This window comes from Nematostella vectensis, chromosome 3 (assembly GCF_932526225.1).
Source record: "Nematostella vectensis chromosome 3, jaNemVect1.1, whole genome shotgun sequence".
Classification (NCBI taxonomy): domain Eukaryota; kingdom Metazoa; phylum Cnidaria; class Anthozoa; order Actiniaria; family Edwardsiidae; genus Nematostella; species Nematostella vectensis.
The window spans coordinates 14254139-14320629 of NC_064036.1; the positions used below are offsets into that span (position 1 = coordinate 14254139).

Here is a 66491-nt window from a genome sequence, read left to right on the forward strand (position 1 = left end):
CATAACTTGCCATTGACAACCATGACTACCATGGACTGTCATGACTTGTCATTGACTATCCATGTATGCTTGGTGTAGCAATCGCCCTTTACTTTGGACCATATACAGTATCATCATGGTGCTACAACTTACATTAGTAATACGGAACCACTTATGTGACGGTAATCATGAAGTCATAACCCTAAGTTTGTCAATCTAGTTGGTGAATTCTAAAAAAAAAAATTAGGCCTCAAAGCTGATGAAAGTATCATTTATGCCTCAAAAAGTCATGAGAGTTTTGGCCAATGTTTCATTGGATGAATCACCACTTCTGCTTTTATGTTCAATTTATCATGGAGGCTAATTATTTTCTCATGATAGATGGTGAATGAGTGAATAAAACTTATAATTATGTGTAGTACCCAAAAGATGAACAGATTCAGCTTATTACCAAGGTGCTAAGTTGGCGAATTCAAATCAAAGAAAGTTTAAAAAAAAAGATTGTCTTGGTAAATAAAGATTATAAACAGAACTCAAATTGCTACTTATCTCTTGATGTGATATCATTCTGACTTCAAGTCATGACAGTCAATGGTAGTGGACTTCCATGACCTGCCATTGAGTAATATGGCAGTCCATGGTAGTCAATGGCAAGTCATGGTAGTGTATGGCAGTTGTGGCAGTCCAGAACAGTCTTAGTGCCATAGGCTGCCATGACTTACCATTGGCTACCATGGATTGCCATGATTACCATGGACTCTAATAACTTGCCACTAACTATGATAACTTGCCATTGACAACCTATGACTACCATGGACTGTCATGATTTGTCATTTACTATCCATGCATGCTTGGTGTAGCAATCGCCCTTTTCTTTGTGACTATATATCATGGTGCTACAACTTACGTTAGTGATAAAGATCGGCTATATGTGATGGTAATCATCAAGTCATAACCCTAAGTTTGTCCATCTTGTTGGTGAATTCTAAAAAAATTAGGCCTCAAGACTTCGAAAGTGTATAGTTTATACATTCAAAATTCATGAGAGTTTTGGTCAATGTTTTATTGGATGAATCACCACTTCTGCTTTTATCTTCAATTCATCATGGAGGCTAATTATTTTCTCATGACAGATGGTAAATGAGTAGGGAAAACTTATAATTATGTGTAGTACCCAAGAAATGAACAGAATCAGCTTATTACCAATGTGCTAAGTTGGCGAATTCAAATCAAAGAAAGTTTAAAAAGAAAACAAAAGATCGTCTTGGTAAATACTAAAAGATTATAAACAAAACTCAAATTGCTACTTATCTCTGGATGTGAAATCATTCTTTAAGTCATGACAGTCCCTGGTAGTGGACAGCCATGACCTGCCATTGAGTAATATGGCAGTCCATAATGGCAAGTCATGGTAGTGTATGGCAAGTTGTTGCAATCCGGAACAGTCTAAGTGCCATGGGCTGCCATGACTTACCATGCTACCATGGATTGCCATGATTACCATGGACTCTAATAACTTGCAACTAACTACCAAAACTTGCCATTGACAACCATGAACTTTCATGACTTGTCATTGACTATCCATGATGCATGCTTGGTGTAGCAATTGCCCTTTACTTTGGACCATATACAGTATCATGGTGCTACAACTTACATTAGTAATACGGAACCGCTTATGTGAAGGTAATCATGAAGTCATAACCCTAAGTTTGTCAATCTAGTTGGTGAATTCTAAAAAAAATTAGGCCTCAAAGCCGATGAAAGTATCATTTATTCCTCAAAAAGTCATGAGAGTTTTGGTCAATGTTTCATTGGATGAATCACCACTTCTGCTTTTATGTTCAATTTATCATGGAAGCTAATTATTTTCTCATGATAGATGGTGAATGAGTAAATAAAACTTATAATTATGTGTAGTACCCGAAAAATGAACAGATTCAGCTTATTACCAAGGTGCTAAGTTGGCAAATTCAAATCAAATAAAGTTTAAAAAGAAAAAAAATATTGTCTCTGCAAATACTAAAAGATTATAAACAGAACTCAAATTGCTAATTATCTCCAGATGTGAAATTGTTATTTAAATCATGACAGTCCATGGTAGTTAATGGCAAGTTATGAATACTATGACAGCTCATGGCAGACAATGGCAAATCATGTTAGTCATCAATGGAAAGTCATGGTAGTGGACTACCATGACTTGCCATTGAGTACTATGGCAGTCCATGGTAGACAATGGCAAGTCATGGTAGTGTATGGCAAGTTGTGGCAGTCCAGAACAGTCTTAGTGCCATGGGCTGCCATGACTTACCATTGGCTACCATGGATTGCCATGATTAAAACTACCATAACTTGCCATTGACAACCATGACTACCATGGACTGGCATGACTTGTCATTGACTATCCATGCATGCTTGGTGTAGCAACTGCACTTTACTTTGTAACTATATATCATGGTGCTACAACTTACATTAGTGATACGGAACTGCTATATGTGACAGTAATCATGAAGTCATAACCCTAAGTTTGTCCATCTAGTTGGTGAATTTAAAAAAAAATTACTAAAAGATTATGAACAGAACTCAAATTGCTATTTATTTCCGGATGTCCATTGTATGCAATGGAAAGTAAGGCAGTCCATGGTAGTGGACTACCCTGACTTGCCATTGAGAACTATGGTAGTCCATGGTAGACAAATGGCAAGTCATGGTAGTCAATGGCAAGTCATGGTAGTCATGCAATGAAAAGTCATGGCAGTCCATAATAGTGTGGCTTAATTTATTATAACAAGAGAGACATTGGTTTGCGGACAAATACCCCAGAAATTTCCTATCCTTTTTATAGTTGAATTAGTGGGAAGGTATCCTTTATCAGTTGTTAATATTTAAGAAAGCTTACTTCTAATTATAAGTACAGTCAAAGCTCTCCGAGCGACCGCTCTCGTAAGCGACCAGCTCCGATAACGACCATGATCACAAATCACCGATTGAATTGTCACAAAAACTCTGTAATTCTTAGCTCTCGTAAGCGACCAAATTATTGGTGGGACCAGTTAACGACCAAAATTTCAAACCACCAACTGAGATTTTCTTTTATTTTTAAGCTCTCGTAAGCGACCACAATGATTTTTTGCTTTACAACATCAGTCAACACCTGATAAACATCATATCAAATGCATGCTGAAATCACATATAAAGCGGAAATGTTGTGATGTTTCACAAAAGCTGCCTTTCCAGTAGGCAACCATTGAAGAGTTTCATAATTACAATTTTCTAACTTTGATTTTAACCATGGGATTGACATTTCTTTGTCTCCAGAATATGTATAAATGCAAGGAAAATCAAGCAATAAACCAAAATATTACAGCGCTGTTATTATCTCTTCAATTTTTAGATTCCATTTTAATTAAGCTCTCGTAAGCGACCAACACCTGTTGTTCAAGCTCTCGTAAAAGACCAGCTCCGTTAACGACCACAATTCTCAGTTCCCAAGGTGGTCGCTTACGAGAACTTCAACTGTACTTTGCTGTATACTTCTGTGCTGGAAAAATGTCAACACAAGGAATTTTCATTGCTCCGACGAAAACCTAATATCAAAGGCGAACCAGAATAACAATCAGTCCCTCGTGATACTTCGGGAAAATAATAATTTGAAGTTGTGTCTTGACTGTTTCGTCAATAAAGCTTATAATAAGTGAAGTCTTACGAGTCTTACTTTACTTACCTTCTTTCAAATTCCATTGTTTATCCTTCTATCCATCGTTTGTACATCTTTATATTATAGTGTGTCGATCTTTCTTGGTTTTCACGACGAAAAAAAAGGCAAAACATTTGCCAAACCACCGTGTTGGCTGATGGCCGCGAGTTGCAAGAGCAAAACGCGCGAAAAATAGACGCAGGGTTCCCGTGAGTGAAAACACAAAAATAAAAAAAGTCAAATCATTGTAGGTTTTTACTGTAGCTGTCAGGGTTTTATTAAAAAAAAAAAAAATAGCAATCCCGCATAGCGCAAAAGTGTATTCATTTTTAATTATTTTACTGAAGAGACGTATTGCTAAATTAACCCAAATGATGTGCTGACAGGCAACCACGGTCAGAAATCATAGAACTCTCGACCTCAACATGGTGATCTCTCTAACGCTAATTAAATATATCACATATGACATATCTTAAATGATATGCGCTAGCTCAACGTGGACCATGTAAACCATGTGTGCTTAGTTTTACCCGGTCCTCGTAAACCACGTAAGGCTTGTTTTTACCCGGTCCTCGTAAACCACGTACGGTTTGTTCTATCCGGTCCTCGTAAACCGAAGTGTGTATCATCACTGAAATTAAAACGCCTTTAAACACCATAAATCAGTCTATTTATATACTTTCACTATATATAGTTTTGAATTACGTGGTAATAACCTATTTTACGTACATTTCTGACCGGTCCTCCTAAGTCGGTCTCAGGTCATGGTCCTCGTAAACCACCATCGGTGCGTATGTGTGCACACGCATAAATTAAAGGGGAGGGAGATTTAAGTGCCCATTTAGGGTTAAACCCTGGGTTAAACCATTTTCAGAAACCTTCACAAGGTGAGGTTTTCTTTTAGTTTTCCCTTTGCTTTTGGATTGTGTTTGTTCGTGCCCCCCCCCCCCCCCCCCTTATCCCCATTATATTGCGTCAAAGCAGTACTTGCTGTACAACTTTAGCTGCCACTATGCTGGTAATTTACCTGTGAAATTGTCGTAGAAAGTACAATAAATATGAGTGTATTTAACTATGAGAATAATTAAAAATAATTTGTTCATGGATAAACTGTTTTGTTGAGTTCAGAGCAGTTTTTTGTCCGCGCACTCGTTCTTAGTTTGTTTTGCTAGTTTTTTTTTTAAAGCCGCGCTAGAGAGCTGGGCAAGTGTAAGCAAATTTCAAAAGGGAGTATTTGAATCAATTATTTAGGCAAACTTTGACATAATAGACTCGATAATGTCGTAGAACACGTTTCAAGGTTACTACAAATTTCTTCGTTATTCTCGTTTTTCTCGCATTTTCTCATCAGTTTCAAGCTAAAAAAAGTCACGCGCGCGTAAATTGTTTCCCACCAATTGATTTTCCCGCCTAAAGTGTGAAGTTCCCGGGTGACCGTGCGCGCGCCTTACAACCGAATCGCTGAGCTGAGTAACAGGTTATGTCCTAACACCCTACACTGGCAACGTCTATTTATAGATTGCTTCATTATTACACTTACTTGATGCTGCCAAAATCCCCTTTCATTTAATTATGAAAGGGGTGTAAGGGGGGAGGGGCGAAAACCGCACAGAAAAACGCTAAAAAACGCCAATAACCGTAAACCGCGTAGTCTAGAGAAACCGCAATACCGCGTGCTGAATGGTATAGGTTCATGCAAACCTATCTACTTTGCTGCCTTAACGACAAAATGGTCGAAGGGTATTTCTTTTACTACTGCTAGTATCGTTCTTTTCATCATCATTTTTTTTGCATTTATCTTTGCTTGACCAGTTGACGTGGCGTTATTTGTTTGAGCATGCGTACTGAGTTCTTAGGCGAAAAAGCAGTTTGACTAGTTTATGAATGAGTTAGTTTATTAAATGAGTTAGTTTAAGTTGAGTTACACGTCAGCTAGTGGGAGGGATTTTTAGTGTCTGTACACTGTAAACGAGAACACTTCACGGCAATGCTCTGGCTGGTTGGTAAGGACTTCTCCTTCTGGCCATGTAGAAGCTATCGGAAGATGTCACCATATTTGATTGGGTTGTATTGATGCACACAGACGAAGAACGGGAATACAATAGAACAATGAGGGTAATCTAGCCAATCCTGTTAGGCCTTACGAGCGGACTTCTACACTTTTTTCCTTCGGTTGGCGTTCCCGATAGGAGATTTTCCTTCACTATCTTCCAAAGTGCTCGAAGTCAATCATACAGCAGACCCCCCGCTAGCCAAGCGATAGCTCTACCAACATTGGGACCATTGGTACTAGCGGTACAATAAAGAAGACGGTCAACCCTTGCCCAGTGTTTACGATCCCGGAGCGGCCTCCCCTTCCATCGAAACACCCCTTGTAACAGTGATATATGGCATTTGCGATGTCCCTCCCTACGCCGATGAAAGTTTAAGAATATCCGTGAATTGCCGTGAAGTGTTCTCGTTTAAGGGAGTGTGTGTCAGCTAAGGAGAAGTTTTATAAGAACAAGGTTGTAGCATTAAAGGACTCAAACGTATCTAAATGGTGGGGAAGTGTCAAAAGTCTGGGAGGGCTCACTGACACGTATGAGTGGTGGCATCAGTTAATTGATAGTGACACTCCTACCCTTGAGGCCCTTTGTGGGAAGTTCAATGAGTTTCTCTACTCATTGACTGCTAACTTTGCACCACTAGAGGTACCTGTGGAACCAATACCATTCCCTGTGCCTGAGGACCTTCTCATAACTCCTAGACTTGTTTATCAAGCTTTGAATAACATCCAAATCAAGAAATCCCCTGGTCCAGATCCTGTGCCAAATAGAATATGGAAGGAATTTGCGTTTGAACTGTCACCGGTTGTCTGCGACCTGTATAACTCTTCGCTGAGAGAGGGATGCGTACCAGATCAGCTGAAGGAATCAATCATCCGCCCTATCCCTAAGTGTTCTCCACCCAAGAAACCACAGGATGACTTAAGGCCCATAACGTTAACATCTCAGCTCGCCAAGGTCCTTGAAGGATTCACCCTACAGTCTCTATTTAAGCAAGTAATTGATAAGTTGGACTCTAGGCAGTTTTCTTTGAAAGGAAAATCCACCACTCAAGCATTAATTTATTGTCTGCATACAATACTTGAGTCTTTAGACAGAGGCGAGAATTATATTCGTATATTTTTTGCCGATTTTTCGAAAGGTTATGACTTAGTAGACCACAATGTATTGGTGCAAGAGCTTGACCTTCTGGCCGTAGATGCCCATCTTAAGCAATGGGTGAGTGCATTTCTTACTGCTAGACCTCAAAGAGTCATGATCAATGGGGTTTTGTCTGAGTATGTACGTCCCCATGGGGGTATCCCTCAGGGCACTAAAATCGCGCCTCTCTTATTTGCCGTCTTAGTAAACAGATTAGTAGATAACTGGCCGTATAGGGTAAAATATGTTGATGATACCACTATTTATGAGGCTGTACCAAGATGCTCGCCTAGTTACCTTCCTTTTATCGCAAATGAAATCTGTGGGTTTGCAACACAACGCGGCATGCGATTAAATCCTAGCAAGTGTAGGGAGCTAGTAATTAATTTCCTAAAATATCAACCATCTCCCACATGTGCACTCAATTTAATGGGCTCAACTATCAAAAGGGTTACCTGCTACAAGTTTCTTGGAGTTTTCATTAGTCATGACCTGTCTTGGAATAATCATGTAGAACACGTGTTCAGTAAGGCAAATAAGCGCCTGTACGCGTTAAGACTTCTCAAAAAGGCTGGCTTATCAGTACATGATTTGTGTACTATTTATTGCGCGCTCATAAGGTCTGTACTCGAGTATGCGTCGCCGGTGTGGGCTGCTCTACCGGAATACCTATCTGAGCACCTGGAGTCTATACAGAAAAGAGCTTTAAAAATCATTCTAAGGCACGAATATACGAGCTATAGTAGTGCCCTTGCCTCAACGTCTCTCCAATTGTTGTCTGAGAGAAGGGATGAAGCATGTCGGAAATTTATGGCAAGAGCTAAAACTGTTGAACCCTTAAAATCTGTGGTTAATAACATGACAACTGTCCAACATGGATATAATTTAAGATCAGGAAATGAGAAAATAATAGGACCGCAAGCTAAAACTGGTAGGTTTAGAGATTTTGTGACTGTACGCTATTGTTAGTTTCTGTGTGACGACCTCTCACTTGTAATTCAGCCATGATAGCTGCAATGGTGTAGAAATAAGCATATATTATTATTATTATTATTATCAACTTCTTAATATTATTTTTTTTCTCTAAAATAAACACATGAACTATTTTTAGATCGCGCACATTTCAACTTAGTTCAGTTGACTTTTCTTTTCTCTAAGCGCGAAAGTGTGCTTTATTAAGCAAACGAGAACAAAAACAACCTAAAAGCGGCGATACGTACGAAAGATTTTAATATGCACGTGCGCGAGTGAGCAAATGAGAACAAAAGGTAGCCTGCGTAGCAAGCGCAAAGGGCTGGGGAAGATGTAGTGCACACCTGGGACTCTGTTTGCGCTCGACATGATAGTTGAGCTGTGAATTGACGTTTATTAATAGAAAAGTTCATCATAAGTGTTCATCCCTAGTCCTTTCGTTTACGATGTATTACGATGACGTAATACACGTGAATATAGCGTTGCCCCCTAGACAACTTGACCAAGTTTGATAGTCTGAGCCTTGGCATGTTCTTAGCATGTTCTTAAAATTTGGTGAAATCTCAGGCTGGACGTTCTTATAAAAAAGTTTCTTATAAAAAAAGGGTGTAGCCTGAAATTCCCTTCTTGAGATATTAATTTTTCTAGTTTTGTTGATGTCATCAATTACGTCATATCACCAGACTTTAGTGTTGCACCCCAAACGATAACAAGTCCAAATCACTTGGATCTCGTGAATTAAATATATATATATATATATATATATATATATATATATATATATATATATATATATATATATATATATATATATATATATATATATATATATATATATATATATATATATATATATATATATATATATATATATATATAGTGTTGGTTTGAGAAAAATACAAACTACAGAAACGAAACAGACCTGTAGGGAAACCTATGTAGTTTGTATTTTTCTCAAACCAACACTATACACCGCTCTACTTTCGAGTATTGAGCACTTTCTATGAAAGCCTTCAACCATCATTTTATATATATATATATATATATATATATATATATATATATATATATATATATATATATATATATATATATATATATATATATATATATATATATTTTGGTGGACTCGTGGATGACTTGTGACTGGCTAGTGATTCGCGGTGGCTCGCGGCTCTTGGATTCACGATATTTTTTAAAATAAGATTTGCAACAATTTCTGTAAAGACACCGCTGCAGAATGTAGTGCGCACGCCGCAGCCTCTAATTTCCGGCGGGAAATTGCCGGGCGCCCGCCCCTATTAAATTGTTTAGCAAACCAGTTTCCGGCCGCGAAATTTAAAAAAAATAAGAAGTACACAAAAAAATAAGCCTGAAAAGTATACAACACCAAGATATTGAAATTTTCTATCTCTGAAATTTTGCACCACCTTCTTTACGGCCTGCACCAAAATCGAAAATAATGGATAAGCATCGAATGTCGTATCGGCAGACCTTCGTGGTCGCCATGATAGTTGTTTTGGTTGTAGCCTCGCTGGGTTTCGTTCATGCAAACGACGATGCACAACACTGTATGATGAGTTGCAAAACTAGAAACGGGAAAGGATGCATTGGTCGACTTTACCAGCTTTCCGAGGAGTTTAGTCGTGTCTCTAAGTTGCCGGTAGGTTCGCATGTTTGCCGGCGACATTGGGATATGTTACGAAAAAGCAACTTGCGCTGCTCATGTCCCATGCACGATAAACAACAGCCCTCGAACAAGCAACCTATTCCAAGTCGTTTTTATCCGGTATTTGACGAGATTGGGCTAACAGTGGCAGGATACCAGCCTGGTACTCGGTGGTGTTACCGGTGCAAGTTGCTCGCCTATAAGAAATTTGAAAGCCGTCCTCAAACAAGTAGAAAACCAGTCGAGGTAAGTGTATATTTTTATTCGGGAAAACAACCACTCCTCTGCAGTGCCTCTTCGCTGTAAATTGCTATGTATTTCTTCCTGTATTTTCAATCTGTTTAACAAAATATAAAAACGAGTACATAGAAAAGGCTTGAACATTCTTTTGTTCTTTTTATTATGAAAAAGCAAATAGTAGTACATCCACCATCAGCAAAGAACAACAACTACAAAAGGTTTGTTTATTTGTACATTCTGAAGAAACACAAATTATCTATAAAATTCAGTTCGCCTTTCTTTTTGTTTTTGTGGATAAAAATACTTTATCAATTATTGAGTAGTAGTGCAAACAATATTATTGCATTTGTTAAAAAAGAAATATTTTTTTTTACAATTTGTAAAAATTCTGACAATTAAGCTTTTTGACAAGTTTTTTCCCACCAAGCCAATTCATATAAAATTATTAATTTTCTATGAGAGAATGAAAGGAATTCCTTAATTTAGAATATGTGGAATAGAATAAGACAAGAAACATTTTGTTATTGAGGAGCTAGGGTGGGCTGGGATATTTAAGGCAAATTTTCAGAACTATCTTTGGACCCTCCCCTAATATCTAATAGAAAACCTTTGACTCCCCCTTAACAATAATTTAGAAAACAGGTATGACCCCTCCCCATTTGACCCACCCACAACAGAAAACCTGCACCCCAAAAGATGATACATTTTGCAAATTATTGTACTTTATTTTAGATAGTTTGTTTATTTTGTTTTCCATTTTGACTGTTTTGTAAATTTCAGATATTTCAGTTTACGGGATCCCCTATTCTACACCTCCACGAAAGTATGCAAGATATATCTATGTCAGCACCTACCATATCCCAACTGGATCAAACAAAGCAACAATTTGGAAGGCTGTTTTCAAGACTTGAAGCTCTAGCAGACATATGTGACATTCATCTCCTGGAAACATGGAAAGAGCTGCAAACTCCCCTAGGTACCATCAAAATTGCCCCAAATGGCAGCGTGTTAATGGATAGTCAAGTATGGGACCAAATAAAGACAACAATCAAAGAACTTGATGAATTGGATGAAGGTACAGCTGTATGATAAAATATATCTGCATGCTCTAATATTTATAATAGCTTTATCGATCAGCACCGATGTGGCTGATCAGTGTTCAACCCCAGTGATGGATCAAGCCCAACTAAAACTGCAAATAATTTATTCAATAATTTATTGTCATTGCTATCAACAGGTAATTCACTGGGCCAACAAGTGCAACAATTTCAGATGGCTCTATACCATCATGCCCTCAGTAGTGAAGCCCCATTATATGAGCCAGCAGCAATGAAAGCGTTCACACAAAAACACTCTCCAGGTCTGATTGAAATGCTTTTAAGTTCAATAACAAGGGAGGACTCCAGACTCTCAGATGAACATCAAGCTGTACAGGAGCAAAGAACTGTTGTTCTCCTTCACACACTGGCATATTTCAGGTACCTTAAATGCTCCATTAAGACCCACCTCCCTAACCTCCAATTTCTTTTCCTTTCTAAAAACCCTCTAGAGGCTAAATTTTGTAATAAGCTCCCCCTTTCTATCTGCTCCAATTTCATAATTGGGCCTAGGTATGTTCAATAGCATGCTTTATACTATAATTCAATGTATACAAGCTGCACACTACCAGCACACTAGTGTTTTGTTCTTTTTTAAATGACACAAATTTATTTTACCAGGTCTCAGAAAGCTTCCACCCTACAAAAGGATGAAGGGCTATTCCTACAACATCATGGTGCCTCTAGGACAGCAATCAATTCAGGAAGGATACTTGGTTTCAGTACAAGTCCTAGAAATATTGATTCTCACAAGAAAGCACTAATAACAAAATATCCAGACATACTGATGAGAAAGGTTATCCTGGCAACAGAGGTGAGATTAGTGTGGTACAAATTTTTATTTTAGTAAATAGTGAATAAGAGAATAATAAGAACAATACTTGAGAATAAGCAAGAACCATTTCAATTTAAACAAGCCAGTGGGATAACTGATGCTTAAATTTCTTTAAAATTTTCAGAAAGGATTCCTAATTTTACAACTGTTGGATGACTTCCATAATATTTTGACTGTTAGACTACCAACAAATCTGAAGCTATCATTAGCTACGCACATGGCTAGTGGCCTACTGGACATCCATCCTTCAATTCCTGCTGTTCCTATTCCTACAAGACACATACAAAACACAGCCAAGTGATTGTGAAGATAGGGAATAAAAAAAAAATATGCAGAGGAGGAATTGTTCTAGACTACATAAAAGAGTTGTTTCAAAGACCAGTGTTATCAAGAATGTACTTGGAAACAAATCACCAATGCATTTCACCAAAATACATCCAACAACAACTAAAGGAATTGAGGTATTCTATGGATTTTAATGTAGTTATTTACAGGTCAGCAATCCATACAAGAAAAATACTGTTTTCTCTTCTTAAAAAATGTTTTAATATTGACACTTCCTAAATATTTTTCCAGGCACAATACTTTATTCCCCTATATGGACCTCCCACCCAACAAATATATACCTCTTACATTAGTTTGTGAAAGCCATATACATAATGATTAATATCAATTTTACTTTTGTTTAGTGACTGCTATTACAAAAAAAGGAGTAGAGTAAAATATAAAAAAAAAACAAATATGGAACATTAAATTTGCCAAATTATCATTTTTTTCTTTTTTTTGTAGGGTCTATTCTGGGTTGTCGCACGATGAGCTCTGTACCCTTGAGTCTACTAATTTAATAGATGAGTTCGAGCAATCTTTGAAAAGAATGGAGGACTATAAATCAGCCATTGATCACATATTCCTGTGCTGTCCACAACTGGAACATTACTTGAAAAAATTTGTAGTACCAGCACCCGGGGACTGGCCAACTTGGTTTTATCAAAAGAAACTCATTGCTCAAGAAGTCAATGCAGATGCCAGTTTCCTATCAGTCATCCCAGAGCAGGGCCCATTTCATGTTTTCCTGAATCTACAAGAAGATGTTGTAACAATTTATGACTTCTTATTTAAAAAAGTGTACAAAGAGACATTTGGATCTGACTTACCCAACAAGCCAAAGCCTTTTCGCGTCAGCCTGGTAATAACTGCTGTTTTTCTGGCGTGGGGCAAATTACGTAATAAAGTTCTTCTAAAATTCAAGCTCTGCAAGGACATAGAGTATGCTTCCATTCTGTTTCTTTTAGATGAGGTGGTTCCCATATCATTCTTCCACTATCCTGTTACATTCAGGTCTGGAGACATGGAATCATATATAACAATGATGTTAAAGTTATCTCTACTGTTTATAATCTGGAAAAGGCATCATTATGACAGATCAACACTATCGATGCTTAGTGACTTTTCTTTTCACAAACAACATTTTTCCCAGTACCATGAACTTAAAAAGAAATGGATAGCTCTAATAACAGAAAAAAAAGTTGAAATCTGGCATAGTGTGCTACGCAGCTTCATTTCAAGTTATGACAGTGCTAGTCAAATAGGGACAAAGCCCTGTCATTTGCTGCATAAAAGACAGAACAGCTCTTTCATAACTATTTAACAACACCATACAGTAGAGGTTATTCTGAAAAAGACCTAAGTTTGGTGACTGGTACAGCTGCTGATGCATTACTGAAAATCATCAAGCAAGTTGGTCAAAATCTGGGAAAAGCAAAGCAGGTATAGTAGACATCCATCCATCCATGAGTAATTTTTTATTACCTTGGTCAGTGCAGTGCCTGAACAATGTTTTTTTTTATGCAGGAAAGTAATAATAATGATTAGTCGAGCACTTGATCATAGCCTCAACTTATTTTCTTTTTCATGACTAACAATTGTGTCTATTTTTTACATTTAAGGTTCCACAAGAAACAAATGCAAGAGGGCAGCCTAAAGGAGACATGACATTTTTTCTTCCTACCTTTGACACCAACATTACTTCAAAAGCAATGCCCCTTGGCTACTTATTTGTAAAAGAAGACCCTTCCACAATACCTGATCCTAAATTAATCTGTGACTACAAAAACTGCACGCAATTATCAACAACCAATGTCAATTGCCTTAACTGTTTTCACACATTTCACAATTTTTGTTTAGAAGAAGCTGGAGACCAGTGTCAACTCTGTTCCCCACACCTTGCTGAAAAGTTCCCAATCACCAGGCTGCACCTTTACAGGCAATTGACATCCAAGTTACCACTCATCCAGTTGGTTCATCTACATTTTGGTTCTTTCCTCCTTACATATCTCAGTCAACTCTACTTGGAAGAAATGGATCTAATGCATGTGCTTTTATCTCACTAATTCTGCAAACCAAACCAGTATACAGCTCAGCCGTGGTCCTCCCATAAACCCTCATTGGCTTTCAATGATGTTATCTGCAATTGTTCGTGGCAACAGCATATATGACACTGTGACAAATGGTTACGGGTCTCCATTCTTTAGTGTTGTTGAGGCAAAACCACATCTAGATTCAGTCATTGGGACTGTTTCTCTTGAAGACGCCCTCGATCTGTCAATTACCTCAGCTAATCCACAGGTTCCTCAAAGTTCACTTGCATTTTATCTGCAAAGGCTTGATCGCGAACAGAACTTAGCAGCAATAGTCATAGCTAATGGAATGACAATATCTCTCGTCGGACACGATTCAAAGATCTGTTCTAGATAGCCATCTACACTATGCACACGGCCATAACATTGGAGCGATGATCGGAATGAGTCCCAAGGCTGACTTGGAAGAATTCCTCAGGAATATAAAGAAACTAATCTCGCCCACATTTGATGTTTGCTCCCTGACATTTGTCTCGTTTTCAGGGCAGCAGTCGAACTTTCGAGTTTCGCGTGCCAGCAAATCCCACAAACGCCGTCAAACTTGAGGATTTTACCCTCGATCCAGCAAAAAATCTTCCTGGAACCTTAACACGAGTACATTTTCTTGGTGTATGTGTAATTTTTTGCTCCCGTTAAGTCCATTTTGAGCCAAACGTTTGTGTTTATTTTAAAAGTTTTCGGAAACTCGTGTTTCGGCCGCCATTTTGAATGACTCTTGTCTCGCGCATGCGCAGTCGTTCTGCCGCGGTCTGTGTAAAAGACCTTCTACACTCGCCGTGAGCCTGGGCTACCTGTGGTATTACCAGCTTCCTGTGGCGTAAATTCTTAGAATCAATCGATCCATTGTTCTGTTTGCCGTAAATGTTGAAACGCATCGAATAATATGGTAAGTATGGCTATGTAATCTTTCCGTACTTATATTTAAGTATCAGTACATGATTTTCAAGTCAAACCTTTTCAATACGAAAGGAAACATGTCTGATTCAATGTCTAGTAGATTCAATCATTCAATGAAATGCAAAGCCTTTGCAAAGTCAAAGTGAAGTCGTGCATACTATGGATCGAATTTTCAACCAGCCCATACTAAAGCTCTTGCATTTTATTGTTTCGGTAAAATGATCAACTAAAGACTACAGTGATATTATGGATTTCATTTTTTATTTCTAAAGATTATAGTGATTTTCATTAAAAGCGATAATTAGTTTTCGCGTGCTGGGGTCAAATTTTGTCTACGATGCCCATATATAGGCATCACTCGACTATGTTACGTGGCATTTTAGACAACAACACATTAACCCCATTCTTCCTTGGGACCATAAGGTTGGGGTGGTTTCAAATGACTAGTGCATTACACTAGTAAAAGTGAAATATATACCGAATACAAATCCCCTACCTTTTAGTCACCAGAGTGAAGTTAGTTCCTTATTCGCAGTTCCTTTTTCGTCTGTTTCCTTATTCGCTCAGTTCCTTATTCAAATCCGGGGGGGGGGGGGGTACATACATGATACCTTTTAATTCGAGTTGAAACAGTATTTAGGCATAACAGTTTATTCAGAACAAGTCCAACAGCATTTTCGTCGGGTAAATTTGGATGCTTTAACATGCTCGCTGCTAAGCAGAGCTGTGAACATGAGACTCTATCTGCTACAAAAGGTCAAATTACGCTATGCGTGCAATCGCTTTCACAAATGAATCTAGCAAAAGAGAGGAAATTTACCTCTCATCTAATAAATGTATTTATATCTTGGGCTTTCTTTCCAAACGCATTAATATATTTTATATTTTATTTTATTTATTTATATTTAATATATTTATCACCACTCTCTTCTAAATGCTGTCTTTTACTTAAACGAAATTAATTCCAAAATTGTCTACTTTACTATTCTGGGTTTGTTTGACTTTTGGGGTGAAAAGGCTTATAAATTAAAAATCTTGAATTATTCAACTTTGTGATAGCAACAAATAATAGCCCTCACAAAAGCACTTGCACTTCGATTTTGGTGAAATGTACAACAAAAATTAAGTCTGTTTTATTTCTCCTCATAAAATCCTTAGAAAAACATACATCACAAGCTTATTATTGCTTAAAAACACACAAATGATGTTTGGCTTCAGCTCTACAATGACAAAAGAGAAAAAAATCCAAATCACCAAAAACTCCCTTTTACATTTGACTAGTACCTGGTCTAACCCTCTTATGAGAAACTTTAATTGTTGTTATTCTACGCCATTAAGCAGTTTACCTAACTGACTCCCCCCCTTCTTTTTCTCTACCCAACCCGGGTGCCATGGTACAAATACCCGCTTCTAACCAACAGCAACCACCTTTTCCCTACTAGGCATCTCCATCTTTCTGCTCCCCTTGGCTCCTAGTTTTATTTCTCCCCTTTGCATTTGACTAGTACCTGGTCTCACCTCCAGATGATAAGCCCTGTACTAGAACATATGTAAGGCTTTACATTTCAAAGAGCTCTATGAAATATCCCATACCTCTTTTATTTTTCTTAAATGCTTGTCATTCTACACCATTATGAATAGTTTACCTTACTAACTCCTCACCACTTCTTTACACCTTCCCACTACCAACCCTCCCACTTTTTTCTCTACCCAACCCAGCTGCCATGTTACAAATACCGGCTTCTAACCAACAGCTTCTCCTTAAGCTCCTTCAATAATTCACCCATTGCTGTGCAGTTGTTAACCTCACCTGCCACACTCTCACCAGTAATATTACTCTCCCATGGTTTTAAATTTGCCGCCACGCCCAACCTCACCCCCTGTACTACGATCCTTGATGCATTCACAGTTCCACACATCGCATGTCTCTCCGGTACCATTTCCTCAACCAACCCCGCACACGCCGCCACCCTTTCAACCCTCCCGCCTCCCCAGCTCCTGGCAACGCCTAAAACCTCCCAACCACACCCTTCCCCTTTTCACCTCTACTGTCACACACCAACTCACCAATCCACCCCCAAGCCAAACATGCTCCAACCTCACCACACCAGCTCTTAATCAGCTCACGAAACTCATTAATATATAGATTTAGGCACTGCCTAAACGCGGAGCCAGCTTTATTACCATACTTTCATATGAAAGAATCCTTTGGCAGTTTAAGTAGATGACCCCCCCCCCTGAAATTCTTTTGATAATTAAAAAGAGATCCATAATAACAACATTCACCTTTATATGCTGTAGAAAGACTCAAGTGTTGTATATTGCATACCCCCCCCTGAAATGCATGGTCCAAGCTTTATTGATCTTAGCTATTTCTCTACCTTAATGAAATGCTGGACCCATTTCCAATTTCCAATTTTACGATAAGAGATAGAAATGTAGGTTCTGAATACACTTGAACATATATATTTTAGAAAAATCTTAAATGCACAAAGGATGTTTAATAGTGAATCAGCTTATTTCCCCCCATAATTAGCTTGAGACCTAAAAAATAAAAAAGAGCACAGCACTTTGGCCAATCTTTTCCCCCTTCCCTCTTAAAAAGGAAAAAGAAATCACAGTTTTAGTTATTATAATTGTTAATTCTGAGTTTTAGGACAATAACAACCAAACAGGAAAATATATCTACCTAGGGGAAGAATGCAGATTGACTGCAAAGGATAATCATATTCAAAAGGGAAGAAAATGAAAACGAAATATCTTGCTAAATACTGTATGCTGTTCATCACCCATGCCTTCATTCCGTCTCACATCATGACTTTTGGGTAAACTAATAGTTCAACTGAATAAGAGAAAAAATAATCACTAGTCATTTGAAAGCAATGCCATACCTTTTCTTATTTTCTCAACACATGAAAAGATACATAGAGGAAAACAAAGATGGTTAGATTCTAGTATCCTTAGCAAAAGAAAACACAAATCAATATTGACTTGTATATAAGAAAGAAAGAGAGTCATTCTGACGTTTTTTTTATCTTGAAATAGAATTTAGGATAATAAAATAACAAAGACAGGTGAGAGGAAAAGACTTTGCAACTGCAAGGATGAGTTTATGTCTTTCCTTGCACATTTGTCAGCAAATAACAAAAAAAATTCAATTGAAAAGGCTAAATGATACATAGTTTAACTAACACAACTGTGTATAAACGAGTGGTCAAGGTCGTTCTTACCTTAGCTAGATAAGCATTGATTTGTAGATGTATTTTTTATTTGAGGAAAAAATTATTTACTATATAACTGGGAAGCTATTATATGAGCGCCTAAATAGCATCCAATCAGAATTCATGAATTTGACAGTGGAAGATGATTGAATGCAATGCAGCAAAAATTAGAGCAGAAGTTGTAAAGGGACGAAAATTGTTTTGTTTGAGGGTTATTTTCAGAAATATTTGCAAACAGAAAGCATTACATAAAAAAGAAAAAAGGACGGAAATTAAGTTTTGATGTATATTCTATTCACACTATTTTGTATTGAAATTTTCGTCCGAACTCACCTTACTGTCCCGTTGTTGGCTTGGTTTATGTTCGCTTGTTGTTTTGGCGATCAATTCCGTATTTTAGCTATCATAAATAAAGCTTTTCTTCTTTGATTTTACTCCGTAACATCTTAACGGGAATAGTAGTGCAGAGGCTCGACAATTCCTCGATAAATGCTGCCGGTATTTTAGCCTTTTCCTTGATCTAATATCAACCACCGCACAAGGTGAAAACGGTTTTTTCGAACACTTGAGCCGATATTCCAAGCTTGTAAGTACAAAGCAATTTCTTAGACAGATATATCCTTCAAATTCTCTTTTTCAAACGGCCATTTGACTGGCTAACCAGTTGCATTTTCTCTATGAAACACTTTTCTTGTCAATTCTTCAAAAACTTGTTGATCGTTTTGTGTCAAAAGTCAAAATAGGCCCCCGGTTCTTGTTGGAACAAGTCTGTCATTGGTTTAGAGCGATCAATTAACTAGCGGGCCTGGTCGCATGTGCTGGTCACGTTAGTAGTGACATGACGTCATGACCATAAAAACTGAGTCGCTTAGTTTTACCAATTTCTATACCTGCAGCGGCGCTGGCTCCGCTATCAAAACTGTTGACAAAGGTGGTGCTGTAGTGCCCTGGGATCCTAATGACTATATAAAGAAACGACACCGGCAACTCTCTGACAAATGCTACTAAACTACTGCAGACCCTATACTGACTATCATAAAGACTATAGCTGACTATCTCTCCCAACTACTTGAAGACAACATTATTGAACAAGACACATACGAATTCCACCTCCCCGCAAGCACTCCCTTCTTCTTTATGCTACCCAAAATCCACACATCCCACATCCCTGGTAAACCCATTGAATCTGGCCGACAATCTCCCACTGAGCAATTATCCATCTTTGTAGACCAATACTTACAACCCTTCGTCCCACAATCTCCTCTTATGTTTCTTAAGACCATCATGCCTCTATCCACTCACCTACCCCACCGCTGTTTCCTTGTCACGATAGATGTTACTTCCATTTATACCAACATCCCCACGATGAAGGTATCCAGTCAGCCCTCTCTACCATATCCCGTTACTCCTTCCTTGTCACGATAGATGTTACTTCCATTTATACCAACATCCCCCACGATGAAGGTATCCAGTCAGCCCTCTCTACCATATCCCGTTACTCCTTCCTTGTCACGATAGATGTTACTTCCATTTATACCAACATCCCCCACGATGAAGGTATCCAGTCAGCCCTCTCTACCATATCCCGTTACTCCTTCCTTGTCACGATAGATGTTACTTCCATTTATACCAACATCCCCACGATGAAGGTATCCAGGCAGCCCTCTCTACCATATCCCGTTACTCCTTCCTTGTCACGATAGATGTTACTTCCATTTATACCAACATCCCCCCACGACGAAGGTATCCAGGCAGCCCTCTCTTGTCACGATAGATGTTACTTCCATTTATACCAACATCCCCACGATGAAGGTATCCAGTCAGCCCTCTCTACCATATCCCGTTACTCCTTCCTTGTCACGATAGATGTTACTTCCATTTATACCAACATCCCCCCACGATGAAGGTATCCAGTCAGCCCTCTCTACCATATCCCATTACTCCTTCCTTGTCACGATAGATGTTACTTCCATTTATACCAACATCCCCCCACGACGAAGGTATCCAGGCAGCCCTCTCTACCATATCCCATTACTCCTTCCTTGTCACGATAGATGTTACTTCCATTTATACCAACATCCTCCCACGATGAAGGTATCCAGTCAGCCCTCTCTACCATATCCCATTACTCCTTCCTTGTCACGATAGATGTTACTTCCATTTATACCAACATCCCCCCACGATGAAGGTATCCAGTCAGCCCTCTCTACCATATCCCATTACTCCTTCCTTGTCACGATAGATGTTACTTCCATTTATACCAACATCCCCCCACGATGAAGGTATCCAGTCAGCCCTCTCTTGTCACGATAGATGTTACTTCCATTTATACCAACATCCCCACGACGAAGGTATCCAGTCAGCCCTCTCTCACCTCTGTAACATATCCCGTTACCCCACTAATCGATTTATGTTCGATTTTCGATTTTAGCTTTTTGGGGAAGATAAAATGTTTCGCCAGGCGTCATAGGATAGTTTCTTGGGAGAAAAGAATAGGAGCAGCGGTAGACCGTTTACTAGTAGGTATATGTTTTCACTCTTATGTTAGCTTATATTTTCACAGATGGACCCATCAGAAGAGCGTGAACTAAACAAGCAGTTGCTAAGATACCTGAATGACAAGGTTGCTGTAAGTGCAAGTGAACGATCTGAAACCAGACGCATCTTGAATAAATACATCACAAATGGCCATGTCTGGAGGTTTATTGTGGAAAACTGCAAAATTCCTCTTCGTGGAGATCTTTTGTACACGGGAAGTATGTACGATGGACTGAAAACCCAGGCCGCAGATGAAGTTGATGTCATGATTCCTTTAAAAATACGAGGAGGGGTTGAGGTGGAGGAAAGGGCCCAGAATCGTCAAATCCCACATGGCTTTGCACGCTTGAAGTTGCTCAGACCTGGGGAGTATGGCTATGACAGGTTTCTTGATTATGACGACTACCTTAAAGTGGACAAAGTATATCAACATCTGGAGTCCCTCGTCGACAGAGCAATCAATCAGTTCGAGATCAATGAGGGAATATCACTGCGGTCAGTGAAACACGGACCAGCTGTGCAGCTTGATGTCTACAGATATGACAAGAAGCTGATGTCCATTGACTTGGTCATGGCGTTTGAGGTGTCTGGAGAATTCTATGTGACCAAGAAGTACAGTGAAACAGCTCACTCCTGTGATCGATATTTCGATATTTCCACCCTCTTTCGGCAGTCTTTTTCTTTGAAAGAGAAAGAGATATTCAATCGCCTAGATGGTCAAGGGAATGGCTGTAAAAAAGAGGTGCTAAAGATCATGAAGACAATTGTTTCTACAGACAACTCACAGCTGAGAGGAAACCTGACCAGCTATCATCTCAAGAACGCCTTTCTGAGGTACAGTATACTGATTAACACAATGGCTGTTTCTTTATGCATAGAGTAATACTATTAAAGCCTTTTAAAGACATTATAGGATTTTCATAATCAAAAGAAAGAAAAAAAAAATGAAAATACAGGAAATGCATTTTTTGTATGCATGGCTGTCAATAGATTCGCCTAAACTACATTACTATCTGCACTTCCTCGCAAATCCTTACGATCACTCTAGTGACCAGCTCTTTGCAGTTGCAGTTTGGGAATTATACACAAACGCTGTAATGTAGTTAAAAGCTCTCGGCGACTGCTTTAGGTGACCGCACCTTTCGATGTTATGCTCCAATTATGACCAATTCCTATGGCAGGCGTATGCACAGGGGTGAACAGGGTATGTGCCTCCTTTTTGTAATTAAAATATCATCAAATAATATCCTTTTTCCACATGATACCTAACAGTCTACGCACCCCACCCCCCTCAACTTCTCTTGGGATCAGACCTGCAAGGTGATCTCTCGTGGTGTTCAGCGTCTTATATAGGTCCACAAGTTAAACTTTATACTAGAATGATGTCTCATTGAAAATACCCATTTTAATTCTAGACATCTTGATGGATCTAGACATCTTTTTGTGGATTGGAGTAATATCATGATTAGTCAACGATTTCTTGGCTTCTTGACGTTTCTAGTGGTCGAGCTCGACAGAAACTTTCCAAGCTTCTTTATACCAGAGATGACATTGCTAGATGTAATGGAAACTACAAAATTGGAAATGAAGTACAGGTAAAAACAGCATGAAAAAGGACAATGTGAAATACCCCATTATTATGGACATACAAAATAATTCAAATTCTGGTTGTTTACATGCTTGTTTAAATAGGCACCCATATATTTTAGGAAAAAGGAGTGTTTCTTATATTAGCGGAGCCAGCGCGGCCGCGCGCGGACCTCCATAGGTATAGAAATATGGTAATCTATGCGACTTTTGTGGTCATCGCGCGGTTACCCTGTTGTGTCACAAATCATCCAGCCAGTAATCCAGCCGCGCAGTTCTCAGGCCCCTCTCGGTCTTATGCTTTTATGTGTTTTTAGTTCAAAGTTCGTATGTTCACGGGAAAAAAGGCAGCTTGAAAATAGTATTTAATGAGAAAATATGCGGGTTCAAATGGGCTTTGAAAAACCGGGTTCAAATGGACTTTAAAGAACCGTTTTGTCTGAAGTACGAGCCGATAGTAAAATCTACCCGAGTGTTCATGAATCCCGCCCGTGGCAGCAGCTAAAAAGAGGACTAAGAGAGACTCTACACTACCATTCTATATTCATTCACGTCTATATCTATGTAAGGAGTCCTGAGAAGAAAGGGCCTTTGAATTGATGTCTGTTTTCGGCTATAAAAATCATTCACTGTCGACGAGTTCCTTGCTAGCAGAAAGTCGACAACTTCACAGTTAACAACAAAAGCGAACACAACCACAGTAGACAAACAGAAAGCGACAAGAAAAAAAAAACATTGCCAAGGTGAGTTTTAGACGACGATTTGTATTGAGAATATGAAAGTTATTTTTCTTTTATTGTTGTGCTTTTATAATGCTCGTTTGTTGGTGTTTTTTTTTCCAAAACCAATCGCTCAAACTAAAACACCGTACCAGCTTTAGTTTGACGTCAAAATGCCAAACCAAGTCCTTGTTTTGATTGGCTAAAATACCATCTACTTGAATTCCGATTGGATTATAATTTTAACTTGCACTTGAATGGTTTTTATTCCACTGAAAATCGCCATGAAAATGTTAAATACGTAAATACGTTAGTGAAGTTCTATAAATTCAGGCGTATATTCCTCACGATAAGTAAGAATTAAACGACAGAAATACGTAGTAGTCTAAAAGTTACTGTATCAATGTCACTTAGCTTGTAGGATTTGCTTTGAGAATTTCGTGGGCTTTTCAAACAATTTGAGCATAACACATCCTTTGATATTCTTCGTTCTCTCTATACTTTATTGACTGCGTTGAGATATTTAATAAAGGCTGACAAATATCATCCTGTTATATATTGCTAAAGAACACCTTTCTTGTCTTTATATTCTGTGTATTTAGTCTTTTCGAAGATACAGCAACTTTTTCAACATTATAATAACTACATTAACTTACAGTTATCAGAGAGTTTTCTCACCGAAAATAAAAACATAAACAAAATGCAACCCATATTGCCTATATTTTTTTGCTTTTATATTGTCTGCATCTTGCATACTTTCTAATGTGTTTTTTATTTTTATTCAAATAGTTGTGGAAAATTAGTAAAGGTTATCAATGGCATGATGAAAATATTGTTTGGAAAAAAAAAACTTAATTGTTTTCACTTTTATTTAGGTAAAATCAACCAAGGACTACCTGAGGGCCATGATTGATTCTAAACACTGGAAGGCATGAGAATAGGCAAATGTCTTAAGGATAATATAGTAGGGGATTTCTTACTTTTATACAACTGTATAAGTGTAATATGTTTTTAGAGCAAGATACTTGCTCTCAATGATAAATCTGTAAAGAAAACTTTTTCTATCGACCGAAAGATAAAGAGGAAAAGGGAAAATGTTAGGAGAGTGTTGTTGCATTACTGTTAATTTTTTCATCATAGATATAGTCCCATTTCTTCCTTTTTTTCTCTCTGTTGACTATTTTTGTACGCAATTGATAATATTTGCTGTTTCCCCTCTGCACCCTAAATAAATTAAAATAGGTTATGTTTGAAACTAGATATTTTTTTTTAGAATTTGCTTCCCAACTCAATTTGTTCTTCTCCATTGCATTTTATATTAGCATGTGTGGATCCAGAGTCGATTTCCAGTTTTTGGTGTATTGTATTCATTGTTCTGGTACGAGATCGTGACAGTTTGGGCTTTTTGATTTCATTCTATCTTTGGAATGCTGTTTCATACATTATTTTTTTCTTTGCAAGGGCAAAGCTAGTCAGATTGTAGCTTTGAAAGATAACGACAAACTTGTGCTTTTTCAAAAAGTAATTTTTTAAACAAAACAGTTTTATATCAAACCTAAAGGTAATAGGGAAAGGGAAAAATACTAGGAAAGTGCTCAGTCAAGTTATATTTTTTTAGAATAGAGTCGCATGTTTTTCAAATAGAGTCACATTTCTCCCTTTTTCCGCTCCCCTTTGACTTTTTGTTTATTTGTATATTTATTCCTCTCTACCCCCAACATAGGTCAATGAACATGGTTTGGTTTGAAATTAGAAATTGGAATAAAGCACTTTCAGTTATTGAGGAATTGCCTCCATTGCATTCATTTTTGAGTAGCCTGTATGGGTGGATCCAGGATTTCTAAAAAAAAAAAAGGGGCCAAAGGGTGGGTGCACTAATATGTAATGCATGTCAGGAGGTATATTTCTGGAGTTTAATTTCAACACATTCTTCTGAATAATCAGTTGCAGTACATGAAAACTACAGTATGTAATCTAAATCTTTGGAATGCTGTTACATCCTTGATATATTCTTCACAAGCTCAAAGCTTGTTAGAATGCTGTTTTGATAAAAAAAAAAAAATAGATAGTGGAGCTTCTATGAAGGGAAATAAGAATTGACCATTAGACTCTTGAAAAACATTCTCGTCAACTAAAACACCTGAACTTTCACAGCCTTTTTCACACCAAGGTTTAGTATTTGTTTTACTTTCATACTGCATATTTAATATTATTAAATGAGTGCTTGCTTGATCCATTTGGAGGGGCCAATACAATTCATAATTACATGGCAGTTAAAAAAATGACATATTTAAAAAAAATTAAAAAACATTCTAAAGACATCTAGATCCCCCTAAAACTACCCCTTTCCGTCAACACAAACAGTTATTAAATGCTGACTCCGCCTTTGGGCAGTGCCTAGATCTATATATTAAGTTTCTCATCTCTTTATGGTAAAAAACTATAGTGCAAAACACTCTGATTATATTCATTGTATTTGGCAGGTTGCAGAGGATAATCAACAGTTCTCAGCTGAGGCGTGATATATTGAAATCAGAACCGATGCAAGAGGTTAACCCAGAGGAGCCGGATCACACCCATGATTCCCAGGGACTGTTGACTCCAGGTGAAATAATTGGAGGTGCCGTGATTGCTGCTGTTGCTGGTACTGCTTTTGTAGCAAATAGATATTTGAGAGAACAAGACGAGAAAACAAGCTCAAAAGCAACGACTACGTCCCCGTCGTCTTCACAACAACAAACGCAGCCGAAGGATGAATGCGTGGTGATGTAACACTGCACCTTACTGTTGACTCAACGGTAGCCGTAATATCTGCCTTCACTTGATATTCATTTTTTTAGAGGAATCCTATCTATATCCCAAATATTGTTTTCTCTTTGTCGATCCTCTCACAAACACACACACACACGCTGAATCCGACTGATCCACTTATTGTGGATCCTCAATATTGTGTCCAACATACCTATGAGGGGAATTATAAATTATAGGGAAGGGAGATTTAAGTGCCCATTAAGGGTTAAACCCTGGGTTAAACCATTTTCAGAAACCTTCACAAGGTGAGGTTTTCTCTTAGTTTTCCCTTTGCTTTTGGATTGTGTTTGTTCGTGGCCCCCCCCCCCCCCCCCTTATCCCTATTATATTGCGTCAAAGCAGTACTTGCTGTACAACTTTAGCTGCCACTATGCTGGTAAATTACCTGTGAAATTGTCGTAGAAAGTACAATAAATATGAGTGTATTTAACTATGAGAATAATTAAAAATAATTTGTTCATGGATAAACTGTTTTGTTGAGTTCAGAGCAGTTTTTTGTCCGCGCACTCGTTCTTAGTTTGTTTTGCTAGTTTTTTTTTTTAAAGCCGCGCTAGAGAGCTGGGCAAGTGTAAGCAAATTTCAAAAGGGAGTATTTGAATCAATTATTTAGGCAAACTTTGACATAATAGACTCGATAATGTCGTAGAACACGTTTCAAGGTTACTACAAATTTCTTCGTTATTCTCGTTTTTCTCGCATTTTCTCATCAGTTTCAAGCTAAAAAAAGTCACGCGCGCGTAAATTGTTTCCCACCAATTGATTTTCCCGCCTAAAGTGTGAAGTCCCCGGGTGACCGTGCGCGCGCCTTACAACCGAAACGCTGAGCTGAGTAACAGGTTATGTCCTAACACCCTACACTGGCAACGTCTATTTATAGATTGCTTCATTATTACACTTACCTGATGCTGCCAAAATCCCCTTTCATTTAATTATGAAAGGGGTGTAAGGGGGGAGGGGCGAAAACCGCACAGAAAAACGCTAAAAACCGCCAATAACCGTAAACCGCGTAGTCTAGAGAAACCGCAATACCGCGTGCTGAATGGTATAGGTTCATGCAAACCTATCTACTACGCTGCCTTAACGACAAAATGGTCGAAGGGTATTTCCTTTACTACTGCTAGTATCGTTCTTTTCATCATCATTTTTTTTGCATTTATGTGCATTTTTACGGCACAAATAAACGACTAGTAATTGAATTATTATTTTAGGATATTTTTTTTATCATGAAAGGGATTATTGTTTGTACGTATGCGCTAACGAAAGCGACTTTCTAAAAATACAATTGTTTTCACTTGCTGTAATTAAAATCTTAATAAATATTTCGTATTGATATTTTGTTAGTGCTATTGTTATGTTATTTTCGCGATTTTGTGACAATAAAATCAAGCGAAACAAATGTAATAAAAATGTGCTTTAATAATCAAAACTGTAACAATAACATGCGTGGCATGTCACAAGAATCTATACATACAGTTCAGAATTGTCCAACTCAACCCGTTCGGTACTATATGTACATTAGAGGACTAAATACACAAGGTGTTTCCATAAAGCTTATTAACACATTGACCCCTCAACCGGCCTGTACCGGCTTTGAGAAATACAACCCAAAAAATTCATAAATGCAAAATAAACATAACAAAATGAAGATACTCAGGCATCAGTCTTAAGGGATAAATGGTCTTGAAGATATGCATCCAACCAAGGTGATAGCAAGTATTCTTTAGCCAAATAATGGTTCAGGTTCTTTGAATTTTAAATCGAACAAGAAAAAAAAAAACGCAGGAAAACGCTCAAAATAACATACAAGGGAGAGAGATCAGCAAACGAAGCTCAAGACACAAATACCTTTATTCTGATCCTCCAGGTCCATGTCCTCAATAAACAAGGTCAACTCCTTGAGGGCTTGTGAAACCATCTTGTATGCCATTGCGGATTGCAAAGCATTCTTGAAGAAAAAAAAAATATATATATAGATTTAGGCATTGCCTAAAATCGCTCCAAACGACCAAATCTTTGCTTTTTTCTCTTAATAGTTTAAGAAATATTAAATATTATATTTCTGTTTTTTTACGACGTCAACGATTTCACAGATCACGCGACCAACTTGTTATACCCCCTTCTGCCACAAGTTTAGTTGTCATACGATGTGTCAGAGTAGTTTTACTTTTAGATACGTCATCAATGACGTCACACAACACGTGACCATATTGTTGCATCACCCTTGACACCTACCGAGTTTGGTTGCCATACGATGTTTCCTTCGTGAAATATTAATATTTTTTAATTTAATGACGTCAGCATATTTTTGCTTCTAGTGACGTCATCGATGATGTCACAATCACGTGACTATATTGGTGCACCCCCCTTGACACATGACAAATACCTTTGGCTGTCATTATGTTTTGTTTAGGAGATATGAATATAGATATGACATCGGGATAGTTTTGCTTGAAGTGGCGTCATTGATGACGTTACCCATCACTTGACCATATCTTGGCACCGTCCTTGACACATACATGACACCTACCAAGTTTGGTCGTTTAACAATGTTTCTTTTACGAGATATGAGTCGCGAAATTAAAGTGACGCGAAAATAAAGTGTAAAGCTACTATGATGGATTCATGAGCGGTGCGGTTTTGTCGTAAAGGGTATAGTGTGTTTATCATGCCCGACGTCTAACGGAACTAGGGTGTGAGTTATAGCTATCGACTCTAAAACACCTGCTGCCCACGTGCCTTAGGGTTAGGGTAGAGAACTCTCAACTCATGAAAGATCCCCATGCGCTTCTCTAAGCTCATCACTATCAAGTTATTAACAGTGGCGGCAGGGTATGTAGGAGTTAGTGGAGATATATGCCACAGCTTGCAGATCATGTCGTTGACGATGAAGTTAACGTGCATCGGGGCGTTGTAGAAAGGTATTTTGATCAGGATGCTCACTAGGTCGGCCCACGCCTGGCTCAGCATGAAGAGCGACTAAAAGGGGTAGAAAATGTTAACGCACGCTTTTTCCCACTAAAAAGCAAGCGCACGAGAACGCAACAGCTTGATTTTCTTGCGCTTGCGCTTATGTTTGACCCATTCTCACGGTGTTGCGCTTCCGTTTGCGCACCAACCTTTAGAGACCTTAAGATTCACGACGGAGACGTAGAGTCTACGACGAGAAATTTGTGGTTAGCGTGCGCTGACACCATGCAAAATCGTACAAATTTTGTGGCATTATTGCTGCAAAAAAAGTTCGAAAACGATATTGCGCGTTTTATTACCAGCAAACCAACTTTGGTCGCAGCTCATATTTTGTTGCAAGTTGATTTGATACAGATTTCGTAACTGGCTGATGCAACTGATTGAGTATGCTTGACATTGAGTATGCTCACATTGCTGCGAGACAAGTTGGGTTGTTGAAGTTAATACGTGCTAGTTTTGTTGCAAAAAGTAGAGCCATGAAAGTCGTATAATTTTGCTGCTCGTATTACCGTACCTTTATACTCTCCGGTGTCGTATGCGGCGACTCGACATCTCACGCATCTTAAGGTAGATCACCACTATGTTGGCGATGAATGCCAAGCCGGCAATTGTGTACATCACGCCCGTCAAGGAAATCGTGACAGTTGGAAATCAGTTTGTGGATTTGGGGGCAGATCATCTTTCTAAGGCGGCTCCATACGTCGCGCCCCTTTCGTGCCGAATCTTATTGCCTATTTGTATCGACACAAATACATCGGGTTCAACGTTGATTCAGACGTCGCACTAAATAAGTCGCGCTTAACACATTGACCCCTCAACCGGCCTGTACCGGCTTTGGGAAGTACCCACAACCCAAAAAATTCATAAATGCAAACTAAACACAACAAGATGAAGATACTCAGGCATCAGTCTAAGGGATAAATGGTCTTGAAGCTATGCATCCAACCAAGGTGTTGGCAACTACTCTTAAGCCAAATAATAGCACAGGTTCTTTGACAAATTTCAAATCGGACAAGGAAAGAAAAGCAGAATCACCCCTCTCAATAAAACGCTCAAAATACAACACAAGGGAGAGAGATCAGCAAACACAGCTCAAGACACAAATAGATACCTTTATTCTGATCCTCCAGGTTCATTTCCATGGCCTCAAAACACAATGTCCACTCCTTTAAGGCTTGTAAAACCACGAAGATGCCTTTACTGATTGAAAAGCATTCTGGGAGATCCATGGAAAAATTCACGAGGGGAGGGCCAGTCAACACTCCTCTCCCCAAAGTCAGATGGTTTTTTAGAAGTCTTTTCACGCCGAAGCCAAACAAATCAATTCCAGGTCGTACAGACCCAGAATAGCAGTGTAAACAATTTTGGAATCAATTTGGTTTCAGAAAAGACAGCATTTAGGAGAGCTGTGGTGATTCATTAGAAAATTATTTTCTCATCCGGGCAAAGCCAAACAAGAAAAAATCATCATGAATCCACCTTTGCTTGCAAATATCCATAAGCAAAGCACTCAATTATGCCCCAAAAGACTTTATGATGCCCTGAGACACTCTCTTAATATGCTCATAGCTGTATTTTTTATGAAAAATACAAGCAACCATCAACTTGTGCTGGCTTCAGCACAACGACAAGGTATTAAAAGTGGGGACCGCAAGGCACTGTTGGAAAGCTTGGATACCGCTGACTAGGTGCAGCTGTGTTTGACTTTGACGGGCTGTATAAAACTAAGAATAGGGGGGGAGGTATCTGTTTTCAGTCTGTTTTTTTTGAAAATTCAGCTCAAAAATAGCCAGGAGTCAATGGGTTAATAGGTTGTGAGTAGTAAAAGTTGACTTGATGCGGAGTTTCTGTTGCAATAAAAATAAGGAATAAAATATGGTATTGATTCGGCACATCAGAGGCTCGACGTTTGAATCGGTGTCGTGCTTTTGCCGTGCAGCACGACTGGTGCAGCTAAGGTTGTGCCGAACTCAATTCTGTCGTGCCGAACTTAATTGATTCAGACGTCGAACTGACCAAACAATTAAATTCGGCAAGACATGAGCGCGACGTATAAATCGGACCTGAAGATAGTTTCTCGTTGCTATTGGAGACAGCAGTGTTTCGTAGGTGTCATGTATGTCTCAAGGGGAGTGCAAAGAAATGGTCACGTGATGCGTGACGTCATCGATGACGTGACGATGAAAAAAATATATATATATATTCAGACAACAAGGCGTATTAGATGTCATAAAGGTGCGAATGGGGGGGGGAACGCAGATAGTCAAGTGGTGTGTGACGTAATCGATGACGTCATAAAAAACAAAAATATTCATATTTCATGATATAAAAATCGCAGGGCAACTAATATTGGAAGACGTCATGTGAGTGTCAAGGGGGATGAAATAGAATGATCAGGTGTTGTTTGACGTCATCAATGACGTCACTAAAAGCAATACATTTCTGATGTTATTAGAAACAAATATTCATCATATTCAATGAAAGAAACATCGTAGGGTATGATATGTCCGTAAAAAGCAGTAGTCAGTCTTTATATTCGTAAACGAAAGCAAGCAAATTGGCGACTGGTGCTCCGCTTTTAGGCGGTGATTATCTCTATATTTTTTCCTGAACATAACACGAGTCATTTTTGTATGATTACTGACATAAAGCCCGCGTGATGAGACACGGCCACAGTCAGAATATCTCACAAGGTAATTGAGATCATCTCAGAACAAAAGGAGGACTACGTATAAATGTTATAAAACACGAAAAGGTTTTGGGAATACAACAACTATTACTTGGGTATATCATAAAAGTGTCGCGCCATATTCATTTTGTAGGTCTACAAAAGAACCATTTTGACGAAAGTGTGATAGCAGTACTGTAAACTATGGTTCCTAATAGGTGATTTTGTTTTAATAGGATGTGATGGCCTGCTTAAAAAACGTTTTGTAAAACCACTAAGCCTAGTGTACACATAAGATCCACATAAATCCCAAATATCGTAGCTATAGCAAATAGGGTTGAGCTATAGAAGTGAAAATTGCAGTAGCAGATTCGTCTGTGTCCTACTCCAAATAAATCCCAAATATCGTAGCTACAGCAAATAGGGATGCGTTGGTGAACACGGCAGTGGCAGATCCGTCTGTTAGAGGAAACCACAAACATCTACTCGACACTAAAAGCCCTTGCCCGTGTACCGAACCAATTGTCACAAAAGCTATAATCTTGTATCGGTCATATGCAAGCCTTTTCACCTCGTCTCGAATTTTCTCGCTTATATCCATGGATAAAACTTTACACTTGCGAGCTTCATACTTAGCGGCTCTAAGTTCCCTTTCTAGGATCTTCAAGGCCAGTTCCCGTACAATAGTTGAACTGAACTTTGCTCCGTCCTTCGGCAGATTGTTTGCGGATTTTTCAATACTTTCCTCCACCTCTTTTAAGTTGATGGGCCTTGGTTCCGCATCATCGTCCGAGAAATCACTTGCTTGTGGTTCATCGATGTTGATATATGGGTCAAAAATCTGGAACGCCATACTTGGAACTGAAAAAATTATTTTGTAGGGTACTCATGAGAAATGTTTTGTTGTGTGGTGATTTCGGTTGCTAAGAGCTGTTATTGTGGTATTTTTGCGGTTAAGGGGAAAGCTCATAATACCACACATTTTCCAATGATTTGTAAGCTGTCTCACGAAGTGGAAAAAGCGATGGATTTTCTTAAATATGCGTCCTGTGAAGACGTTAATCAGTTTAGGTTTTATGAATTGAGAAGATTTCTTATCAAACTACCAACTAATAGCTCAACCAGTATCACGATAAAATTCAGATGGGATTTATTTCATTTATAAATATCTATATCGGTAACCCCTTTTAGATTGTAACTGTATTAGATTAACTCAGGGTGCCTTATTATTTTATCAAGTGCATTAATTGATTGTTTTGTTATTATCAGCTTCTACCGCACACAAACTTACAGCTCTCCGCTTAAGGTTTTCCTGAGTCTGTTTTTTGCCCGCCAACCAGCCAGACAACGCTAGATTCATGGCTTTTCAAAATTTATTCGCCGACAGCATTCAGTTGGACTGACCGATACAGTAATCAAAACGATAGTAATGTAATTTTGTGTCCAAATGGAGACATTCATTATTCATTATTTATTGTTCATTCCAAGATATTTGTGCCCCGATTGCCCTAAGTTAACTTCGCAAAGACTTATCTACTCACAGTTTCGATGTCTTATCTCTAAGAAGTGTATATTGAGACAGGTGAATTCCAGTTTTTGGTGTATTGGAGACAGGTGACAGATAGAGTTTTAGCATCTTATTTGTTTCTTTCTTGCCGTGATGTTTTCTTAGAACTTTTATATACATAAAATCATAAGCATGAATGATATCTGCATGCTGGGAATAGCTTGATTGTGCGATATTTGATCGAAGTTGACAAGCGTAGGGTTTAAAGTTTGCGCAAGTTGAAAGCTTGCGCACTTATTATAACTTTGAACAATTTCGGACAAAAGTGGAAAAAAGGCGGGATGAATTCAATGAACCAATTTTGGCGAGAAAAAGAAAGATTCGAACAAGGAAACGCAGAAGCAGTTCTCATTTTCACCCAAATATAAGACGTGTATAATATGAAGCGATTAATCTTGTCGAACGAGTGTTCGGACACGATTCTATCAGAAAAGACCTTTCAAGACCTTTGCATATGGTTTCAAGACCTTTGCATATGTCGTAATGGCGGCCACTCTTTTTGAACGCTCCTGCCTTCCCGAAGCAAAATATCTTCAAAAGAAGAGATGATAGAAATCTTGAGAGATGCAATAAGACCACTAGAAGCTAAAGGTCGATGACCTAAAATCTTCAGTGGAACACCTAAATAAGAAATATGACGAAATTCTGTCGCAAATGGGAAAGATAAACCAAATGGTTCAGTCACATGGTTGCTCAATCAGAAAGTTAGAGAAATAATTAAACGAAGAGAAACAGAGAAGTAATAAAGCTCTGGAGAAAGCAGAAGAACTCGCCAAATACCTGAGGAGAGACTGTCTTGAAATATCAGGCGTGCCTCCTAACAGGAACTACTCTATAAAAGACGTAGTAATGGCGATCCCTCTTACAACCCCAACGCCCCACCAAAGATCATTGTCAAGTTCGTCAGACGCGAGACTAGAAATGCTTTTTACTCCAATCGTCGAAAGCTGGCAGGAATGAAAGTTAGCGAGCTTCCTGGCCTTAATTTGGATGGGGGTGAAAGGATCTACGTATCCAAATCTTTAACAAAGCACAAAAAGAAGGTTAGAAAAAAGGATCAGATGGAAATACATCTGGATACAAAACGGCCGTATTTTCATCAAGAAGTCGGAGAATGAGAACGCGGTCGTAATAAATAGCTACGAAGACTACGCACGCTTCAAAAATGGTCTAAGGCATTGATGACACGAAGGTCAAGTCCTTCAAAGTGAACAAGCTGATACTATGGTCAAGACTTCCAAGGGGAACAAGCGAACTGAAATATAGGTATTTCTAGCCTAGGCATTTACAACCAGCTAATAACAACCATTTAGTTATACCCAAATGATTAGATGATGCCTGTACAAGCAAAAGTACAAGACCTGTACTCACAGATAACGTTTTTCCTTTTCAACATTTGGACTCAAATGATTCCCATAAAGCCATAGGCTCCTGGGTCTACCAGAGTGAATCTCATCTTACTAACAAAATCGACCTTTTTAAGGATATTATTCAGTCCCCTAATCACTCGATAAAAAAAGACCGGGAAATTCTTCGGGAGGCGGAGAAGCAAAAGGGCTTCTCTATATTCAATTGCAATATTAATAGTCTGGGGAAGAATTTACCATAAATGAACGATATCCTATTAACGGTTGAGACAGCGCCAGATATAATTGCAATCTCAGAAACAAAGATAAATATGAGAATACTTGCTTAAATTTGCATATACCAGGGTATTTGTTTAAAAACACAAACTCTAAAACAAATGCAGGAGGCTTTGGCCTTTATCTATCTAAACAACTGAAATTTACACGGAGGCACGACTTAGATGTATCGGCGGGCGGAATGGAATCATGCTGGATAGAACTAGACCGTCGAAAACAAAAGAACACTAGACACCCAAGACATGAAAATAGAGAGCTGTTTTACGATAATTTACGATCTAAATTGAGTGATTTGACTAGCAAGGGCCGTGAAGTCTTAGTTATTGATGATACAAATCAAAATTTTTTAAGATACCATGACGACAAACAAATTGCGGAGTATCTGGACATGTTATTGGACATTGTTATTGGTTTTATGCCAATCATCACTAAACCTTCTCGAATAGCCGAACATAGTGCGACTCTCATTGATCACATTTACACCAACGTACCTGAAAAGGGAATTAAAACTGATATTTGTTTGGCTGATATTTCGGACCACTTGCCTGTTTTTTTGCACTGAGTGGCAAACTACCTACATCCAATAAACCTAAATACTACCGTGATTTCAAGGATTTTCATTATGGCGCTTTCCTCGATAAGCTAGAAACAGTAGATTTCAAAAGCCTTATTAATGCTAACATTAACGAGAGCATGACTAACATTGAAACAAACGTATCCAGAATCGTAGATAGCCACGCCCCTATAGGTAGGGCGTCTAAATAAAAAGAAAAAAACAATTAGATAAACCTTGGATCTCTACCGCTATTTTACTGTCGATAAAACATAGACACAAATTATTTAAAACCTATTACTTCAGTTCACTTCAAATTCGCAAAAAGTAAAAGAATACAAATTATACAGTAATCAGCTTAATAGAATCATACAAGTAGCAAAAAAAAAACAATTCCTAGCTCAACAGTTTGAAATTAACAATTTGAAAAATACATGGAAACTTATCTGTACGATTATATCAGGGAAAAAATCAAACAACAAGGATACAAATCAGTAAATTAGTGCGTAACAATAGGCTTTTCATCGACAAAAAAAGTATCTGTGAGCAACTCAATAGCCACTTTACCACCGTAGGCAATAATCTGGCAGAAAAACTGCCCTCCCACAACGTAGACCCTACTGTATTTATTAAAAGGTCATTTATAGAAAGTTTCATGTTCCGCGGGATTACCCCACAAGAAGTACACGATGAGCTAATTAATTTAAAAGAAAATAAATCTGCCATAGCGATACCAAGGAAATGTATAAAGCTGGCAGCAGATCAAATTAATGAATCTCTTACTATAATATTTAATCAGTCGCTCCTTGAAGGAACCTTTATAGAAAAGTTTAAAATTTCAAAATTAACGCCAGTTGACAAAGGGGGTCAAGAGCTGGACCCCTTTAACTATAGACCGATTTCAACACTTTCGGCACTTGCTTAAGTTTTTGAGAAACTTGTATGTAAACAGCTTGTTGCCTATTTGGAGAAGCACCAAATCTTCTACAGTCTACGGACTGAGTGTGAATTAATTGGTTTTCACACCCGGGCCATGTATTTAATGAGGTGCTGTTTTGCTAGGCAACGGGCCGACGCTTTCACCTAATAACAACGGGAAATTTGAGGCAAAAAACTTTTCAGAAATATTAGTACCTAGACGTTTGGCAGCGCACTTTGAAAAAGCAAAGAATTTTGTTGCCACTTCAAGAAAGAGTCTTACAACAATGTGCTAGTAATAAGAATTTTAGAAACAACATTAAAGTGATGCATTTTACGGGGGGACTGAGGACTTTCATAGAAATGAGAATAACCCGCGCCGCGCCCCCCAGCCCGTTTTCCGTAGTTTTTCGTAGACCCCCAACGCCTAGGGTATACCGTCTGGGGGCCTCGTGGGAGAGGGGTGTGTTATAGGGGTCGTTTTCAAAGGGGATGGCGGCGAGCGCCCGTTTTCTGTGGTATTAAGGGAAGCGAGGGGGGAGCCTAATAGGATAACAGGGTGGCGGCCCCCCTTGTGTGGTAACATGTGGGAACCAAGGCACGAGATACAAGCACAATAAACGCAAAACGTCTTTATTCGTCTTTATTTACAAACACAATAATACCTAGTAACGCCGTTTCGTCCAATATCAGGGCTCATCAGCACACCTAGCACACCAAAAGTACAGATGTGGACGGCACTAGATGCTCAAGGGATCGCAAAAACGTTCCGAGCTTGGGACGAAATCGCTAAGCCCGCAATGACTCAAGGGATCGCACAAACGTTCCATGCTTGGGACAAAATCGCTAAGCCCGCAATGACTCAAGGGATCGCAAAAACGTTCCAAGCTTGGGACAAAATCACTTAGCCCGCAATGACTCAAAGGATCGCAAAAACGTTCCAAGCTTGGGACAAGATCTCACTAAGCACGCAATGACCCAAAGGAACGCAAAAATGTCCCACGGTTGGGACAAAATCAATAAGCACAAAAAAGACGAGCAAAATGTGAGGCAATGTAAGGTGTGTGGGCATCGAACCCACCAGACAAACACGAGTGAATGTCTCCGCCACGACACCTTTAGAATATAGGGGCCTCCAAAGCTACCGAAGCCGAGACCCTTATAAAGTCTGACCGTGGGTCCTTTATAGCTACTGAAAACCTACAAAGCTAGGAGCCGAGGCAAAGGTAGTAATCGAGGCACGAAGCCGAGACTACGATTGCCATGAAGCTGATTCCTGTGTTTGTGTGCAGGATAATGACTATGCGCTCTAAGTGTTTTATCAGAAACTTTTCAGGTACCGCGCACCGAAGTATATCCCTGTGACTAGAGAGGCCAGATGCAAGGCGTATGAATCTGTAGCCGGTAGTTTTAGCAATCCCGTGAGCTCGCATAAAAGCTTCAAATGTAGCGCTTTTTCGGACGTCTTTTGGGGTTTTACGGCTAGGTTTCTGTGGTTATTGTGGCTAGGTTTCGCTTTTTTGCGAAAACTAGCCACATACCGAGCTCGAAAGCTATTACCAAAACAGATGAGTTGCTCGCGTTATATTGCGAAACTTTCTGGGGTATGACATGCCCGATGCTGTCCCAGGAGTGTGAAAGGCAAAAGAAAGGGTAAACTTACGGTTTCCAAGCCGTCTTTCGGTATCAGAGACTCCCTTAGGTACCCCATTAGGCCATCATCGGTCATTACATTGAAGGTTTTCCCTGAGAGAGCTCGTAGCATTTGCCTCTCTTCGCCCTGGCAGCTATGCGTCGGCTCTACCTCCTCCAGACTCTGAAGCTAAAGTTTCGCCGCCTCTCTAAGTAGGCCGCTCCGCTGTCGGTAATTACTTTCGCCTCTACGATGATTCTTTCGAGTAGAGACTGCCATTTCATTACGCGAATATTATGCGCGCAAATTGACGTGTTCACCTCTTCCAATCCAACATCGTTGTGTTGCGTCCAAGGCGCCGGGACGAGTAATTCTTCGTCGTACTCACTGTTTCTTCGGCGAGCAATGTCGTCTATAGCGTTCTCAAACTAGTCCATGGTAGAATGGCCTGCGTGTTCGTATTTTGAACGGCGAAACCGCTTGCCGCAGCATCAAATTCGCTGATGTAATGGCCCGTTTTAAGTTAGGAAAACCCCTCTCTGTCACTCACATGACGTTGCCGAAGTCAACCTCGTTACGTCGTGTAATCGCAATCAAAACGTTTCGAGAACGTTCTGTATGTTCTGTATGTCGCATTTCGTAGCATACACTATATACGACCTCCTAACCCCCTCTTGGGTGAAAGAGCTTCGCGATATTCTTCGGGAGGCTGTGAGAGAGCAAAAACAGCGCGCTCATCAAAACGTAAACAAGCCGGTAATCTAATCACCTTGTGCTAAGGGCGAAAACGATGAACGTGGATTGGACCGCCACCCTACGGAGCGCGGAATAACCGATTTTCGGCTGTAAATTCAAAGCCGCTAGCGTGGCGTTTAAACCTGAGTTTTACTCGAACACCTTGCTCCCAAACTCTTTGCGACTTTCTCGGTCTCTTTTTCATCTTTTCGCGTGTTTCCAGGGATTTTCTCGGGGGCCCTTTCTTGCTTTTTTTTCTCATGCGATGCGAGGCCGTGTCGAGCTCTGATAGTGGCCTTGAGCGCGTAGTATTTCTCTTGTCCCCGAAGTATTAACTGAAATTCTTTGTCTGAGATATGCCCGTTTTGTAGAGCTTTAGAGACTTGCTCGCTGATCGAGTTTTTCTTACTCTCCGCTAAAACCATCGTGTCTTCGTGTTTAGCCACCTTGCTTGTAAGATCTCTAGAGACTATCCCTGCGCTTACGCCCATGACACCGATCACCCCAGCGATCCCTGCCAGCGGACCGCCGATCACAACCCCTATCCTACTCAGAGACTCCTACGCCGGCGCTGGAAAGCGCCCCTCCAGCGATGCCGGATACCACAGGCACAGCATGGGTAACTGCAAAGGCGCGCTTATACTTTTTCCGCACCTGTCGATGATGCGTTATCTCGTTGTCTAGAACCGCCTGAGTGTCACATATTTTCTGAAGTCGGTAGCTTTGCACGTCGCCGCCGCTGTGCATACTGGGAAGCGAGGGGTATATGGCAGCACCGCTAACTTCGCTATTTTCCATTTTGTTATGCCGGAACTAGGCTAGTACAAGGCAAACAGGCTTGCCCTTAAAGTCCACCCGTCTACCGTAGTTATCCCTGATCCATATTTGGATACTCGAGAAAAACTTAGAGAAGTTGCTGCGACACAAACGGGGATGTCGGGTCAATAGACGACTTTCTCGTGCGGTCTCCCGCGGGTTTCTAGGCAAGCGAGAACGTTTGAAGGCTCAAACTTATCGGCCGCGCAAAGATGAGAGTCTGTTCGCCTTTGGTGAGCACAGTATGTAGGATCACCATTGTATTGAACACAGCCCACCTTCTTGTTTAATAGGACTGAGCATGGATTGGGAAGGCTTGCGGATGCTGGACGCGGAGGCGAAAGAGGGCGAAGAGGCGAAAAAGGAGAGAACGTTTGAAGGCTCGCCTAAGGAGAGCCATTTTGTGCGATCTACGATATCGCGGCAGATGTAGAGGGCCTCTATTTTCGCCAAAGCAAACTTAAGTGGGGGTTCCCCCAAGGGCAGTACGAGGCCCCGCTCCCCCAACTGATTGTCTTTAGCCTCTAGGCCAAATAGTGCGCAAAGCTCGGCATTCAGGAACGCAATGCCATTGGACATAAACGCAATTTCCCCGGTGAGGGGATCCAGCTTCGCGGTCAGAATCTTGCTTTCAGCGCGGTTGATCGTTTCCACTATGAACTCGGCCGTGTGGCGAGCACTGCCGGTGCGCCACGAAGCGTGGGCGCCTTATCGGCCGCTCGAAGTAGAGCGTCTGTTCGCCTTTGGTGAGCACAGTATGAAGGATCACAATTGTATTGAACACAGCCCGCCTTCGTGTTTAATAGGACTGAGCATGGATTGGGAAGGCTGGTGGATGCTGGACGAGGAGGCGAAAGAGGCGAAAAAGGCGGCAACTGCGGCGGGAGCCTCTATAGCCGAACATATCAAACACGCTATAGCCGAACATATCAAACACGCTATAGCCGAACAAATCAAACACGCAAAATCCGGTTTCCCTAGGTCTCTCACCCTCGGGCAAAAGCTACTCTACGCCGTGCCCGCGACCCCCGTGGAGAGCATGGCCTTAGACATCACCCCACTACTCACGCAGCTAGAAATACACGTGGCTGAGGACAAATCATTCACGACTAGGGTCCAAGACATATTCAAACAGACAGTGATCACGCACAAGTCCGCCAAGGAGTCTCGCCGGTGGCTATCGGAGCCTTCCTATGGGTGCTGGCCACAGCAACTCAACTTTAGGGTCTGGTGCGCAACCGCCGGATACGGGATGTCCCTAACCGACCCCGTTTTCGACACGCTCCCCTCTGTCATCAGGGGATTTCTAAGGTTTTACGTCTACTTTACCACCCGGAGGATACTCTACGAGCTCGGCGCCCCCCTGCCTGGCGACAGCCCGTTCACGCAAAAAGGTAACCCCTACAAGAAAGCCGCTTTCGAGCGTCTATGTATAGAGTTCGGTTTGCCGCGTGAGCCGGACTTCCGATGGAAAGGCGGGCGGAACCACGGGCTAGGCGATGTGTTTGTGTTCTATCCGGGGGAGGGGGTATCGCAACGTGCACGTGATCCGTGGCTACGACACGGCGGCGGACGAGTACCCGAGCCACCTCAATCTGTTTAGCGACGAAGGTGGGACGTGCAATAGTGGGAAGCAGATGGGTTTCTTACGCATCGACGACCACGGGGGCGTGCAATATAGCTGCTCTGCGCCTCCCAAAGGTGAGGGGTTGACAAAAGCAGGGCTAGGAAGACTCGATCGCTTGGTCGAGGCGTTCGGCTACACAGTGCTTGGCACGCCGGTAAACGTCCGTTCCTCTATCGCGGGGGCCGGTGGACCGAGTCATGGAGGCGCAGGCGGAGTTCACGAAGCTGCTTGAAGACGTGATCATAGAAAACGACAACGCTCAAAGCGTGAAGGTACGAGTTAGCCGTGCAGGAGGCTAAGGTGAGACTAAGTCTTGCGGTCGCATAAGGAGTGTGGCTGATGCCGAGCGATCTGGTGATAAATACGCAAAGTGTCGTGGGCTACAACAATAAACTGCAGAAAACCACAGACTCAATGACGCTCGGAGCTAACGCGATCAACACCGAAACAAAGCCAGTCGGTGCTCATAACATGGCCGGTGGGCATCCTAGGGTGCAACACGTGACCAAGGACCGCGAGGTGCGAAGCAAGGCCGTAGTGCACGCAGAGGGCGCGGCGCCTGTCCTTTTTTCGCGAACAACATCGCCCGGACCGAGCGAAAAAATGACCGCACCACCCTCAAGGCGGGGTTGTCGGCACTCACGGGGGCCGCGGCGTATTATGTTCCGATGATTGCTTTGCATTCGAAGAACCAAGAACGCGGCTACGGCTAGAATGAGCAGCAACGCATTTTCGCCAAGGAATTTAACCGCTTCTCATGCAGCCTTAAACGCGATGCTGCCTACTAGCCCAGGGAGAAGCTCGCCTAGCTTTTTCCCGATAGCCTTAAGCCCGTTTTCGACCCCTCTGGCCACGGAGGAGAGCGACTTGCCGAGCGACGTCACAATGGCCGCGATCGTCGTCGCTACGGCAAACCCGATAGCGGTGACAGTAAAGCCGTACTTTTTGAAGACGGCTTTGATGCGCGCTTTGAGCGGCTTTTGGTTCTCGAGCTCTCGGTTTTCGCGTTCTAGTTCGTCAATCTCGGATAGCCTTTCCTCGTTGCGCTCACGGGCCTTTTGGAGGCGACTATCTGACGTGTTAGGGTCGTCGATGGTCTCCCTGCCTGTGGTTACCACCCCTTGTAGCTCTTGGACTCGTTCTTAGTTCTCCTGGATAACCGCGTCTATCTCTGCCATAGACCCCATCGCCAGCTTGAAGCCTTTCAACTTCGCAACGTCCTGTCGAACGTCCATGTTCTCATTAAACAGCTTTCTTGTTTTAGTCCAACCTCCTTTGCCGAGGTTGCGAAGCTGTATTAGCGTCTTTCCCCTCTCGTCTGACTGGAACCGTATCAGATTCTCGTTAAGGTCTGGGTATTTCTCCCTGACGGACTGGATACCGAGTCTTGTCGCTGCACCCTCTGTGGTGAACGAGGTTTCAGCGGTAGTTTGCGTCCGGCCTCGTCGTCCCTGTCTTTGGCGGACGCACCCGGCAAGGTATCGTCAATGTCAACGTCAACATCAGCCATGATGCGTAAATCATGCCACGCTATATTAGACATGTCTAACAGTTCGCACCATAGTCACGTGACGTCATACTACTAGGAATGTCAGTCTGCGATAAACTTGACCCCCAACGACCACCCAGAACTCCTCTGGGGTTAAAAGACGAGAGAACTGTCCACCGGGCCACTCTCAACCCGTTGTACTGTCGAGTTGCCTGCTATATGTTTTTATTAAAGTAAATCACGTATAAGTACCAAAAAGTGAACATTTAACAACGACGAATACGATATTCTCAGTGCATAACGAGTTACCTGCTGTACTGCCGAGTTGCCTGCTATATGTTTTTATTAAAGTAAATCACGCACAATTACCAAAAAGTGAACATTTAACAACGACGAATACGATATTCCCAGCGCATAACGAGTTACCTGCTGTACTGTCGAGTTGCCTGCTATATGTTTTTATTAAAGTAAATCACGTACAAATACCAAAAAGTGAACATTTAACAACGACGAATACGATATTCCCAGTGCATAACGAGTTACCTGCTGTACTGTCGGGTTGCCTGCTATATGTTTTTATTAAAGTAAATCACGTATAAGTACCAAAACGTGAACATTTAACAACGACGAATACGATATTCCCAGCGGATAACGAGTTACCTGCTGTACTGTAGAGTTGCCTGCTGTATGTTTTTATTAAAGTAAATCACGCACAATTACCAAAAAGTGAATATTTAACAACGGAGAATACGATATTCCCAGCGCATAACGAGTTACCTGCTGTACTGTAGAGTTGCCTGCTATATGTTTTTATTAAAGTAAATCACGTGCAAATTCCAAAAAAGTGACGCTTGACTGACGACGAATACGATATTCCCAGCGCATAACGAGGTACCTGCTGTACTGTAGAGTTGCCTGCTATATGTTTTTATTAAAGTAAATCACGTGCAAATTCCAAAAAAGTGAAGCTTGACTGACGACGAATACGATATTCCCAGCGCATAACGAGGTACCTGTTGTACTGTCGAGTTGCCTGCTATATGTTTTTATTAAAGTAAATCATGTACAAATACGAAAAAGTGAAGCTTCAATAACGACGAATACGATATTCCCAGCGCATAACGAGGTACCTGCTGCACTGTCGAGTTGCCTGCTATATGTTTTTATTAAAGTAAATCATGTACTGGAAACACAAAAAAGGGAAGCTTCAAAAACGACGAATACGATATTCCCAGCGCATAACGAGTTACCTGCTGTACTGTCGAGTTGCCTGCTATATGTTTTTATTAAAGTAAATCACGTATAAATACCAAAAAGTGAACATTTAACAACGACGAATACGATATTCCCAGCGCATAACGAGTTACCTGCTGTACTGTAGAGTTGCCTGCTATATGTTTTTATTAAAGTAAATCACGCACAATTACCAAAAAGTGAACATTTAACAACGACGAATACGATATTCCCAGCGCATAACGAGGTACCTGTTGTACTGTCGAGTTGCCTGCTATATGTTTTTATTAAAGTAAATCATGTACAAATACGAAAAAGTGAAGCTTCAATAACGACGAATACGATATTCTTAGCGCATAACGAGTTACCTGCTGTACTGTCGAGTTGCCTGCTATATGTTTTTTCAGAGTAAATCACTTACAAATGCCTAAAAAGTGAAGCTTGAACAACGGAGAATACGATATTCCCAGTGCATAACGAGTTACCTGCTGTACTGTCGAGTTGCCTGCTATATGTTTTTATTAAAGTAAATCACGTATAAGTACCAAAAAGTGAACATTTAACAACGACGAATACGATATTCCCAGCGCATAACGAGTTACCTGCTGTACTGTCGAGTTGCCTGCTATATGTTTTTATTAAAGTAAGTCACGTACAAATTCCAAAAAAAGTGAAGCTTGAATGACGACGAATACGATATTCCCAGCGCATAACGAGGTACCTGTTGTACTGTCGAGTTGCCTGCTATATGTTTTTATTAAAGTAAATCATGTACAAATACGAAAAAGTGAACATTTAACAACGACGAATACGATATTCCCAGCGCATAACGAGTTACCTGCTGTACTGTAGAGTTGCCTGCTATATGTTTTTATTAAAGTAAATCACGCACAATTACCAAAAAGTGAACATTTAACAACGACGAATACGATATTCACAGTATGTAACGAGTTAGCTGCTGTACTATTGAGTTGCCTGCTATATGTTTTTAATAAATATAAACACGTACAAATGCCAAAAAGTGAAGCTGTAACAACAACGAATACAATATTCCCAGTGTATAACGAATTAGCTGCTGTACTGTCGAGTTGCCTGTGATATTACACAAATCATCACATTTGAGTTGCCTGCTAACTTCACTGAGTTGCCTGCTGAGTTGCCTGCCAGCTTTACTATGGTTACGGCCCAACTTAGCAACGGACATGAAAAAGCTAGACAGACCAAATACGAGAAAGCCACGAACTGAGAGAGGATCTTCAATTGTAAAAGTCCGAATACGGTTCCAGTACCAGAAAGATTGAGAATTGAAAGCTGTTCTCACGTCACTAACCGTTAAAATGGTGTACGCCGAAAATCAAATGACGTTCCTGAAAACAGAAAAAAAGGGAAATGGTGTTAGGACCACATAATTTAAAGTCTTCTCTTGACGTCGATTAAAACTTTTTATTTCGTGAGGAGAACAAGAAGTTAACATTCTCCCAAGTTTGAGATGTGCATCTTTTTTAGTTTAATTAGGTAGCGTATGGTACTTACTTTCATTGATGAGTGAAAATGTTTAAATCTCTTCCACGTTTCATCTCTTTTCCTCATTTTGCAGTTAACTTATACCGTTCCAAAACTGGGTGCTGCTTTTATTTCTTTACCAAGGATTTTAGACATCACCTTTTGCAAGGTTGTTGTGTGATAGCCACACACTGCATGCACATCTGCTCAATGCTCAAATGTTAGCTCAAATGGCCGTTTACTCGTTACACGTTACCAGGTCTTCTCTTCGCTCTTCGTGCAAGGGAGGCTTGAAAATTCCCGCCAAAAGTACCCTGGCAAGGGCGGGAGGAACAAACATGAAAACTCCTCACAATTTGCTGAAATGTGCCTTGTCGAGGTCGAGGATCTCTGCGCGATTTTTCTTGTCGTTACGTTGCCTATTCGTGGTTTTGCGTGATTTTGTGGTTTTATCTACAGAAATTTAGATTTGCAAATTTTGCTTGGGGGGGGGGGGGGGGGAGGGGCAAAGGGGAATTGAGAACTGCTGTTGAATGGTAGACTACGGTCGCTTCTCTTTGCTCGTTTCAAAAATTAAATCCTATGAAGTTTCAGGATAATTAAATGGTTAAAATAGAACTGTAAAGACAGGGGCAAGAAAAAGAACAACTAAGAAATCAACTGTTTTACGACTCCTGGATGATAAACGTAAACAACATATTGTGAACTCCGTAAAATGTATGCCGGCTAGGCTGCGCTGTCACGCAATCTTTAAATCTGTTTATCGAACAAAGAAGGAAATATTTGCTGAAAACCGCTTTCATTTTGCCGCTAAGGCGCGTCAGTGCCATCCCATCCTATATGCTATATATTTCTATGACATGATAAACACACTCGATATTCGAGCTACATCTCTTGCTCTAAAGTGCCACAATCCTGGCCGCTATCTCGACTGCAGGCATTGCATTCGTGCCTCGCCTTCCGAAAACCGACTGACCAAATTTGGTGCGAGTTATTTGGGAAGGGGTTTTCATTTGTTTTAGACGGCTTCCGATTGGTCGCCCTATTGTTCTGTCGATGGCTCGATTGTCGTAATTTCTGTATCTGTTGTTCTTTGCATGCCAGAGGGGGCGGCTAGCCGAGTTTGGATTGTGTGAGCCGTGCTGGTTTTTGCAGGCTAACTGGTTATCATCTCGCATAAAGTAGATTCCACACAGTTGGTAAACGCTCGCACAATGTCTGACCACGAGAGAGAAAAAGAAGTAGAAGCCATCGATGATTCTAGTGAGCACGAATCAGACGAAGAGCGTATTGAGGACGCCGGTAAAGCACAGGACGATGTCTCCGAATCTGAGAGCGAATCGGACCAAGATGGAGCTCTCAAGAATGGAACCTCTGATAACATTGGCAACGATGATGAGCAAAGGATCTCGGAAGATGAACAAGACGTTGATAAATCTAAAGAGAGTGAGGAAGTCGCGGATAAAGGCAGTGGGTCTGAGACGGAGAGCGGTAGTGAGTCGGACTCAGAGACAGAGAGTGAGACGGAGTCCGAAACTGATTCAAGTGATAGCGAATCGTGAGTATATCTTGGATTGTTTAGTTTTGTGCCCCATTTGAATTGAGCTGTTTGCAGTTAGATTATAATAGTTTCGCATTATGGAACTTCTTAAGTTTCATTTTTACGCTTTATTGCGTTCTCTAGAAATCCATGGCCGATTATTTTGTTCTGGGGCTAAAGATGTTTCGGTCCGATCTTACAGTAATTCAAATTTTACGCCTCATAAGTTGGCTCAGCTATCATTCGACTGTGCCTGGTACGAATCTATAATCTGCTGAAAATCTGCATTATGTTTTGTCACGCATACTTTGGATATTCCATCGTTAGTCGAATATTTGATGCTATTTAACCCCCTAACCATGCAGAATTTGCATCGTTAACTTATTATGACTTCAGCAAAAGATCTGCATAATATACCACTAACTTTATTGGGAAGTCTACTCCGTTATATATTTATAACCCACAGTGATAAGCTAAAACCTCCTGTTGTTTAATCTTGTGTTTGGATCAGATTTGAAATAGGGTTTTGGGAGCGGGTTTTGTAAAGGCTGGCTAGCTCTATTCTAATAATTCTACAATCGAGGAACCCCCGATTTCCTGTGCTTGTACCACTTCTTATGGCCGGAAAGGCGTCATTGATTTATCGAGAGATTTTAGGCCTGGTGTATATATGTCTGCTCACAAGCCGATCAGTAATGATGAATGGACGGCTATAGTAGAGGTTAAAAACTCCCATGCTCTTTATTGTATAGTAAGGTATTCAAATATAGGTGTCGCTGTCTCTTGTCGCTTTTGTAAAGTAATAAGAAACGTGGAGTATTGCTATGTTGAAAAGGGTTGCCGTGAACCTTCAACCTTTTTTAAATAGATTAAAAATCAAGTTTATTTTTACGGGGAATATTAAAACTACAAAGGAATACCAGCCAGATGTTACTAAAATCAGTTAAGCACTAAAATAAATGCCAATTCTGTGTAAGGGTTGAAAATTTAATATAATCCTATGAAACGTGAGATTTAAGGCGATAATTTAGACATTTAACAGATTTCAATTCACTTAAACTGAAATATAGTTATCACATGTGAATGAAGTGATGTCGTAGATTTATTTTAAATCAGGAGTAATACTATAAATAGTCCTCGCATTGGCAGGATTTGGTATCTAGGGAGATAAGTATGTGCAATCTTTATAATAACCTTTGCAAGGCAATGCATTCCACTCTTCTGATAAGAGTTTTGATTCTGGAAAAGCTCCCTAGAAACATCAGATAGAGCACTTGTGATGATGCAAAGCATGTATGCTGCTCAAAGCTGGGGAGGGGGGGTGGAGGGGTATGAGCTGGGGGGCTTGGGGGAGGCAGATATCCTTAGATTCCAAACTTTAATTTATTTTACTTTGATTTAATTTATTGTTTTATCAATTCTTACTGTAGTATAAGGTTTTGTAGAGTTGATGCAGTGATCTCTTTATATTTATTAAGTGCCAAGAATGTGTCATCTTCCTCAACATAGCTATATACTAATTACACAAAAATACTGGAAGAGGATCTCTGATCTAATTTTCTGAATGTTATATCTTATAGTGATTGATGTCAAGATAGCAGTGAGTGCTTACTACCATTGATGTTCACTCAAATTTGCTTTAAAATAAGGTTCAAACTAGTTATACTTGTTTGAAATGGTAAAATGCAGGCAGTTGTTAAAAACTGAAATTTCTGCCCTGAAAAGCATCCAGTATTTGCATTGAATCCTCTAAGTGTAAGATTTTTGGTAGGGAAAGATTAAAGATTTTACTAATGCAATTTGGGAGTAATTCAGGTTTTTCTACTTGTTATATATTTTATGGATGTATTAGCAAGCAGCTTCCCGCAAGTACTTTAGACTGTCACTTTCACTGTAACTGTAGGTCAAATATTTGTTCATTTTTTACTTTAAGAATAATCATTGCACCAACCTTTTTACAATTATTATAGCATGTATTACTTACACTTGAACACTCAACACTTTTCCCTCACAAATAGTTGTTGTGATTTACTCAGTAAATTATTTATTGATAATAGTGTCTTGTACCACCACAATGAATTTGTTATCTTAGTTTTGGAAGGCAGTGGGGGATGGAGAAACAAAAAAAAGGGAAATTAAATCTGGCAACAAAATTTTGTAGAATGCTTCTTTGCATTTTATTATAGCTCCCTAAAAATTATCAATAATGGTAATCAAAAGAAATAACTCTTTATTAAAGCCGCATTGTTACCAGTTTACTTCCGGAGGTCCGTCGGAAACCTCAACTGTCAAAAGACAAAAGAATCTATTAGAATCCGCACTATAAAATGGTCCATCCGCTCTAAATTATCAGTCAAATCCTCGAAGAAACTTCCAAAATAAACACTGCTTTTAAAATTTTGAAATATTTTTTGCAGTTTCCATTAAAAATCATCAAAAATCACCGGAAGTAAACTGGTGACAATGCGGCTTTAACAACTTAATGACAAAAACCACTAATTTATACTACCAATCAAATGAGTTGATAATGGATACCATGGCTGACAATTTATAATGTGCATAATTTATCAGAATACAACACTTGCACCTAATCTCTCTTTCTGATTAGTTGTTAGCTATAGTAAATACAGTAAGAGCACATACCATGGGATTCGTCATTCACACAATCCTTGCAGGTTCACTTAAAGCAAAAAAAGACAAAAAACTTTGATCCAAGTTTGCAAAATTTTGCTCTCAACTTTTAAACTTTTAAAGATATTGCTAAAAAAACTTTAATTGTGCAATAATACCATATGCTCTATTTCCAATGTTGTGGTTGCTGTCAAACTAACCTCCCCATATTTGGGATCACAGAAATAGCTGGTTGTAGATCAAATAGGCTGAAACATGACTTAATGACTTCAAAATTGCACCATACTGTATATGGGTAAAACAAAAATTAGACATTTATATGCAAATCATTGTAATTATTTAAAGTATTTGTTAATTCTGAAATGACAGATAGGGCTATATTGCCTGTTAATGCGTCTGAATGTGATAAGGAATTGAGACTCTTGACCTTTCTAAATCACCGACTGAGCCAGCAGATTATAAAGCTTCTAGCAAAATATGTGAAATATATTATATGACACCTAAATAAAAAAGCTGCTACTTAAGTATCACCTATAAGGACCTTATTGCACTTTCTTTTATTGGCAAAAAAAATTGCACGAAAATAAAAAAAATATTTGGATAAAGAAAATTTGGATGTGGTAAAATTTACTTGGTACACACGTCTATCTCGTCCTCTTATTCATCATCGTCAATGGGAGAAAGTAATGCCTTCCTTGTTCATAAGGTAGATATATATCAGTGTAGAGCGATGTATAAGCTAAGGTGCCATTCTGAGCGTTAGTTAAGCCTGATGCACACTGGAAATATAATGACATAACAAGATAGGCGCGCGCATTCTTATGTCCTTATTTTCAAGTGTGAAGGGTGCGGCTTATGGCAATAACGTCGACATAAAAACGTGGAGATAACGACATAAAAGAAAAAACATGTTTTTTCCCTTATGCCATTATGTCAAATTCTTATGTAATTATGTCGTTATATCGCCAGTGTGCATCAGGCCTTACAGGGAAAGCATGGGGTTGAGTTGGACATAAATTTAGCCAACGCATGTATGTATTTGTTGGTTTTAGATATTCAAATGTTAAATATGCAGAACATTATGCACCCCACTAGAGTTTTGATGATTAAAGCGCATTTCAATTCTACATATTTTGCTTGATTTTATTTTCCGTAAAATCGAGAAAATAAAGTGATATAAGAAAATTGCGAAATCGCGAAATAAAATGTCGCAAAATATAGGCATCTTTGACATCGCTAAGTAAATATGTAGGGTTTATATCCTAACTTCGGGTGTTTTTCTGTGTATGTGTTTGTCTGTTCGTACTTTGCTATTCGATTTTTTTTCGATTAACTTTGATTTTCTGAACTGATCCGCCTAGATTAGTTTTTAACTATCTCAGGTAGTGCTGATCAATATATCCAATGTCTATAATTGTTGTTTAAAATTAATGAAATTTCGTCTATTTGGGCCCTTTGACTGCATTAGAAAGAAACATTCAAAATAACGTTTAATTGATGATTGATTGAGTTTAACACCCTCGTGTAGACAGCGCAATATCTGTTTTCGCGTTCGCATGTACAACGACGCAGCGTTCTTATTATTGTCGATCTGCTGCTCCAGCTATGGTTTTCCAACATTGTTTTACTCTCTATCATGATTTTATGGTTTTTTTTTGAACCTGAAAAATTTATTTTCCCGTTTTTTTTATTTCAGGGATAGCAAGAAGGTAGGAAAAATCAATGTAGAAGAACTTCCTAAACTTGGTACTGCCGCTTCCTTCAAGTCGCGCTTTGAGCAAAAAGCGGAAGAAGACGCCAAGGTAAAAACGTCAGTTCAAAAGGTTGAAGTCCAATCGGGAAAAGCCCGGATGCATCGACAGATCTTCGAGCAAAAGATGAAAGATGACGCGAAGGTCAAAACCTCCGCTCCAAGGATCGAGGTCGATGGCGAAGAAGTAAACTTGTCGGGGAAGGCACTTTCTCACAGGGCGATGTTCGAGAAGAAAGCAGTTGAACATGCTCAAGTGTCTCCATCAATGCCAAGAAAATTCGAAGATACAGAGTTTTCCGTTAAAGCCCGATCCCAGAGAGAGTTGTTTGAAAGGAAGGCAGAGGAACAGGCAGGGACTTCTCCTACTCCACAGAGAAAGTTTGATGTCGAGTTTTCAGTCAAGGCAAAATCTCATCGTGAAATATTTGAACAGAAGGCTGCAGAAGCATCAGCCACAAAAGCTGCAGGAAGAAAGCTTATAGAGGAAGAGCAAGTGTCTGATGAATTTTCAGGACGTGCCAAGTCACACAGGGCTTTATTCGAAAAACGGATAGCAGAGGAAAAAGAGGTGAAAACGAGTAAAGGGGTGGAGGAAGAAATAGCCCCAAAGAGGGGGACTGCTATTTCTGCTGTGAAATTCTTCGAGCAAAAACAGAAGGAGGAGTTTAAAAAAGAAGAAACAGACTACTTAGATGTGTTTAAGAAAGGAGGTACAACAAAAGACAAAATTGAGAAAAAAGATAAGAAGAAACATCACAAAAAGCACAAGGACAAAGAGCACAAGGAGCACCATCATAAGAAGAAGCGATCCCACTCAAAGACGTCCTCCACGACCGACGAGGAGAAAGAGAGGAAGAAGTCCGAGACAAAAAACAAGGATAGTGAGGACGAGGAGAAGGAAAGAAAAAAGTCTGAAACCAAGGAGGAAGATAGTAAAGAGGAGAGAGAGAGGGAACTACAAGAAGAGGAAGAGAGAGATAGGCTGGAGGAGGAACAGGATCGCTTAGATGAAGAACGAGAACGCGAAGAAGAAGACGCAAGAAGGAGAGAGGAGGAAGAAGAGGAGGAAAGAAGGAGGGAAGAGGAAGAAGAAGAGGAAATACGCAAGGAGGAGGAGGAACGAAGGAGAGAAGCAGAGGAAGAGGAGGAAAGACGGAGGGAGGAAGAGGAACGAAGGGAAGAGGAAGAAAGAAAAAGAGAAGAAGAAGAAAGAAAGCAAAGAGAAGAGGAAGAAAAAAAAAGAGAAGAAGAAGAAAGAAAGCAAAGAGAAGAGGAAGAAAGAAAACAAAAGGAAAAAGAGGAAGAAAAGAAGCGAAAGGAGGAGGAAAGAAAACACAAGGAAGAAGAAGAGAAAAAGACAGAGGAATCCTATGACGACTCCTGGCGAGGAAGAAGAGCGCGAAGAAAAGCTGAAGAAGAACGGAAGGAGCGGGAAAGAAGAGAAAGGCTTGAAAAGAAACATTCAGAGCCTGAAAAAAAGACAGAGGAACCTCCAAAAGTCGTAGTCGAACCGACAGTAGAGAAAGAACCAGCTGTCAAAGTAGAGTCTGAAAAAACGGAAGAGGAACCTTTGGATGACGAAGCGAAAAGAGAAAAGGCACGGCAGGAACGAGCGGCAAAGAGAGCTGAAAGGCGGGCGCGCTTACGAGAAGCAACTAGTGAAGAATCAGGAGACAAAGGTCAATCAGATTCTAGCGATCGCAGCTCGCGTAGACACGAAGAATCCGACACATCGTCCAGCAAGGATACGGAGGATGGTGGGGACGACTCGTTTGCAAGGAGAAGAGCAGAGCGGCGAGCTCGTCTGGAGCGCAAGAGACAAGAAGCAGAAGCCGAGAAGAATGGAACGTCAATAAGCACGACTAGCGAGACTACCAACGGCGACGAGTCTCGGTAGGTCCCTTGCACTTCTCACCTTGATCAGAAATAATCCTTTCTGGATACACGGTGGCAAATGCAAATTTTAAATGACTTATTTATCAACGGCTTGTCTGGCATATAAATTATGTGAAGGTCCTGTCTCCAAGAGAAATAAATCTTTATTTAAGGCTTTGTAAAACAAACGGTTATTATTTACATAGATTCTGCGGCGGTTTATTGTTAGGGAAAAAGAAAGTATGTGAGCTCTTTATTGCGTTACGGAAGTTTCTTGAAAACTTTAGATGTCTGTTGGGGGTTCAAATGGCGTGGAGACATGAGATTCCCCTGAAAAACGCACCACAGGAATCCCACATTTCTTAAATAAGCATGCACCTGTTCCCAGTCCCCCATCGCTGTATTAACCAGAACCGGAAGTCTGTGCGTTTCTGTGTTTATGTTTCCGGTATTTTTCCGGCACACCCCCTATACATGCATGATATCAACAGTATCAAATGTACGCGTGTACTATCTCGTAGAGAATGTTAGTTAAAGCTGTTTCGGCAGAGAGTCCTTGACAGAGTACTTCTTGGGCTCACAAGTTTGGTTTTTACGCTCAAGTGTTATTGATTGCTGATTCCAAATAGCTGAAGCAATGTAAGTAGGTCTTGCTGAACACGGTACTGTAGGTCAAGAGACCAAGCAAGATTATTCACCCCGTGTTGTACTTACGGCGAGTTTTTATTTTATCTTTTGATATGCAAACGTTTGTTTACAAGCACTTTATTTTGAGGCAATAGTGTAGCACAGGAATAAAAATTCCTTCGCAAATAATTCTAGATCTCTCTGTGGTTTACCCGCCATTAAATAATTAATTATTTTATGTTAATGAAAGTGAAAAAATCGCTTGTCGATGTTTTCATAATCGTCATACCAAAGCAATAAATATAAATGTTTCGTTAGCAACTTTATAACTCGGATATATATCAATCATTTTACATTTATTTGAACCTTGCTATTAACATTTCCATCAGTTGATTGTGTCCCTCTTGATGTGCTAATGAATTGCTCTTCAATCTTCTGAAGACCCCCTCGTAGCGGTCCGACCCAATAATCTCAAACTGACGCACGAGATATCATTCAAATAGAATTGCTGAATTCCCTCAAATATTTGTAGCTACTATTAGTCCACTAAGCTGAGAGAATTCGTGTGATAACAGCCAATCCCAGGTGTTTCCACTCTTAATAATTCATTATCTTTGTTTGAGTGCTGACTTGTTTGGATATTCTAAGCGTTTCAGGATCGCCAGCTTTCCCCGGGGAGAAGCTTATAGCGGCCTTTGTTATAAACGCTAGGGTACCTTAATGAGCGCTCATTTATTCTAGGTCTGCTCGACGGCGCGCAGCAAGATCACACCAGGAAGACTCAACCACTTCAGAAGAAGAGTCCCAGCAATCTAACTACACCGCTTCTGTCAAGGCAAGGTTTGAGAGAAAAGCCAATACGGAATTCACTAAAGAAGAGTCCGAATCTCGCAGTGAACAGACTTCTGCGGCCTCATCCATGGACGAGGGTGATACTAATTACAGCTCCAGGCGGGCTGGCCGAACGCGGGACGAGACTGATCGTGCTACTCCGAGAGCGAAAGCGGACGATGGCCCTTTCCACTTGAAGAGCCGAAACAAGCTCGATACCAAGTCAAGCGATGATAGCAAGCCAGGGTCAGGGTCGGCCTCGCCGGTAAGTCGTCAAAACTCAAACGTTAGCAAGTGGATGTAAAACGTGTATGAATTTGTTTTGCTAAGCTTGAGTGGTTATATCGCTATTGTTTGCCTTGCGGGTTTGAAATATGACTATTCTAGATTTCGCTGTTTTTCTGTCTGTGTCGCTGAACTCTCACGAATTCCAATAGAAACCTCGTTACTCACTAGAAAATGACTCTTTCGCGTGCAGCCACGGTACAAGGAGTGGCCTGTAGTGCAGATCATTGAAGGGACGTGTTTTGTCTCCATGGAACAATGAATTTTATTTGAATTTTTCGGTCTAAAAGTCCAAGAAATTGTATCTTTAATTACAGCTTTCTCCTTCAGATAGCAATCAGCCGCTAACTTTTTATCGTCTTGAACTTAACTAACAATCTGTTGTATTGCGTTAACCCAGCTCATATTTTTTTAAATCACAGAGTTGAAGATGTTACTGTGCTAGAACTGTATTTGGTTTTGGTGACATTTCCAGTGTTAGCCCTTTCCTTGGTTCTTTTTTATTAATTATTATTTTTAAACCAGTTTCATGTGTTCAGGATGTAAGTCTGGCATTTATCACCGGCATAATAATTTTACTCTATGTTTATTTTTTTATCATAGAAGATTAAAGAAAAGACGATGCCATTCGGCACTGTTTATTTGATAACAGCACTTAAAAATGGAAAAATGAGATTCCTTAATTTTTTGTATCATAAGAGCCGCTTCAGGGTTCGAGGAGGTTCAGGGATTTCGAGAATTTTAGCGTTTTTTCCCTCTTGCAACTTTTCCGGAAAAAAAGGAATTAAAAAAATCTATAGTGTCAGCCAACTGCGCAGCCGCACATGGGCTTGAGAACAATTTTCGAATTTCGGACGACCGTGTTACTATAAATTTTCTTGGTGGTTTTCAACATATGGTTTTCAATATATTACCTTTGGTGCCAGATGCGAAGGAACGGACCAGTAGAATAGTGATTGGGAAGGCGAGGGGGAGGGGGGGAGGGCGAAAAATAAATAAAAAAGAAAAAGAGAATTGCGCAAGAAAAAAATATAGAAAAAAAAATGTGCAAACCTGAGGCTACCGAAGTAAAAAAATAGAGTAGACAACAAATTTCCCACCCACCCCTCCCCATTACTATCCTATCTACTATCCCGTCCCTAAGGCGCGACGAAGTTTCTCGCGTTTTCCGCGCATGCCACCGTTCGTCTACTCGTCGGCACTCATTCGTTGCGTTTTTGTCTACTCGTCGGCACTCATTCGTGGCGTTTTCGTTTTGGCAGTGTGGGAACCACTGTAACCTAGGGTACCATAGTATAAACATGCCGATTTTTCCTTTTGCTGTTTAGATATCTAAGGGGAGAAAATAATCACCAACGTATTAAGTTCGATATTTTTGAAACAGTATTCGATTGAAAATAGAAAGCGTAAAAGGAGCGTAAAATTGTTCTTCTTAAAAAGAAACAAATAATTCATAATCCATTTTCATGATTTACCTTTTATTTATTTTTTATAAATAAGGAAATGAGCAAACACAATAAACTCTGTGGAGATAATGTTCCCTGCAGTTATGAAAAAACGTTCCTTGTACTGCTGAAGTTTATATGCATGCTCAGTTAACCAGTGTAAGCCGCGTTCTTAATTATAGCACATGCATTATGTTCTCTCGTCCTTTCAGCGCCTTGGTCGATTCTCGGCCCCCCCACAGGAGAAGTGTGAAGTGTGTAACAAGACGGTTTATCCGATGGAGCGTCTTGCAGCCGACAAGAAAGTCTACCATAAGTTTTGCTTCAAATGCAACGAGTGCAACAACACCCTCAGGTTAGCCAGTCATCAGTTACTTTGTCGATAACTTGTTATATTATAGCAATATTATGTGTCTTGTTATATGCGTAAATCAGATCGTCAGATACAGATACAGGGCCGTAGCAAGGGGTGGGCATGAGGGACCCGTGCCTCCCAATATTTTCGGAAATTATAAGGAAATGACCTGTAGGGGCGTGGCTATGCCCCCACAACTGTTTCTGTAGGGTCCCCCACCCCCCCCCCCCCCCCCCAATGTTTCGAGGCCTGCTTCGGCTCTGCCATACGCACTGACAAAAATCGAGTCAGGTGACATTTCTTAAATTGGAAACGTCTTTTTAGGCAGCCTTTTTGAGATCAGCTGTATATTTAAAGAATTCCACAAAAAGAAATCCACAGTAATTTGTCGCTGGAATTTTAACTCGATAAAATCTGCGTGTGTGTGTGTGTGTGGGTTTTTTTTTTTTGCTATGGTTTATCGTAAATGGAAGCGTTTTGCCGAATTTGGTTTTGTAGCTTACTTTGATAGAGGATATTATTATTTTCCTGACGACGGGATAATTAATATATGTGGTATGTGGTTGATACGTTTATCAACGCTTTACTGGCCAATGTTATATATTAGTTTATAGATCAGTAATAGTATGTTTTTACATTCAAATGATTTCCACTGGTTGTCCGTACTCCTGTCCAAGTGATCCTTTGTTCACGTAATGCTTCTGCCAGCTGATTAATAAGAAATAATACCTATACGTATAACTCTGTCTTCCTTTATACGCGAAGACTAAAGTATGTTCTGGCCGTTCTGATTAATCGCCGTGCTCTGGACTATAACTTATTGGGCGTTGTAAGTTACGGCAACTGTGTAATGGATAAATATCTAATTTTGCATGCATGTTTATGTATTGTTCGTGTAATGGGCGTAAGATGGACTTGATTACATTGGTCCTATACGGCCCAGGATAAAATTCTAACACCCCATGTGTACAGCTTCCTGAGAAGCTTAGCATTAATACTATCTTCCTCGTCGTTTAAAATAAACCGCCAAGTTAAAGTCGATAATCTATCTGTCCAAAAAAAAAACATAATTCTTCGCATGTTTCGTCGCAACCCAGTCGTGAGATCACAATGCGCACATGCGCACTGGGCTCCATAAGCTGCAGCGAATCACTCAAAAATGCTCTTTTCATTTAGTGGCTCGGACAAACCCCGAACATCGGCCCGTCACTGAGCAGGAGGTAGGCACGACGGCGCATGCGCAGACAGGTCACGTGGGTACCTGCCGTATGTCACGTGTCTGTACATCAGCACTTCGTGAACCGTGCATGCCTTGCACGATGCACCGCTGTTCTATTTCTATCAACGCTCAAGTTTGCTTCTATAAAATCTATTTTCGTAAGCGCAATGTCTTCTATATCGGTTATGCCTTGCCTCAAAGTACTTGATTGGGTTTTTATCTCAAATCTGCTTGGATCAGTTTTATCCTCGGAAGAATTTAATGGCTATAATCTTAATTCTTAAACCTTCTATTGGACTTTCATTGGACAAAAATTTCGTATTTTTCGCGCAGTCTGTTGTTCCGTACGTTATCTGAAATGTTACGCACTGCTGTGTCTATATCATTCGTCTTCGTTATTCAGGTCACGCCTTCACGTACTTTTATTGTCGTCTGTCGTACTGTTATTGTAAACATACGCTTATCGTCCGCTCAATGTCCATAGATGTAAGAGCGCGTCTTGATATACTGTAACTTCCTCTCAATAACCTTCAACAACCAATCAGCTCTTCTTGCAATAGAATGGCTATGTGATTGGAATTAACAAGAGCAGTCACACTACAACGCCTATCATGTGGTGGAATTGAACGGCTAGCATTCGCTCATCGAAGTGATCCAGGGCTAGATATTTGGGGGTGGTGGGCTTAGGGTTGAGGGTAGCGTGCAGTTGATTAACCGAGAAGTCCAGCTACCTTCAGTTCTGCACTTTTTTACCTTCATTGTCTGTTTGCGGATCGTAGGGTCTTACAAACTATTGGCTTCAGCGCCTCTATAGATTGCACACCTGTAGACACCAATATTTTCCTCGTCCTCTTTGTTAATTTAAACACGTGTCATTGCTGGGCCCAGACCAATCGATCCATTTCCTCGTCTTTGTCAACCAAACAAGTCTACGCATGGCATCAAATATCCCATACCGCCCCTTTTTGCGCTCGGCATTATGGGACGACATCCAGAATGCCATGCGCAAAGAGAGGTCTGGACTAGTCGTCAGAAACTAGTCAGTAACACTAAATCATCAATGAACTTGCTCCATGGTTGTACTCGGCTTTCACTCTTTCTATCACTCTCTTCTTGGACAGTATGTTACAGTATGAGTACTTATTTTTGACGTCTTATTTCTCTAGACTCGGTAATTACGCCGCCCTGCAAGGAAAGGTTTACTGCAAGCCTCATTTCAAACAGTTATTCAAGGTCAAGGGCAACTATGACGAGGGATTCGGACGAGAACAACACAAGACCCAATGGTCCGCTAAAAGTAACGGGGAAACAAGTGAATCCAGTTAGTAATTGACACTCTGAGCGGCCACAGCAACATTGAGTTTAGGTAGAAAAATAGCAGAAGGGTGCCTTTAACTAACAAAAGGTGCTATTGGAAAACCGTGATTAACCATTTTTTCCCAGCGTGGCCCGCTCGCCCGCACTGTTTCTTCCAGCCGGAAAATCGCGAGTTTTACAATAAAACTGTAAAGTTTAGGTAAGTGCACCCTTAAATAGTTTACCAATTGCTTTGCTAAATGCAAGTCATGTACCATTTTTCTAATATTTCCCGTCCTTTGTAGTAATTAGCAGCCATCAATATTCCTACATTTTTTCTGGAAAATTTTCAGGAGTAAGGGATTTTTAGTTTTATTGAAACGATATATTGTCGCAAAAGCCCTAAATTACTGCAACGATCAAATCCTATTAAGAACAGACTATAGAGTATGGATTACAATAGGGAAAGGGACTTTGGATACTGAATACTGTCAGATTTACGACAGCCAAAGAAGTCATTTAATTTTCCATTTTTCCAATCAAAATATTCCAAACAAGTCTGAACTACTTAGTTATTAGTGAATTGTCAATTTTAAGTCTTGCCTCGTTTCTTGGATCGATATTTTTTTCACAATCTTAGAGATTAACTATTAGTCTCTGATCAATAATGATTAATTGAATGCCATTTCTGTTGCGCAAATTTAATGTAGTAAATGATAATCAAAAGAATAAATTATTCGAGTAGAATCTACAGTGAATGTTTGTGATGTGAAACTTGAAACATTTTCTGTAAATTATAGCTACTGTTAACTGTTAAGTATGTTACATTAGTAACTCTAGATTTAGCAATAAGGATCGTGATTAGTAATCACGTAAGGTATGGTGGACCTCAAAAAGTCAAAAATGGTAAAATCCCCACCATTAGGTCTTCTCGAAGACCTATTTTATATGCCCTTATTCATAACAATTCCTGGCAGGCAATCGTAGTCCATGGTTACATTAAACAACAACCAGAAGCAAAGAAACATGCTGTGTTCGATTATACATAGTTCATTGCGGTCCTTTCTACCTCGTCTTTGACTGAAGTAAAACTGCGTTGCTTGCAATTCCTGCCAAAGTCCCTAATAAATTGTACATGCCAGAAGGAGCATTTTTAAACAAGAAAAGTAATGACACCTTTTTTTACCCCCAAAATATTTTTGATATACTAAGTAGCAGATGATAAACCAATAAAGTCTTATATAAATTGCGTTGTTTTTCTGTGTTTTTTTTTTTTTTTTCAGACAGTAGGATGATGGGAGGGTGTTGGATAGAAGACAATGGAAAGGCTCGCTTATCTACATATAGTGCCGTAGCAAGCCTCGAAATATGGTGGTGGTGGTGGTGGGGGGGGGGGGGGGGGGGGTCACAATACGAAAATATTCGGGGGCACAGCCACGCCCGCTCTGGTCATATCCTTTTGATTTTTTAAAAATGTACGGCCCTGACATGGGCGGCGGCCGGGACACCATGAACGTTTTTTTAAAGTTTGTTTCAAACAGAGAGGTAATTAATTTCTGATAGTTCTGATTGTTCGTATGTACCAAGCAAAATGCGTGACGTAACACCAATACGTACCGTGTCAATTCAAAATGATTGCTTTCCCAAAAGATCATGCATTTTCAAGCCGCTCCTATACAACCATTATTTGCGCGATTTCTATTATTCTTTCCAATTCGTATGAAAGAAACATCCTACATTCGGAGTTTATTGTAGTTCCAGGTTAAATTCAAACCAATTGCGGAATTATTAAGGTTGTCGAAGTTTGGAAAAAAGCGACTGTAGTACAGAAACAAAATGTGAGACTCCTTTAAAATATACTGTAATAAATAAATCGGGTTTCAAGGATCAAGCCTGTGAAATATAGCGATATTCCTTTGAGCCGACCTTGTTCTAAATCGACTATAACAATTTGAACATCTCGAGATAGACGTCAAATCGTTCACAGAAAGAATACTTCCATCTAAAAGTAAGAATTAGCATCAAAGCCGTAGCAGGCCTCGGATTATTGGCCGAGTGTTGGGTCGTCACGATGCAGAAACGTTGGGGGGGGGGGTTGGCACAGCTACAATTTTTGAAAATATTGGGGGGGGGCACGTGCCCCCAGAGCCACACCCCCTTCTACTACCCTGCTTTAAAAGTTCAAATTATTCTGTCTTGGTATAACGGACAAATAAAATTCTTAATATAGAGACAAGCGTAGCATATATAATACTTTCTAGTGTAAGGAACGGGAAAAGCGATATTGATGTAACCTTCCCTTCTCCATTTGTTCGATTAGTTTAATTAAAGGCGCTTCGGGCTTTTTAAGTCAAATGATGAAGATCATTCACCTTTTAGCAACAGAAATGTATGATAACAATGAAGATGCTGAAGTAATCAAGAGGCTAGCTTTGATTTTTTGTACTTAAATATTAGATTTAGACGACAGCTTTGAATGTTTCCAGCAAATTTGCCCAATTCCACGACCTCATTGTGTGATATGGCCAGGTTAAGTTTATGTAGGCATTGGGCACCCTTTGTAATGTAATTGTAAGTCTTATTTAGGTTTTTGGCCCTATCACGTGGTTGTTTGGGTGCAATAGTCGAGCGCACAGTACAAGAGAGAAGAATATATGGAGTAAACAAAGAATCGTTGCTTAATAACGCTTCTTAATCTTTTCAAAACTCCTAAATACAAAACATATTGCAATAACATTAACATCATTAAAATGAAATTCGAAAAGTAAAGATGACAGTCCATTAATCATACGCTGAACGTACTGGCGCAACTAGGGAATAGGAAATTTTCCGAATTTGGTCGTTTGCGCAACTCTGAAAGCGTAACTGGACTACCCAGTTGTCGGCTTTCGTAGATTAGTAACCAAGCAGTTTTAGTAACCAGGATCACCGCGATATGTACAAATCTTGAAAGAAGGAAGAACTTGTTTAAAAAAAAGGGTCGAAAGGTGGTGCCATGGTTTCGGTACATATCCGAAAATCATGCAGTTAATATACAAAAAAAATTAAACAAAAGAAATTTAATTAAATTTGTCTCTGGCCTCTTCTCTTTTTTTATAAATTCGTCGTCACATTTATAGGGTATCAGCATCAATGAATAACCCATCGAAAAGCCATGGCTAATTATAGAGCCCCTGAGGAAGAAATGTTTCATGGATTAGATAGATGTGGTTTTTGCCATAGAGTATCAAACAAATACCAGATGACAGACAGATAAGTTATTGACCTTTCACCTACACCTGAAAAGTAAATGTTTTTTCTCTTTCATCTTAACTTCAACATACCATGTGTATTTTTTTTTTATTAACATCCAAATCCATGAAAATACTTGAATTGAATATGTATCAACGTCCCATGGACCGGGCGACACGTACTTGAGCGTAAGCGTTACTTGAAGTGCCATCCAGGGAGTGCCATATTGTATCTTTTACTTTGACTCGCACGATTCACACTGTATAGTATATGTAAAAATGCTGTATATTAATTGAATTTACATCATTCTAATCATTTGTATTGTTATAATTTTTGGTATAAAGAACAAAAAAATCCTGTTGCATAAACTATTTTTTATTAGAATGTCTGTCACGGCTGAACCATTCTTATTTTTTGGAGCATTTTTTTTCATGTAGAAATATAATACCCAACGAATTATTAGGAAGAGAATTATAAACACATGTAATTCTGCGTTTTATTACTCACATCACACTAACAAAATATTGTTTTGCTGCTATCTGAGTCTCGGCATGTTCTTAAAGTATTCTTAGCAGAATTTGATGAAATCTCAAGTTGGACGTTCTTATTAAAAAAGGTTTTTATATAAAAAAAAAGAGTGTATCATTATATCATTACTGTAATCGAAAATGCGCGTAAGGTTTTAAAGGGTGCAGCGGTGGGTAATCGAAACAAACGGCACGCGAAGTCTCGGTGTACTGAACGGGGTTCTTGATAAAACGGCGAACAAGTGCACTTCGCTGGAACTCGACGGGTAATGTTCGCGATAATCGGCGCACAATCCCACTCCAAACCCTGGACGCGTTACTGTCATCACGGGGATAGTCCGCGTGCTGAGTGTTGTTAGCGGTAATTGGCGCATACATCCACACATGCCCTCGAAATACAAGTTCCGCGGCAGCTATGATATGCCTTTGGCTGTGCCACCAGCAAATGTGATCGTACTCCGTAGGGTAAGGTAGCAAATAGCTTATGGCGTCCCGGTGAAAAGCATTGAAGCTCGCGTCGAAGTGCGTGACTGGCACGTGGTCCGACTTGGTACTAACACGTGTGGACAAATTTGGACAAAGTTGACTTCTTTTCTGTAGCATAATCTCCGCTGAATGGTGAACTATGTAATTCGGAATCCCTACGGCTGGTCCATTTCTAAGCAAGAACTGCTCAAAAGCTCTCATAGGGGGTATACTGCGTAAGTCCTCGGAAATCAAGCTGTCATCGTACGCCAAATTTAAATCATCGTCCGTAAAAATATAGTAAAGGTATTGTTTTGTGCGACGTTTTGAAAGATAATAGAGTAGATTTCTTCCTTCGTTCCAAGACACCTTCTTTTTGAACGTATACGAGACGTGGGATGGTGTTACCTTGCCGCATTGGCGCTTGTAGCTTAGCACAATCACATCACAATCGCAGCTATGACCGTCGCCAATTGCCTCTGATTCGAGCAGTCTTTGTGGTAAGCATTCAGCCGTTTGAACAAGATAAACGAATTTCCTAGCGCTTTTTACTTCTCGTTGAACACATTCAGCAGGTATTCCTGAAAAATGCGATTTTCCAAAAATATCTCTAGAAGTAAACGAAATCGCCGATCTTTCTGATAATAAGTGGTTCAAAAAAGCCAAGAATGTGAAAATGCCAAAGCCTGTACAAAGTTTCGACAGTCGCACGAATTTCGGTTGAACCATCGTGTTTCCTTGCCGCCAATGGATCGAGACAGAAGACATCAAAAAGAGAAGGGTTTAATTTTTACGTTGATTGTTAATATGTCTTTATTCGTTTCTAGGTCACCGGGCATATTGTGTTAACAAGGCATGGGGCTGGTTTATTGACATGAAATACACGAGATATATGCTTTCTAAGAGTTAATTAGTGTTTTAACATACGGCTTACCTTAAACAGAAAAATACTAAAAAGAATAATGAACGGACGAATAGTATGCTATAGACCCATTCCTACATTTATCACGATTCCTACGGCCCTAAGTCAAAATTATGATAAACGGCCATAAACACCAATCAAGGAATTGTTATGATAGTTTTAGCATGATATGAAACGACACAATGCATCTTGCCACGTACCAATCATTCGTATCAGGGAAACGAAAACACACCAGTGCACCTGCCAATTAAAAGTACAGTAAAGTCAACGAAATTAGGAAAAGTGCAAGTTGAAAAAAAGATCAACATCCTGTCTATCTGTTTCAAATATACGTTTTGATTAGCCTGCTAGCCGGCTTTCATTCTGGCTTATTCGGAAATGTTTTGTTTTTGAATATTGGGAATTCTGTGGCGCGTGTGAAGGCCGAGGTTAGCTAGGGCGAGGGTGCAATCCCAAGAATTTTCAATATCCGAAAACAAAACAATTGCTAATTAGCCCGAATAAGAGTCGGCTCGCAGATTTACCATTCTATTTATAAGGTCGTTTAGCAATAAATGTTCCTAAGCTAAGCATAGTCAGCATTAGTAACGAAAACTGATATGATGGTCGAAATGGGCTTGATTTCATACTATACTAGGGTCTTACACGAAAAATTTAACTTTTAACCATTAAAACAGTTAAATTAGGCTCTAGGTAATTCCTTGAACTTTTTTTGATTCAAGATTTAATTCAAGACTTTTTTGACATTGTTATAAGAGTGGAATCTCCTTTCGAAGTATAATGTCGAACCGCAGTCATCCCAGTTACTAAACTTCTTGGTTACTAATCAGTTACTACTCACAGTAACTCCTACCCCCTTCCAATTAGTAACCGAGTAGTAACCAAGAGGTTTTAGTAACCAGGATCACCACTGTGCCGGATCTTCGCGAATGTACAAATTTTGAAAGAAGGAATAATTTTTTGAAATAAATTGTCCGAAAGGTGGTACCATGGTTTCGGTACATATCCGAAAATCATTCAGTCAATATACAAAAAGAAACAAAATTAAACAAAAGATATTTAATTAAATTTGTCTCTGGCTTCTCTTTCTTTTTTTTTTTTTATAAATTTGTCGTCACATTCAGAGGGTATCAGCATCAATGAATAACCCATCGAAAAGCTATGGCTAATTATAGAGCCCCTGAGGAAGAAATGTTTCATGGATTAGATAGATGTGGTTTTTGTCATAGAGTTTCAAACAAATAGTAGATGACAAACAGATTAGTTATTGACCTTTTATTGACTATTACACCTGAAAAGTAAATGTTTTTCTCTTCCATATTAACTTCAACATACATACACGACATATATTTACCGTGTGTATTATTTTTTATTAAATCGATGATAATCTTAAATCCAGGAAAATACTTGAATTGAATGGCGTATGTATCAATGTATCAAGGGCCGCTTAAAAAGATCGGGCGACACGCGTACTTGAGCGTAAGCGTTACTTGACGTACCATATAGTGAATTATAGTGATTCAAGATTTGATTCAAGACTTCTTTGACATCATTATAAGAGTGAAATCTCCTTTCGAAGTATAATGTCGAACCGCAGTGATCCCAGTTACTAAACTTCTTGGTTACTAATCAGTTACTACTCACAGTAACCCCTACCCCCTTCCAATTAGTAATTGAGTAGTAACCAAGAGGTTTAAGTAACCAGGATCACCACATTAAAAAAAATGTGGGATGAATTTAACGATGAATAAGTTCCGGAGAAAGCAAAGGCAGCAAAAAGTATTGTATGAAAATTTTTTATGGTAGGAGCGAATTTAAGGGCTGGAATTTTAGATTTAATTGTTTCGACAATTTATGGCTTAGTTAACAGTTTTTTTTTTATGGAAATACTGACAAAACGGTTCTCTGATCAAGCAAGGTTCTCTGAAAGCACCCAAGACATGGAAAAAAGGACTTTTGCAAGTGCATACAGCGGCGTAGCCAGGATTTTTAACAGGCATTTTCTCCTGTATTTTAGATAATATCTCATACATTTACTGTATTTTTGGCTGCTAAAAGGGGGGGGGACCTCTTGACCACCCCCCTTGCTACCCCCCCCCCCCTGGCATACTGCAGGTTTATGTCTCAATTCGGCAAGTTTAAAAAGTGGGAAACTTTCAAGATTTTCACTAGTCGCCGCACGATTGAAAACACATTTTGTAGGCGTAATAAAAATGGTATGAAATACAGATGGAAGTATGTGAGTGTATCATCACTAATACAATCAGACCCCT

The 66491-nt window shown here is 39.8% G+C and overlaps 4 protein-coding genes and 3 long non-coding RNA genes across 10 annotated transcripts in view; 5 read left to right on the top strand and 2 right to left on the bottom strand.

The window, feature by feature from the left end:
* LOC116620852 overlaps positions 1-4616 on the bottom strand; it is a 7309-nt gene extending 2693 nt beyond the window's left edge. Inside the window, exon 1 of the long non-coding RNA XR_007307332.1 lies at positions 3701-4616. This is a non-coding gene — a long non-coding RNA (uncharacterized LOC116620852). The remainder of the gene's footprint in view (positions 1-3700) is intronic.
* A 7391-nt stretch (positions 4617-12007) lies between these two features.
* LOC125561396 lies at positions 12008-13246 on the top strand. The gene is made up of 3 exons (XM_048725732.1): positions 12008-12135; positions 12464-13199; positions 13241-13246. Exons 1-3 carry the CDS (start codon positions 12068-12070, stop codon positions 13244-13246), a joined length of 810 nt encoding a protein of 269 aa, XP_048581689.1. The 5' UTR covers positions 12008-12067.
* Positions 13247-13296: 50 nt separating this feature from the next.
* On the top strand, positions 13297-14744 carry LOC116604758. Its single transcript, XR_004291228.2, has 2 exons — positions 13297-13441; positions 13621-14744. It is a non-coding gene; the product is annotated as an uncharacterized LOC116604758 (long non-coding RNA).
* A 131-nt stretch (positions 14745-14875) lies between these two features.
* Positions 14876-26328, top strand: LOC5522203 (cyclic GMP-AMP synthase-like). Of its 3 annotated transcripts, none has more exons than XM_048725387.1 (4): positions 14876-14977; positions 20773-21581; positions 22163-22342; positions 25537-26328. In XM_048725387.1, the coding sequence occupies exons 1-4, from the start codon at positions 14975-14977 to the stop codon at positions 25823-25825; spliced, it is 1281 nt and encodes a 426-aa protein (XP_048581344.1). In that variant the 5' UTR covers positions 14876-14974; the 3' UTR covers positions 25826-26328. The 3 variants fall into 3 exon arrangements, with proteins under 3 accessions (XP_048581344.1, XP_048581345.1, XP_048581343.1); XM_048725388.1 differs by having other exon boundaries at positions 14896-14977; positions 20758-21581; positions 22249-22342; XM_048725386.1 differs by having other exon boundaries at positions 14902-14977; positions 20758-21581.
* LOC125561301 lies at positions 22356-24123 on the top strand. The gene is made up of 2 exons (XR_007307334.1): positions 22356-23077; positions 23929-24123. It is a non-coding gene; the product is annotated as an uncharacterized LOC125561301 (long non-coding RNA).
* Positions 26329-31393: 5065 nt separating the features above from the next.
* Positions 31394-32402, bottom strand: LOC5522318 (dynein light chain Tctex-type 5-B). Its single transcript, XM_032367479.2, has one exon. The coding sequence runs from the start codon at positions 32350-32352 to the stop codon at positions 31882-31884; it is 471 nt and encodes a 156-aa protein (XP_032223370.1). The 5' UTR covers positions 32353-32402; the 3' UTR covers positions 31394-31881.
* A 13895-nt stretch (positions 32403-46297) lies between these two features.
* On the top strand, positions 46298-60322 carry LOC5522316 (golgin subfamily A member 6-like protein 1). 2 transcript variants are annotated; one of them, XM_032367533.2, is made up of 6 exons: positions 46298-46774; positions 51084-53033; positions 54384-54738; positions 56416-56558; positions 57735-57778; positions 58944-59152. In XM_032367533.2, exons 1-5 carry the CDS (start codon positions 46431-46433, stop codon positions 57769-57771), a joined length of 2829 nt encoding a protein of 942 aa, XP_032223424.1. In that variant the 5' UTR covers positions 46298-46430; the 3' UTR covers positions 57772-57778; positions 58944-59152. The 2 variants fall into 2 exon arrangements, with proteins under 2 accessions (XP_032223424.1, XP_001642071.2); XM_001642021.3 differs by lacking the exon at positions 57735-57778 and having other exon boundaries at positions 58944-60322.
* Positions 60323-66491: the final 6169 nt, after the last annotated feature.

Excerpts from the sequence above, each read along its gene's own strand:
- LOC5522316 (XM_001642021.3), top strand. The coding sequence starts at position 46,431 with ATGTCTGACCACGAGAGAGAAAAAGAAGTAGAAGCCATCGATGATTCT. Across the intron at positions 46,775-51,083 it reads GATTCAAGTGATAGCGAATC|GGATAGCAAGAAGGTAGGAA; the intron begins GTGAGTATATCT and ends TTTTTATTTCAG. Across the intron at positions 56,559-58,943 it reads GAGTGCAACAACACCCTCAG|ACTCGGTAATTACGCCGCCC; the intron begins GTTAGCCAGTCA and ends TTATTTCTCTAG.
- LOC5522318 (XM_032367479.2), bottom strand. The coding sequence starts at position 32,352 with ATGGCGTTCCAGATTTTTGACCCATATATCAACATCGATGAACCACAA.
- LOC5522203 (XM_048725386.1), top strand. Across the intron at positions 21,582-22,162 it reads CTCAAGAACGCCTTTCTGAG|ACATCTTGATGGATCTAGAC; the intron begins GTACAGTATACT and ends TTTTAATTCTAG. Across the intron at positions 22,343-25,536 it reads AAATTGGAAATGAAGTACAG|GTTGCAGAGGATAATCAACA; the intron begins GTAAAAACAGCA and ends TGTATTTGGCAG.
- LOC125561396 (XM_048725732.1), top strand. The coding sequence starts at position 12,068 with ATGTACTTGGAAACAAATCACCAATGCATTTCACCAAAATACATCCAA. Across the intron at positions 12,136-12,463 it reads CAACAACTAAAGGAATTGAG|GGTCTATTCTGGGTTGTCGC; the intron begins GTATTCTATGGA and ends TTTTTTTTGTAG.